The sequence below is a fragment of the Cyprinus carpio genome, chromosome A4 (assembly GCF_018340385.1).
Source record: "Cyprinus carpio isolate SPL01 chromosome A4, ASM1834038v1, whole genome shotgun sequence".
Classification (NCBI taxonomy): Eukaryota; Metazoa; Chordata; class Actinopteri; order Cypriniformes; family Cyprinidae; genus Cyprinus; species Cyprinus carpio.
In genome coordinates this window covers 18,226,909-18,287,856 of record NC_056575.1, presented here as the reverse complement: position 1 = coordinate 18,287,856, position 60,948 = coordinate 18,226,909, and the positions used below count along the sequence as shown (strand labels likewise).

General features: G+C 36.4%; 1 long non-coding RNA gene and 1 pseudogene across 1 annotated transcript; both read left to right on the top strand.

The window, feature by feature from the left end:
• Positions 1–11,617: 11,617 nt before the first annotated feature.
• Positions 11,618–20,937, top strand: LOC122140347. Its single transcript, XR_006157002.1, has 6 exons — positions 11,618–11,729; positions 11,891–12,187; positions 12,285–12,338; positions 20,178–20,402; positions 20,649–20,708; positions 20,800–20,937. It is a non-coding gene; the product is annotated as an uncharacterized LOC122140347 (long non-coding RNA).
• Positions 20,938–25,463: 4,526 nt separating this feature from the next.
• Positions 25,464–34,972, top strand: LOC122140346 (annotated as a pseudogene).
• The last annotated feature ends 25,976 nt before the right edge of the window (positions 34,973–60,948 follow it).

Sequence of the window (60,948 nt, the reverse complement as noted above, 5' to 3'; positions counted from 1 at the left end):
GGGAGCGATGAGGAGTAATTGTCCTCTAAAACCGTCGAGAATCACCGGTGAGAAGTCATTTGCCGGTATGGCCAGTACAAGTCTTGTGATGAATGAGTTGATGAATTAATAATTTCTTTATGTACAAACTTAAAACAATCTTAAACTATTGGCTGTATTATGCAACAAACACAAGACAACTTTAAGCAAATAGTGTATAATTAATATATAAATGAATTCTAATTCTATTTTATACAATAAAAATAAAACGTACTTCAAATAAAAAGCCTTGGAAAAACTATGCAAACATCTTTTTCCAAAAAAAGCGTTTTCCGTCAAAAAGTACCTGATGGAGTTTGAACTTCACATTAAACTGCTTCTGTTTCACACAAACGCAGACACAGACGTGCATGTTCAGCTAGAATCGCCCTGAACTCATGCATGTTCAGATGCAGAAAGTTACAGAAAATGCTGTGCACTCCGCCACGCGAAATTAATTCGCGCGGACTCAAAGCGAACTTCCGGCAACACCGCGATGACGTCATATTTTCCGCGCTCACCCAAGCGAAATTGCGGACACGTCGAGTATAAATCAGCCTTGACACAGAGAAAGGGACCGATGGCTAGCCAGCCAGGGTTCATCTTTGGGAGAAAAATTAGCAGATTATTATTATTATTTTTTTTATTATTGTTTTTATTTATTTTATTTAAATTTATGTGTGTGTACTTCTAACATGTTTGGTTGGTAAAATAAATGTTGTAAATTCAAATCAGAGTGTCTTCCATGTCTGGAATGGATGTATTCTTGAGTCTATAAGGTAACAATATAATAAGATAACCTTGTTTGAAATGGGTTTGGCTAAAAGAAAATTTTGGTTTCGTCTATACTTCTAGGTACTTGTACTATATTGACTGGATTAAATAGAATTGCACTACTAAAAAGAGACTAAAATACCCTTTTCATCGACTAAAACTAGACTAAAATGTCATCAGTTTTCGTCAACTAAAACTAGACTAAAATGTCATCAGTTTTCGTCGACTAAAACTAGACTAGACTAAAAAGAGTATGAATGTGACTAAAACTAATAAAAACTAAAATGACAGCTTCACACAAAGACTAGACTAAGACTAAAATTAAAACAGGCCGCCAAAAACAATACTAATCCTCACAAGACTGACATAAGCTTCAGGAGAATTTCTGACATTATAAAATAAATCATTAATCATAGTATTTAAATCATAGTGCGGGGAAGTCATGGCCTAATGGTTGGAGAGTTTGACTCCTAACCCTAAGGTTGTGGGTTCGAGTCTCCGGCCGGCAATACCACGACTGAGGTGCCCTTGACCAAGGCACCGAACCCCCAACTGCTCCCCGGGCACCGCAGCATTAATGACTGCCCACTGCTCCGGGTGTGTGTTCACGGTGTGTGTGTGTGTGTGTGTGTGTCCACTTTGGATGGGTTAAATGCAGAGCACAAATTCTGAGTATGGGTCACCATACTTGGCTGTATGTCACTTCACTCACTCACAATTAAAATTTTTCTGAATTGCTAAAACATTTATTGAAACAATCACTCATTTTCTCAAAACCTTTAACACAAATCCAAGCCTTTAAACTAAATTCCCTGACACTTTTGGCAAAATCAAACAATTGCTTCAAAACCATTTCACCTGTACTCAAAATCGAACAAAGCTTTCAAATCATACACACATTAGTCAATAATGTAGCATCTGCATAGGATCACTGATGATCATTTGGGCTTTAAACATCATACACCATATTAGCATCTTGACATTTGCATATAAATTACATGGCTGGCCCCACAACCTACATTTATATGGGTGCTAAATTACCAAAGGTTTTCCCCCCACCATCCATAACAGTTCCTAAACAGAATAGTCTGGTCTTGTCATCTGACTTCAAACTGTGACAATATGTCCACTGAAGGCGAGTTCCCAGATAGCACATGTATGTCGTGGAGACATCTACTAAAGAGCGCATCATCTGATAAACATCGGATTCTTTTTTTATAGTCGTATTTTGATTGTCTGTAGATCGGCTGTTTGAGCTGTTAAATGAAACGTCTTCCCTACCTCTAAATGACATCTATACGACATATCTATCACCCGAAATATGTGCGTTGAGGACGGGAAGCTGCAGACCAGCTGCTATACTTGATTAATTTAAAGGGAAATATGTGAAGAATTTTTTTACGATTAAAAAACGATTATTTAAAATCTATATTCTGTGATTTGCTTTTCTTTGTACAAGAATGTGTAGCATGTTTTTAAAGCAAACATTACATTATTTTGTAGCTAGACTTTGCATCAATGGATCCATACTTGTCCCATCTTTGTCTTATATTCCATTAATATTTAGCACACAAGGAGGCACAAACACTTTTTCTTCACTTTATGCACAAAATAACACTGTGTTTTACATGGACATTAATATTGCTCTAAATGATCAGGCAAAAGGTGACTTATAACCTTCTTTACTGGAAACAAATGACAACAAAAGCACAAAAAAGGGTTTTAACCACGTAATTCATCATGCACTTTTAAATCTGCACTTTTAAAGTTTGTCCAACTATCCCTGTTAGTTTGGTTCTTCTGTAATAGAGATAAACATGTGTATGCAAGTTATTTTGTAGAGAGCATGTAAGATCCTTGACTACTTGTAGGTTTTAAGTGTTCACCATTACAAGCTTAGTGATTGGAATTAACGATTAAATGTAAACACACACACACACACACACACACATATATATGTTTATTTATATATATATATATCTGATGTTGAGCAAGTTACTCCAAATAAAGTTATTATTACTTTATGACATTACTGTACTATTTACTCTAAAAATATTGCTATACTTAATGTTTCAAATCATAATGCATAAATTATTCTTGGACTGACAAGAACACACATCTAAATGTTAAACTTGAGATTTGTTTGTTAAATTCACTATTGTTTTAGATAGAAATTGTTGTGAATGGCATATCTCTCCAGAACAGAAATCCATAATATTAGCAGTAGGCAGGGTGCAGACACTGGTGATGGACTGTGATGAGACACAGGTGTGGGAATGATCGTGGACCAGGGGTGGATCCATGTGTCTTAGGAGATCACAGGCTGGTCTGTCCTAAGGTATTGGGTGAAGAAAAGAAACAGTAAGAGCATTTTATGTAACAATGTACAATAAAAAGAGCATCACATCATATAAAAATGAAATAATCGACTTGATAGTTCCCCAAAAATGGTGCAGTTTTGGGCACCACTGATTTCCATTGTAGGGGGGGGGGGGGGGGGGTACTATGGAACTGGTTACAAACATTCTTTAAAATATCTTCCTCTGTGTTCACCAGAACAAAGAAATTCATACAGGTTTGGAACAACATTATAAATGACTAACACTTTAATGACACCAATATACATTATAAAGCATTGTGTTATAAATAGTTTAATATATTTACAATAACTGTATCATTGCTTTTTGTTGTAATATTTTTTTTTTCCTTTTTTTCAATTTATGAAATTATTGTCATTGTGTGAGTATCATGAGTGTTTTAATAATAAATCATTGTTAATAAAACTACTAAAAATTAAAAAGCAATGAGTGATTTTCTGTCTTGTGTTGCTGGATTAACAATATTGACACAGATGATAACCTTTTATGATGGAGAAGAAGAAAAAAAAAAGAAAAAAAATGGGAGCATAAGCCTACCACTGCATTGCTAAACACGATCATGAGACACAACATGTGAATGTTCGTCATTCATTCAACTGATTGAGTGTTATGTTATCTTAAGGACTTTCGTGGACAGCTGACTCTTAAAGTTTTTAATATTTTTATTATTCTGTGTGGTGGTCAGATAGAAATTATGTTTAAATAGATTTTTACCTTTTATGAGCATTTTAACATTATAAAGCCATTTTTTCTATAAGTTTGCATTATCTTTTGAAACAAATTCTTACATTTAATCATTGAATTAAAACAATAAGACATTTGGACTGTTACCAAGCAAATGAAATCAGTATCAACAACATTCATCTTTGCAATCCAGACATAAGCTGCACCTGAAGTGGCATTTAGATGCATTTATACACTGTTTAAACCAGAACATGAATGCATTTAACCTGCAGTTACAAATGCATAAATAATGTTTTGATATATTAAACATAAAACGTTGAATACTGATATTTGAAATTATTTAAAAAGATACTTTAAATGTGAAATTAAAAATCACCAGTAGTTGGCAGCAGGTCACTGTTAATAAGTGAGTCGTTGTGATTGAACCGAATCATTTAAACAGTTGATTCATTCAGGAACAAAAAGCCATCATGTTGCTCAGAGATGCAAACCAGTGCTGTGGCTGTTTGGAATTATTTTTGTTGACAAAATACAGCAAAAACAGACAATATGGTGTCTAAAACACAAGTCTGTTAATAGAACTTATAGTTTATTGAACTGTTGTTAAAAAAATAAAAAAAACATTACATTTGTAAATGGTAATTTTTGGAGGAAAAAAAGGCACTCTTCCATGTGAAATTTACCAAAATTGATGAACTATATTTAAGTGGTATAAACATACACATGTTCTACCCCCATGTCTTTTAATTTGTGATCATTCTGAATGTATTTTAATAAACTGAATCATGCAGTGAAAGAGTGCACCCTAAATGCACACACGTAATGCGTGCACTCTGTAGGTGTTTTCAATGTTTTTTTGCGTCGTGAGAATATTGAGCAAAATAGCTCACTCTCATAGTGTTACTTAACTATATCATGTTATGAATAAACTAAACATTCTGAATGTCTACCTCCATGTGTTTCTACTGAGTTTAGGTCTGCTGTTACACTTATTTGTTCTGAAGTCTCTCACAAAGAGACCAACAGAGTGAGCCTCAGCATGAACTTGTATTCTGTATTCTGCTAACTTACTGCAATTCTCTCTGATGACGCAGTAACTTACCGCAGGGAAGAAAAAATCTCTTGTCTGTCCAATGATTGTAAACAGTCATTAGGTCCGTCAGACTGAAGATATTTGAGCGGTAATGTGACCAAAAATATTTAAGACCTATCTAATCTGAATTTAAGACATTTTAAGGCCTCATATTAGGAAAACACTATTTAAGACATTTTAAGACTTTTTGAGGACCTGCAGACACCCTGAATATAGCTGTTATATATAGCTGTTATCAAATTGTTCAGAAAAATGATTTAAATTACTAGTTTCACCATTCACTGACCAACAACAGAATCTTTAACAATTCATTACCTCGCCCGAGTGTGATAAGAGGTTCAGTGGTTGAGGATGGAGGAGAGGGTCAGGTTTCCACAGCTGGTGCAGCAGAATCAAGGAAACTAGAGTTAAAGAAAATATGTCACAGACACATCACTCATATATCAAAGGAATAGATATAATACAGAGTTTAAAAAAAAGTGTAGAACATAAATCTTACAGTGGATTTGTGTGGAGAAGCAATATATTAAACAAGCATTTTACAACAAGGTGTCCGCATTGAGTTGCCATTGTATAAATCACTCCATCCAACTTGCCATCAGACATCCACAGTGAATCAGGGCTCAAGCCTGTATTAACTGTTACAGAAATAATGGAATATAATAACAGAATTATTGTTCATTATGAAGCTACGGTAATTTTTGCATTTATCTCCATACTAAATGTGTTTAGGTTACTGTTTTTCATGAATACCAGACTTTTTATTATTATAACAGTTTTTTTTTTCTTACTGTGTAGTGAAGAGCCATTCGTGGTTTACCTGTGGCTACCATGACCTACAAATGTATGGTACTATGGAATAACATATGGTCAGTTTTAATGAGCAAATATAAAGAAAAGCAAAGGCTATAAAGGACCAACTCAGATGAGCTGTCAAAATACTTAAATATTTTCATATAAAAATTAGTTGTTTTTATTTATACACTTTTAACACAGATGTTTTTTAAACAAATTTATATTTGCATCCCAACTTGAGCACTTTACTGTCAAATATCCATTTTCATGAAGAAAAAAAAATCAAACCATTATGTTGCCACTGTGGTAAACTGATTCTTAAATTGTGTGGCACTGAAATATTCAGGGCAAGTGTAATGTGACACACAGAGAGGAAACGATAAATGTACACATTTCAATATTTTCATACTCTTTTAGTACTGGCTTTTGAATGAAATTTAAAATGCCTAATAAAATATAATAACTAATAAAATAACCTAATAAAATAAAAACAACTGAACTAGGATATGAAGATATTTTAAAATATTTTCAACATATGGTGATTAAAAGTAAAAAAAAAAATAAAAAACCCACCAGGATACATTTACAAATAAATACAGGTAGCAAACAAGTAACGTTAGCCCTTGACATTATGTCCTTGAGGTAACCCTCCCTCACAAAAAAAAAAAACAAAAAAAAAAACCCTGTACTAAGCAATATTTAACCATTAAACTGTAGCAATATTTATAACCTCTCTAAACATGAGCACATTGGGTTTCCTGTATCCAGCTCAGGAAAAATTATAATAATAATAAAAAAAATTAAAATACATGAATGTCACGTGATCGTAGGCTACATATTTGCGATGACCGTTGTGATTTGTATCAGATGACTGTTGTGATTTCCTCAGCCTACTGTACCCTCAACATTTTTGGATCGTTTTTCCCACATTAATAACCTGAAAATATCACCAGTTGTATATATTAAGTTCCTGTTCAATCATTAAGTCTGTTTCTACTACTGTTGTTTTAAAAGTTAATTACTAGTCGTCTTTAAGTTTGTTTGTAGTTTAACGTCAGTTCGTCAAGTGGTTGGTAAGTAACATTTATATGGATTAATCAGCCCTTTCTTTAAGTTAATATATTCGAGATAAAAATCATTATACATGTAAACACAGACACACACTAAATATTAAAGTTACAAATACAAACAACCTAACTAAAACTAAATACCGAGATGTTAAGGGGGCTTTTTTTCCCCCTCGCGAAACAGCTGAGGTAACGTTACGTCATCTCATTCACTTAAACGCCATTCTGAGCGGCTCCAATCACCGGTCGGGTGGGAAAATCTGAAGCGCTGCTCTGCTCAATACTCATTGGTTTAGGCCTATCGGCACTGAGGGAAATAATGTACACATTTAAAATGTTGCTATACATAGCTCTTGTGCTGAATCTAAAATCGCCACTCTGTACCCTCAAATAGGATTACTTTTCGAGGGACACCCATTTGTGGTGGTCCAAAACATGAGTGGACGCTATCAAGTGCACTCATTCACTCCTATTTTACAAGTAAGATTTACACTCAGCGGCTGTCCGAAATTGCTCACTCGTTTTCGTTCATTCATACAAGTTAGCTGTTTTATTGGACGTCGTAAGGGGCGTCTCGGATTGGTGTATGCTGCTCAAGTCCTCATGGGAAGTTCGTACTTACGAGTTGACAAGTCTAATTACGACGTCGGGTGCGTTGAAGTCAGTTTAGTCGGCACAAGATAGCGGTGTACCTTCTTTTAATAAATTACAAGAAAATATAACAGAATGTTTTAATTCTGCTTATAGAAAATGAAGAGCAAATAATTTGCATCAGGTGTTTTGCAAATTAAATTATTTTTAAATAATTTATGAAGCCACTTTAATCTGTATCACATAAAAACTTATATTGCAATCCTGTCTATCAATTTCAACTAAAAATTCCCATCAACAACAGACGTTGCATCCTTCGATTCTGTCATGTTTCTCATTGACACGCCCCCAACTCGGAGCTTACAGAAAATTGAGTTTCCTACTCGTAATTACATTTACATTTAGCAGACGCTTTTATCCAAAGCAACTTACAAATGAGGACAATGGAAGCAATCAAAATCAACTTTGTGGTGGTGTTCATGTGCGTTTAACTAATAAATACGATGTATCCGACATGACCTGAACGCACCAGCTCTGAGAAATGTAAGGCAAGTCAACCATGAATAGAGGCTCTCAGCTAACGTTATAACAGCGACCCGGATCAAGTTACACAAGCACTAAACATATATGTTAGACCCACTAATCCTCAACATGCACCGTTAACAGGTGTTAAACATTATTACCTTCGAGACGACGACACCCTGGCACAAGCGCAGGCCTCGTTTCCAGCTGGTATTAACACGCATTTCGTGAATCACAAAAAGGCCTGTTCAGTGATAACAGTTTAACAAACTCAAGGTTGCGGGATTTCGTTTCAAGTTTACCAAACCAAACCATTCAAACTTCGCTCGTATCACGACACTGATCAATTTTCTCAGTTGAATAGGTGTTGTTCTTGCAGCGCCACAATAAAGCGCGACATCAGCACCTAACAGCCAATCGCATGCCTTGAAACAGAGGAAACCTAATTAAAATCTCGCGAGACACTAAGCGCCATTCAACTCTCACCTGAAGATTAGATTGACACCAAGTACACTGCCGTTATTGTTACTGTTACATAAGATTTCTATTTTAAATAAGTGCTGTTGTTTTTAACTTTTTATTTATCGAAGAACCCTGAAAAAGTATCAATGGTTTCAAAAGAAAAAAACAAAACAAAATAATTACAAAAAATACATATACTAAGCAGCACAACTGTTTCCAACACTGATAATAAATCATATTAGAATGATTTCTGAAGGATCATGTGACACTGAAGACTGGAGGAATGATGCTGAAAATTCAGCTTTGCATCACAGAAAAAAAATATACCAAAGTATATTAAAATAGACACCCATATTTTTAATTTCCAATAATATTTCACAATATTACCCCTTTTCTGTATTTTGGATCAAATAAATGCAACCTTAGAGCAGAACAGACTTAAATTTTGTCCACTGATGCTCATGCACAAAATTGTGAAAAAAAATTACATTGAATATACAGTATGTATAGTGAAAATGTACCAATTTTGGTTTTAGTGAACTTTCATCAAATAAACAGCCTTAAGTAATACGATTTCTTTTAAAAACATGAAAATCTTACCAGTACCAAACTTGTGTGTAAATGTATAATTTTATGTGAGCAGATCTCTTAGGTGCAACTGATGATGCTTTAAAGAACATAATGTGTTGAAATGAGAATTAAATCTATGTTCAAACCTTAATTATGGAAAATTGTCAATCTTTGATTTAAATCAGATATACTGTATTGTATTGTACTGTAAACTATTTATATAACCATAAAATGCATCAGTACACATCAGTACAATTGAAAATGTAGATAAAATGTAATTTTTTTTTATTTTTATTTTTTATTGTAGTTATTTTAAATTTCAGCATTTAACTATGTCCTTTGTTTAATTTGACTACAGAAAGTTATCCATTACTATCCGTCAACCAACAAAAGGTATGTACATTAATTATATTAATGCACATGACTTGGTAGGCCAGTAAACAAACAACAAAAAATGGGTTTGTTTGTATTAAGGTCTTAATACTATGGCTTCAAATGAACCATCCTATTGGACACTGAGAAGAAAAGCAAAGGACAAGCTGGATCAACAACTGCAGACAATACAGGCAACAACTTGTGGGAAGGAATTGGGTTTGATGCACAGTAACACCTGTCAAGGTCAAAATGATGATGATGAAGAAACATTTATGGACTGTCTCTCTCATGTTGATGAGACTGAAGATAGAAGTGTTCCTGATGACAGTGAATCAGACTAAGAATCAGAATCAAATCCAAATTCCCTAGAAGATGATTTGGCATCCTGGGCTACTGAACACAAAATCACACATGTGGCATTGAATTTACTGCTCAACATTCTACGGCTGCACAGTTTAAATCTGCCAAAAGACTCGAGGACACTGCTAGGGACTGTGCGTTTGAACCCTGAAATACAAGACAAGGCTGGTGGCCAGTATTACCATTTCAGAGTGCTGAATTCAATTGCAGAGGTGCTACATCAGAATGTTGACATTCTGCGCAACATTCACACGCTGGAGCTTCAGGTCAGCATTGATGGTTTGCTCCTCTATAAGAGCTCCGCAACACAGTTCTGGACCATCCTAGGGACACTGCAAAACATCAAACAAGAGGAACCAGTGACAATAGGTTTATTTTGTGGCACAAGTAAACCTACATCCCTAGCTGAGTACCTTCAAGAATTCATCTCTGAAGTAAATGAATTAGCCAAAGGATTTGAATTTGAAGGAGTGATGTTAACTTTACTACTCTCTTCAATGGTCTGCGATGCACCTGCCCGTGCATTCCTGAAAAATGTTAAAGGTCACACAGGCTATCACGGATGTGAAAAATGCACACAGGATGGTTTGTACCTAGAAAATAGAATGACATTTCCAAGAATTGACATGCCTTTAAGAACTAATGAAAGTTTCAAAAATAAGACAGATGCTGATCATCATCATGGTCCATCACCTCTTGAAGAAACATCCCTAAACATGGTCTCTGGTTTCCCCCTCGACTACATGCACCTTGTGTGCCTCGGAATCATGAGAAGGCTTCCTTCTCCTGTGGCTGAAGATGGGTCCTCTGACTTGTAGGCTGTCAGGATTTCAAATAAACACATTGTCAGAAAGACTGTTAAATGCTCGGAGAAGTGTGCCCATGGAGTTTGCACGGAAACCAAGGGCACTGAGAGAAATTGATAGGTGGAAGGCAACAGAGTTCAGGCAGTTTTTACTGTATACCGGACCTGTCATGATGAAAGATCTTCTTAACACAGAGGTGTACAAAAATTTCTTGCTACTTTTTGTGGGAATCTCCATCCTGTGCAACAACAGTTTGATTGAAGAATACTGTGATTATGCCAATGACATACTGGTGCTCTTTGTCACTCACTTTGGTCAACTGTATGGTCTACGGTTCTTGTCCTACAATGCACACTGCCTTGTACATCTTGCAGATGATGCAAAAAAGCATGGTGTCCTTGACAACTTCAATGCTTTCAAGTACGAGAATCACCTAAACAAACTCAAAAGACTTCTGAGGAAACCAACATGCCCTCTGAGTCAAATAATAAAAAGACTCTCAGAAATGCAAAGATGCTGCAAAAAACCTCACAAAACCAGGCCACATCTGCTCAAAAAACCACATGCGACTGGTCCTCTACCAGCATCCTTTCATGAGGCGACACAATATAAAGAGTTAAGAACAAGCCCTCACACTCTGAAACTGGATCAGGCAAACAGTCACGTTTGCATTGGCGGCAAAGTTGCTAAACTGCAAAACATCATTTCATTCAGGGATGAAATTTATGTAGCTTACAGTACCTTCAAACACCAGGAATCCTTTTTTGACTATCCACTGCCATCCTCTACACTTGGCATTCATTTAGTGGATGACCTCTCAACAACAGTTGATTTCTGCAAGTATGAGGAAATAGAGAGCAAAATTTTTCTTGTCCCCTATCACAATCAATTAGTTTCAATTCCTCTTTTACATACGGAGTAATTCTTTATCAGCACTTTTTGTTTCATAGTTCATGCATTTTAATTACATTGTTGAAAATTAATCAGTTAATAAACAATACGGGTTTCAGGCTTGCAAAAAAAAAAAAGAAAGAAAAAAAAATGTACCTAATCGTGGAGTTTGAGGGAGAAGGGACGACTGGACCAGCTGCCAAGTCCTGGTATGCAGATGGCTACTCCTGGTGGCCACCATATAAAGATCTTGACAGGTTGCTGAAGAGTGTTAGGACAATGGAGGCACCACAGCCAGAGAAAGGGTGGACCCAACATAGAGCAAGAATCCTGCACGAGTCAGGTAAGAGTAAATGATGCTGTAAATTAAACATGATCTTGCCCAGAGTAGACCTGCATTTCATTTTTCAGAATCTTTGCACATCATTTATCCACACTGTAAAACATGATCTCACATAGCTTTAATAAACAAAAATGAGGCCATACCTGCATTTCTTTTTCCAGCATCTTTTCAGAATGTAGCCAACAACTGGAAGAAAGCCAGCTACACTTCTGACATAAACTCAGAACCTGAAATTGCAGGAAAAAGGATTCCCAAGTAAGTCCTCACAAAAAGACAAAAGAAATGGTTTGTCGAATGAAAATAGCATCATTTGCCTTCATATGTCATCTATCTTTAAAATTTAAGTAAGGGATAATGCACGGCTAGCTGTGTTACTCCACCTTTCTCAGCTCCACTGCGTATGTCTCAGGCAGACCATCACAGAGACGGCTGGTGTGTTGATCAACCTAACACACAAGGTAAAAGACCATAATCAGGGATAAAGGAAATCTGAAACATATTCACAGCATTTAAATAAATCTTAAAAACTGACCAAATTTTTTTGTCAATCCATAGAGCACACCTTTGCTGTCCTGAGACCCTCAGAGGACCACCTAGGAAGAGCCCAGAGTAAGTTAATTGCACATAAATCCACTTAAGTAATTTTTAAAATTTGACACCCTTCACAGATCCTTTTATTATTTAAAATAAAAGTGGCTCATATTTTTTCCATTATTGGGCACTCTATATACACACTGCAGACACAAAAGTTCTCAAAAACAAAGTAAATGTGAATTTTGTGGCATTAACGTGGCATGACAGATCACAGTTCAAACTGCAATCTCAATGTATCAATGTACATTAAAATAACTGCAAAGTTACTAAGGACCCATCGATATGGATAGATACATCGATCAAGTGTCTAACGATACAATGTATTGAGGCTACACATAAAAAAAATAAATACACACACACACACACACACACACACACACACATATGGAAGAAAATTAATGACAAATGTCTTTGAAACAAAAAAGCATGTTGAATTGCACCAACTGAAAAAAATAATGCATTGAATTAACAGTGTTTGCATTTTTAGGTCATGAAATTTAACAGTTATTTAAGCTGTGAATATTTCAATTCAAAATATTTCACACACATTTTCATAATTAAAAATTCAATATAATTCATATTCACCTTCCAGAATTCACTTCCCAAATATTCAGTCTGTTTAAATATAATGTATAATAGAGAAGTGTAACGATTTATTGATATGGATCATTACATTGATACGATGCATCGATGGCACACGTAAAATATCGATATCTGTATAAATAGGCACCTTATTTGGCACTGTCCACATTTTCATATAATGTCCATCTATGCATTACTGCCAATGCATTCTCGTTCAAACTCAGGACTCGATATAAGGACTGCCCCAAGGCACAAGGTGAGCACATAAAAGGTGCTCGGGATTGTTTGTGGAACAGTCGAGCACTGTGTGAGAAGTTTTCTGCGCACACATCTGAAGCGTGCGCACGCACACAGACAGCCGCGTCTACACTGCATGAATACTAAATTGAGCTCCCTTCCGTTTTTTTTTGTGCATGGATGAATAAATAGACAAAATTACATCTAAATGCGCATTTTGGCGAATATCCTAGTAAACACAGTCGTTAGGCATATGTCATAAACAGTTGAGAAAGAAAAGGCATGTGTATCAGTAGCCTTTATTAAATCCGTGATTGTTTCTTAAAGTGAAAGCAAACTAATAATAAATCTAATGCTGTCAAAGAAAAATACAAGTGCTCACTGCTCCTGACATGAAAATGATAAACATCAAAAATTATTAATCTATATTTAATTTATACAGTGAAGACTATGCAGTTATTTTACTAATTTTATTTAATGATTTGCTTATTACATTTATGTGGTGTACCTTAATTTATTTTAGACTGAGCTGAAAAACCTGAAAAGCATTGTTTATTGAATTTGTGTCTTTGTTGTATTATATTTATTTTCTGCTATTGCTTGTAATTTGGTTATCTGTAGAAAAGATTTTTAGCACCTAGCCCATAGTAGCAACCAGAATTGTTTATCCAATTGTTTATTTTCTTTATTATTTAAAAAATGTGTAGGCCTTTTTTGTTGTTGTTGTGATGTCCCAATTGAGGTACAGGATGTGAAAATTTCAGATAAATGTTCATGTTATATATTTTGGTTGCATTTGTGAGTTAATAAAAATGTAGATGGTTGTTTAAAATAGATATATAATATCAAAATATTGATTGATACACTCCTGTATCGAATCTTATCGTAGAATTTTTTGAGGTTTCGGCAAATATTGTATCGCTGGGTATGAGAATCGATATTGTATCGTATCGTGATGAACCATCCGATTTAAACCCCTAGTATAATACATTTTGTCCCGCCAAATCCTTTTTTGTTCAGTTAATGTGATTTATGAGTGATGTAAATGACTGCTGCGCTTGTGATAGTGCTAATGTTAACTGAGGGAGAGAAAGAGCAGAGAGTCTTCAAACTGAACACTGTCTTTCCTCTCCCTCTCTCAGACATATTACTTAAAAAAAATAAAAATCAACTGACGTGATGATTAAAGGCCGGAAGACCAAATCCTTGTTTCATGTGGCGCATTCAGAGAATTACCGCCAAGTTACCACTGGGTGTGAATTTACCTTCTCTTCTCTGACGCGTTCTGCACATGCAGCTGATATAAACCACAATGACTCCTTTGAACAGATTCATTGTAATGAATGGTTAAAACAACTGTTCTGGCCAACACTGAACTCAAGAGACACCACTGTCTGAATTATGTATAACATATAACATAATTTACTCAAAACACCTCAGAAAACAAGATTGTAAGCGTGTTATCGCTCTCCTTATTCAAACTGATTTTTTTTTTTTATGAATATGATTGACCTGAAGAATGAAAGCTGTATCACACACTTGGGAAAATATGAGCTATATCACCACTTATCAACACTTGGGTGTGTGACGATACACTTAGCTCAGGAGATATACAGATAATTGGTTCACTAGAATGAGACTATATTTTAATACCGTTTTTAAGTTTTTTTTTTTTTTTAATTACAAAATATTTGTCTTTTAAATCACACAAATCAAAACAATGCAGTTGTATCTTGAAATATTTTAACTAATCTATGGCTGTAACTAATAATTGTTTTGGTAATCAAGCAATCTACTGATTATTTTGACAATCGAGTAATCTGATATTTTTTAGTAAAACAAATAGACCTAAGTGAAAAACTATTTAAATATAAACAATTTATATATAACATGTATAACATATATATTACATGGTTTTATTGAACAACCCTGATAAAATAGGCCTACGTAATGTAATATGCCTTCAATAAATATTAACATAACCAACTTAAGTTTATTATGTATTATAACAAATACCTGCAGAGGAGCAAACAGTCTGGCCATGCTTCACTTAACAGATTGATTCAAGGATGTTTTAAATCCATGTAATTTTAATATTTGGCCACATGCAAACTCAGAGTGAGGGTCTGAACTTTTATTTTGAAATTGCGATGCAATGTACAACAAATCGCATACTTAGAAATATGTTGATGAATTCTCCTGTGTTGGCATAGGTTTATAAATGATTTAAGTTACAAATCTAGTGAGATAACATGCAAAGTTTTCCTAGATGAAAGTTAAACAACCCTAACTCACAACATATGCAGAGGAAGAGTTTGTGTCCTGAGCAGCTGAGATGGACATGCACTACACGCTTGTAAATGATAACAGCGCAACACAAAACACGTCACACTTTATATGCGTTCCCAAAGTAAACCCAAACAAACAGCACATGCAATAAAAGACCGAACAAGATAATGCAATCGCTATCAAAAGTTTTACCACAAACACAGCTTTTACTAATATCGCGAGACTAAAATACACCTCAAACAATAAAAAAACTAAAACTCATTCCCTGCTAAAAGCCAGGAGAAACGGCTCTGTATTTATATCAGACGCACTGCATCATTAATTTTGCGTAAAAATATTGTTTTAACGATGGAAAAACTAACACTTATTTCTTATATGCTGCCCTTTAAAAATCCAATTATTTTTCAAGTACCTTCTCAAAAATATGGCTGTTTTCAAGGGTTTTCCAGGACTTACATTTCAAAAAGTCAAATTCAAGTACTTCAAGCACTTTAAGCACCTTGTACGAACCCTGGAGCTAGAAGCGGCACGCCTCACGTTGATCACTACCCACACACAAGCTCAAATCATAAACAATCAAAAACCAAAAAAAAAAATAAACTAACAAAATTGAAAATCAAAAGCCAACCCACCAAACAAAAAATCAAATAACCAAACATCATCTCCCAGCCCTACTTGACAGTGATTATTTTTATATTTCATTAACTAATAGGATAAGCAAAATTCACATACTGTTTCATTGCATTTGTTTAAAATGTATTGTAGTATTTTGCAAATCACGTGGATAGAGTTCTTTGTACTGTGTGGATGACCGTCAGCCACCACCGAAGACCATTTTTGACCCAGGAAAAACCCTGGATTTCGAAAATCATGACCACTAACCCCACTCCCCTCAAATTAAAAAAAACTAAAAAACGGAATTCCACACTGCTCATTATTTTACACCCAAAAAAATTTTAAAAAACCTAAATAACTCAAATTACAGTCTACCAAGTCCTTAATATGTTAATTTGCAAAATGTAACAAGCAAATCTTACCCACTCCATCTTTCTCAGCTCCAGTGGGAATCTCTCAGGCAGACCATCATGGCGACGGCTGGAGTGCTCATCCACCTGACACACAAGGTACAAGAACATTAAATAGAATAAAGGGGCGATCACACTGCACTTTTCTTTCCATTGACTTCCATTAATATGCATGTGAATGCATCAAACCGGAAACGCAAGCTTGTGTGAAAAAGTTCGCATTTAGCTGCATTTTAAAGTTCAAGCTTGCTGAACTCTTGACCTGCGAATTCACATCATGTGAAACTGTATGACCAATAGCAGTTTGATACATCACAGCATAATAGCTGAATTAAAAGAACATGTAAAACTGCAGCGCTGCAGGAAAGTGGAGTAGATTGTGTGTTTTTACATTTTAAATTTAAGTTTTTTTTTTTAGTTTTTAAAACAACACTGCAGAGCATGACATCATATCACAATTGTTGCAGCGTCCAAGGAAACTTTGCATGCTCAAAGTCTTGTGTGACCGCAGCATTCACAGCCCTTCACACAATCTAAAACTGAATAATATTTTGTTTAATCCGTAGAGCACACCTTTACTGTCCTGAGACCCTCAGGTGACTACCAAGAAAACCCTGAGTAAGTTACATTTAATCGCTGTAACAGTGTTGTAATCTGAAATGACACAAATGGACACATGATAAAACGGATATCTACCATGAATAGCTGGGTAAGAAGGGTGTAGGACAGGTGTGGTGAACTCTGGTCCTGGAGAGCCGCAGCAGAGTTCTGCTCCAATCCTAATTAAAACTAACCTGCCAGTAGATTTCTAGTAACCCTTCAGACCTTCATTAGCTTGTTCAGGTGTGCTTAATTAGGGTTGAAGCAAAACTCTGCAGGGCTGCGGCTCTCCAGGACCGACATTCGCCACCCCTGGTTTAGGAGCATACACTGTGAAAAGTCAGCTTTTTAATAACCTAGTAGGGCTGGGTGATATTTAAGATTAAAATCCACCCCCCCCCCACTTAAAATCAATATTCAAATGACAAAGAAATTGTTCAAAACAAGTTATAACTTCATTTTGTTTTGATTTTACCTTCTGGGATTTGATCGGGGTTTCCCTCTTGAGGTTAAAGTGCAATCACAAACAACAAGCCAAAAAGACAAGATGGCAGGCCCTGCCATTGTAAACAGTGAAAATGTTACATAACATAAAATGTAACATGACATTCTACTAATTCTACTACATTCTTACTAAATGTTTGTAAGACTGTCAGAGGTCTTCACTATTTTTTTTTCTTGGGAGCCGTAATGATAGGGCTAAGTCAATCAGAGAGACACTTTAACTGGAAAGTATCAAAAGTTACATCTAGTCACAAAATAGCATGTCTTTTTATCAATCTGTCATCCCTGATATGCAATGCAATTCAATACAAAAGGCTATCATTCTTCATTTATCAGTCAAATTTGTAAGTGAGACAAGATGATTTAGACAGATAAATTAATATACTATAATGAATGCTAGTTAGTTATGTTATATTAGTTTACAATTCTTTACGTACTACTGTTTTAGTTATTATTTTCAATTTGTGAAAGTACTTATGTAAGGATATGTAAATGTAAGGATTTTAAGATTCTCAAGTTGGTAAACTAATTAATAAGGGGGGAAAAGTAGATCAAGAATCGTTCTGGAATCGGATCGTGTCTCCCAGAATCGGAACGGATCGTAAGTTGACTAAAGATCTCTACCCCTACTATTGTATAAAGCAGTTTTTTTTTTAAATAGTAAAAATGTGTTTCACAGTAATAGTGCTTTTACTGTATTTTGGATCAAATAAATGCAAGCTTGGTGAACATAAGATAATTCTTTAAAACATTAAAAATCTTACTGTTCAAAAAGCCATGACTGATTGTGTACATGTTACCATTTACTGACTTATTTTCTTCTGGATGGCATTGATGCCATGATTTTACTTTAAAAATAGATTTGAATACATATTTTTCTTTGTTTTTATTATTTTCTGAAATTCAATTAGCTAGAATTTTAATATGCATTTACTTGTTCTGAAAGTACAATAATCTGCACGTTTTAGTAGAATTTAACTAAATCAAACTGCACACCATTTCAAATCATATTAAATATTGTTATGGATTTAATGTTATATAAAAATTTAGAGTATAATAGGACATGACCGCATTATTGTCCATTTTAATCATGGTCCAAAAATAATTTAAATGAAGTTACACCAAAAAAAAAATAATAATAATATACCATCGGTTTTGAAATCATGGTAGGTATGATTTAATAATAGCAGGAGAAAAAAATAATCAAAATTGCTTTCTTTAGTAAACAGTGGTTTACTGAACAAATTGGGTCTCTCTTAAATGAACTATAACCAAAATTATTTAATGGATAAAACATTTCAGCTAGTGCCATAAATTACACAGGGAGTCCAGTTAGTCGCACATTACTATATTGTAGGTTTAATTTAACGAAACCCAAAGTATTAAATTCCAATTAATTTTTAGATTATATAAGGGGGATGGGACACTTTCACGCTACAGCCTTACATGTGAGCCACATCTCTCTGAGTGTAAACGGTGTAAACAAGTAGGTGTGTTCGATTTGACGCAGCTCCTCGCAGGACCAGGAGAGTTAGAGCAGACTGCTTTTTAGGTTTTTGAATTGCTCTCGCGGATGTCAACACCAATTGATCTGCGCGTTGCCGCTTCTTGTCGAACACACCTAGTGCTGCAGACTTATTGGCTCACTGATGTTGACAAGATTAACCCCTTAGGTATCGAAGTTTGGTATCGAACGACAAGACGTTTTATCGATACTCGATGGTATCTTGGAAATTCGGTTGGTGCCTAAAAAGTATCAAACTCGATACCCAGCCCTATTTATAACTTTGACAATAAGTGCGTACCATGATAAACTTAACTAAGTCAGTTACTGGAGTGGCATCAACTTTTCATCTGCATGCCCCTAAAGATGATGCTACACACAATGAATCGTCATTGGTTGCTTTACCTGGTGGTCCTTGGCCAATCAAAGGGGTTCAGACCTTCTGTTGTCAGCCTGAAGGCCTGGCTACATAAGACAAACATTATCTTAACTTTAAGGTTTAATGCAACTGTGCACAAGAACAAATCAAACTAAGATATGGACTACAGAAAACATTCCAAGAGCTCGCAAAATCACTAGCCCGACGTCCTAGGGCTATTGTGTTTTCCAGTCGGGCTACCAAAATGGCTCAGCACTCTGCCCGAAGGGCTATCTTAAATACAGATCTCCCGCAGGTCCTTAATAACTCCTAAAGTGAGTAGTATCAGACATAAGGCCAAAAAAAGTTTTAAATACATTAAATAGTATAAGAAATCTCTTATTCTTAATTTTTTTTTATTTATTTAATTTTTTTTTTTATTTAGGCTAGTTAAATGAATTTTCGGGCTACCAAAATCTGAAGAGTACCTGCCTGAAGGGCTACCAGCGATTTTTTATTTATTTTGCGAGCCCTGATTCCCATTGTGAAATTCACATCAGAGTCCTCATGCTGTCAACAGAATACCTATATAGATTTTTGGTCAATGTCAATGTAAAAATAATTGAACCAAACTCTTATTACAGTTATTATAAGAGGTGAAGATGTTTTATGTTTTTCTGAAATTTGGTTTTAATTTTACTTTGTATTTATTTGTTTTGGTAACAAGCAAATCTTACCCACTCCATCTTTCTCAGCTCCAGTGGGCGTCTCTCAGGCAGACCATCATGGTGACGGCTGGAGTGCTCATCCACCTGACACACAAGCTACAAGAGCATTAAATAGAAATAAGGAGGAGAAAACACTAATTCACAGCCCTTAGCACAATCTAAAACTGAATAACATAATATTTTGTGTTCAATCCATAGAGCACACCTTTTCTGTCCTGAGACCCTCAGGTGACCACCAAGGAAGGACACTGAGTAAGTTACCCATTATTATTGATGTTGAAACCATCATCATTAGCTTACCAACTCCATTTTGAGCTCCAGTGAGGCTCTTTAGCAAACCAGAAAACACTGAAATGCATATAAAGGTCAGGATATTTTTTTTAGAAAATGGTAAACATTTTACCCTAAATAATATGACATTCTTTTGATAACATCAAGGCAGATGCATGTAACACTACATCTAACATTTAAAACCTTACAGTAAATTTATACTTACAGGTACTTCTGGTGGGAGACAGGAAAATCCAGTCTTGAGTACTGTACCAAGTCAATGTACATGTATATTATTTATTAATTTAAATAAGTTGCAAAATGCATCATTTCATTCATCAAAGCTACATACCAAGTTAAATTATCTTCTGTATTGCAGCTGTAGAAAGGGCAATTCTGGAAACTCTAGAGAAAATGGACATGAAGATCAAGCATCTGACTTCACTGGTCCAGTCTCTAGTGGGGAACAGGCATGTTGTACCCCAAATGCAGATGGCTGAAGAGGAAGAGGGTGGTGTCTTTCCTCTAGAATCTACTGCAGACCTAGATAGGCTGGAACAAAGACTGGTAGACAGAGGGTTTATGCAGAGAATGGTAAGAAACACTGAAACTGTCAAACCTACAACTACTAACAAAATGTAAACAAACTGTTTGTGTGCTAACGTGTGTGTGCATGTTTACACACTACCAGTCAAAAGCAGGGAATGATTTGCTGAAATGTTGCTGAAAGATGTCTCTAATGCGCACTGCATTTACTTACTAATGTATAAAATTAATGAAAAATATAACAGAAACAGTAATACTCTGAAACATTCCAATAATAAGCTATTTTAAAATATTTTTATATACTCATTAATCCAGCCTCCAGTGTAACATGACCCTTCAAAAATCATTAGAATATGCTGATCAGTTAATAGCAATTATTAATGGCAGTTATTAATAATGGTTCATCTTATCAGTGTTAATTATCATCAAAACCAGTTTTTGCTACTCATAATATTTTATGGAAACCATAATTAATTATTTTTTCAAGGAATCTTTGAAAATTAGAAATAACGCTGATTTGCAGTGGTTAAAATCAGATGTTATGTTGGCGTATCATACTAGATGTATTTGAAAGTTCTGTTATAATCCTACTATATAAAGTACACAAGTCAGCAAAATATATAACACTGTTCTAGCAGTGCACCATGGTTTACACAAAAACTTGAAGCAGTACAACCATTTTCACCTTTGATAATAATAATGAATGTTTCTTGAGCAGCAAATCAGCATATAACTTAGATTTGATCATATCCTGCTGAGAAAATTCAGCTTTGCATCACAAAAATAAGTTATATTTTAAAATAGTTAAATATAGTTCCTCTAAATAGTTTCATAATATTAAATTATACTGCATTTTCAATAAAATAAATGCATCTTTGGTAAACATGAGAGGTTTCTTTCAAAAAAAAAAAAAATATTACAAAATCTTAATTGTTCCAGTCTTTTAACTGGATGTGTATAGAATACAGGTCAATTTAATGCTAAAATATGACTTTAAAATGTCCCTGTTGGGTGAACAGATTATCCATCAGTGGCGGGCCGAGCATGAAGAAAACTGTATGGAGGATTTGCTCCAAGGTGTTCTCCACTGACGTCGCCCGGCAGTTGAACTGGTGCGGGAGGGGAGACAAGAGAGGCATCCGAAAATCACACATCGGAGCGCTCCTAGTAGGCAAGTTCAATAATGTTGTACAAATACAAGCAATAGAATTAATGGCAGAGCTGTCATTACAACATTAGTCAGTACAACTAAAATAATGTGTAACAGTTTTCAAATTGGTTAAACATAACCTGACGTGGCCATCAGCCATTATCAAAAATATTTAGAAAAAATTACTTGTGAAAAAACTTAAATGAGACTTAAAAACATCAGTAAAACCATTTAGAAATCCATTTGCCCAACCAAAACGAACGCAAAACAACTTATGGTATAACATTAACGTTACTCGCTAATTAACAAACAGGTGATAGTCATCATACACAACTTAATTTGGAGGTTATTATAAAACCGATCGCTGACACAACAATTAGTTTTAAAATGTACACGTACCTTAAGCAAATCCTCCCTTGCAACTAATCTAGACGTGTATTCTGCACAGCAGGGCACATGGTTAAGTTGAATAACGCGGGAAGAGCCTTGACGCGTGCACCCTAACTCACGTGCATAGTTCACGTGCTTCTTCTTCTTGTTTGGCTGTTGGCGTCGAACCAGCAGCTAATATTATTTGTTCTTTATGCTATTTAGATAACTTTGTCCGATTTATTCAGAAGAACCAGATAAAGAAAAAAAATATCTGTCGTTCATTGCAATATAAGTGAAAGCAGGTTGCTCGATCTTTTTACATTTTTGTAATTGTTTCTTTTAACATACAGCTTCAGCTATGAGGAACCCCGTCCTTCTGTCTCCAACCGAAGCAGACGCGGACAAATTTATTAAAGATTTCCTACGCTTGGCCCCAGGGAGGATTTTACTTATGTTTTTTTTTGGAATGCCTGTATATATGTTACAAATAGTGTATTGTTGTTTGCATAAACTGTTATCTTGTTTTGTATAAATCAAATGGGTTTTTTTTGCCTGTTATTTATTTATTTTTTATAAATAAAATCAACAAATGTATGTTATTAAGTTGATCGTGTGGTTTATTTATTAATTATTATGTTTGGTAATTGTAACATGCATGAGGGAGGATTATTTAAAACATCGCAAAGGTATTTTATTAAAATAATGGGAGGGGGAAGTTTTGATAAAACGATGTCTGTCCTACATCAATCAGACATCTTGCAGACGTTTGAACATCTGATTAACATCATTTAAAGAGCGGATCCTAGACGTTCTAATTGATTTGCGTCTGGAATACATAGGCTAGGCGTCGTCTTAACAGCTGGCAGGGACGTCTCGCCGACGTATGCCAGATGAGCAAACACCCTAAAATATACATCTGCCAGATGCAAAAGACCACATCGCACAGACGTCTCCGCGACGTACGTGTGCTATCTGGGTAAATGTAAGGAATTATTAATTCATTATTATTTAAATCTAACCAGTTTCTTCAGTCGATCACAATACTATAGACTGCATATAAAATGATTCACACAGGCTGTTTAATGCTGATCATGTACTGTATGTGTCTTTACACAAAAACTACATCATGTAAATATCCTAGAAATGAAAAACACAGGAACTCATAGTGAGTCCAGCTGCAATATCATGACAAAATCATTGTTTATTATTGTTCTTGATGTTGTAATGATTATTAATTTTGATTAATAGAAAGTTTTTCTGAGGGGATCATCTCATATTCTGGTCTGTGTTAAACATAACTATACTTTGATATGTTGTTGTACAGCGTAAACTGCACACACTCACACCCCGAACATTCAGATGTGTTAACATATATGGAAAAATAAACAACTGTTTCAGAATTTGTGTTTTCTGCATTCATTGTAGAACAAAATGTCAAGCATCGTCAAGTTGTTTACATTATTTTACTCATTAATTGAATAAAATATAGGAAAATCTTGAGGGAAGCGGTGGAGAATTAGTCTTTATTAGTCAGGTTTTGTCATCAACTAAACCACTCTATTCCCAGAGAAAGATAGAACTGAAATAAAATCTGGAGCTGAGATTGATTCAGAGGATTTTGTATTATATATATATATATATATGTGTGTGTGTGTGTGTGTGTGTGTGTGCGCACATGTATATATTATACTTAAGGAGCTCATTAATTAAACACAATTTGGAATTCATGTCCATATTTTTTGTGTTGTGTCATTAGTTGTGTCTTAATTTGTTTAATAATTATTACACATATACTAATGAAAAACACAGGAACTCATAGTGAGTCCAGCTGCAATATCATGACAAAATTGAATGCACCGGGGGTCTGAGAGTAACGCAATTTCGATTCTCTGTATGTATGTACTGTACATGTGGAAGAATTGACAATAAAGCAGACTTGACTTGACTTGACTATTATAAAACTACATTTCACGATTATTTATTTTACTTTATAGTTTACTATTATTTTTTTCTTCATTTTTGTCTATTCTGTATTACTCCACCCTTGATATTACATATTCTTCTTGCTATTATTCATCTATTGTTATTCATTTATTTATTATGGTATTATACATATACTTTGTGCTATTATAAATCTATTATCACTTATGTTATTGTTTTTATATTATTCACTTTACTACAAGTTGTACTACATATATCACTTTTACTATATTTTTACTGTGCGCTGTATCAGTGTATAATATTTTACCACTGTAACCACACTGGATTCATAAAGGCTCATCAGTTGCATGTGTTATTGTTTGTTGTGGAGATTATCTGTAGGCTATAGAGTGCTATCAGAATAAAAAGCAAACTACCAATGTGTCACTTTTTGATTTGTATTCGCTGGTTGTATTCAATTTTCTCAATGATGGTAAATTATTGGTGTTTAAAGATGTATTATTTAGATTTTTTCCCCCCAATATTTCAAAGGGAATGAGCTGTGTTCTGACCTGAAGCACAAGAAAAGCTCAAATGTTGGGGCTGAACACAGAGAAAGCAATAAAACAACTTAAATTCATTTAATGTACACTCAAATTACATTACATGTATACAGTCGTGGCCAAAAACATCAGCCCCCTTGGTAAATATGATCAAAAAAAAGGCTGTGAAAATTCATCTGCATTGTTAATCCTTTTGGTCTTTTATTTAAAAAATTCACACAAATGTATCCTTTCATTGGATAATAAGAATTTAAAATGGGGGGAAATATCATTTAGGGTTTAAGTGCACACACACACACACACACACACACACACACACAGACGGAGAAGTAGGAAAGTGGGAGCAGCTGGGGTTCGGTGCTCAATTTCAGTGTGTTTCTGTTATTCATGAAAATTATGAATAAAATTATGTTTTGTAAATCAATTTCCAGTAATTAAAATCTAAGGTCTTAACAGGTAACTAACTTGTTTATATTATATTATATTATTTGATTTATTTCACGAACAGGACTTTTATTCTGCTCTGGCGGTGTGACGTCATAAGGCTGCGCGCGCTCCCGCGTATTTGATTCGGCTGAAGAAAGGTGTGTGATTTTAATCATTTTATGTGTTTAAATCGATACAACTACTCCTGAGAATTGTGTATAAAGCTTAGAAATGAATTATTACCGACTGTATTACTGTAATGCTTTATTAAGTGTTATTAATGAAGGTTATTGTGTGCTTGTAAAGCGCAAGAGTAACAGAAACGGTGCGTCTCATCTCTCTCTGAATCTGAATCAGTTCATCATCGAGGACTTGTTTTGTTTAAAGTGCCTCAGGTCTTTGCTTGAATTTACAAAAATCTGAATTGTTTGTCGTGAAGACAAATCCATTTGTAATATCCTCGTAAAGGACGCTCGATCTGTTTAGTTTTGTCTGTTTCTAGAAGTGAACAGGACAGAATCTCACTAAATATTAATCCTGTGATCAGAAAAGAGCAGATTTAATATTTGGTTACAGAGGGTTTATCTCTTAAAGCTTGTGCTCTGAAGGTATCTCTAACACATTTATCAGAGAACTGCTTGACGTTAAAAAGAGTTATTAAGTGCAGCTTTGGTGTTTATTTTTTTTCCTGACTGTTCACTTTAATCCTTTAATCATGTCTGAACTTTCTCAGACTATAGTTTTTGTTGTGGTATATGAAGAAGTACTTAAAGTGTATGGAAAGTTAAGTTATAATGATATAAAATTAGTCTCATTATTATTATTTTTGTGTGTGTGTATTTACATTTATTTTAAAATTACATTTTCTGATTTGTGACATTACTTTTTATGTAATGCTAAAACACTGCTGGTCTCTTTCAGAAGTTATAGTGACTCTTTCTTTTCCAAGAAACAATGTGAAACAGATTGGTTATATAATTTCATTTTTAAATATTTTAAAATATAATCGAAATTTTACACACTTTAAACAATATTGTATCGCATATTGAATATCTCATTTTTTAACAAGGTATCGCATTTTTCTATATCACTAGCATTTTTGGAAAGATGTATCCTTGTATGTCAGAGAAAACTGGTTAAAGTTGTGATTTGACTTTGAATCAAAAAGTATATCTGTAAACTTTGTTGAATCTTATGATTTTATTTGGTAAATTTTGTATCCATAAAAGTAAAATAAATCTTAACCTTGTTTGAAGGTTTTTATGGTTAATTCTCATTCATATATGGATTCTATAAAATGTATTAATAGTAAAACATTAAAAGATACAATTATATGTGCGAAAGATTTTAATTTATTTAAAAAGTGATCTTATATACGTTGTGTTTTGGAATATTGACATTTAGTTGTTTTTTCTTTGTATTCTTGCCAACTTGTATATCTGTATAGATCATTTATTTTTTATTTTGTTTATTTATTTTATTTGAATTTCTTGTTTTAATTGTACACGTTTTTATTTTGTTGTTTTTTCATTTTTAAAAAAGTTAGTAATGATAACTTTTACAAACCATCTACAAATGTTTTCATCAAAGTGTTATCTATTAAATATAATCTACAAATCAGCAAATACCAAATATAATCTTATTAAAAATATTATACTTTTATTTGAATTTTTTCTCTCTTCAGGTGATTTAAGTCCATTATCTCTCTCTCTGACTGACTCCCTCACCAGTGTGCAGAAACTACTGAACTAGGGAGCAGATTGAGACGCAGACAGAGATTTAGTTTGAACTTATTTTTCTACTGTTATACTGGACTATAATTATTCTCATCTTAAACAGAGAAAAACTCAACTGAGATCCACGTGACACACCATTATAAAGATGGCCTTTATTAAAGAGAAGCGTGAACACATGAAGATTGATGAAACATTCAGAGGCAAACATGAAGATACTGAGAAACAAACAGGTTGGTTTTCATTCTCAAAGCTGAATTCACTCATTTGATCTAAAATGTCACAAAAATGTCCAGCTGTACTGAAAGATAGTACGAAGTAGTCTGAACAAAAGAGTTATTAAACTCTCAAATCTACTTCTGAATTAAAAACAATGAAAACCCTACATTTCTATCACTTAATTATGCAACAATATCTAACAATCACTTTATTTTACATAATGTGAAATGTGAGTTATTACATTTGTCTGTAATTGATTTTTTTTCTACTTATCCTTAAAAGTGCTTTACTAACATTAACATCCCTGAACATAAATAATGTTTAAAGTTAATCCCAGTGTTGGGCAGCAGCTAGCTACAAGTAACATAACTACATTTTTAGCAGCTTATCCAGTAGCTCAGCTACTTTAAAACAATGTAGCTTTTCCAGTAATAGACTGAACCTGCAGTAGACTGAAGCAGTACAGTATCTTCTTACAAGGTCGTATTCTAAACCAGTGCATTACCGTCATCTTTTGGTGCAGTATGTCACTCAGCGTCAGTAGTAAATAGTGATGTAACGATGCCAGCGATGTAGCGAGCAGGTTGAAAACCAATATAAATATGTAATGATTCAAATCAGTTGAGATTAAATGAATCACGATACATTTGTGGGTGGAGTTTATGTAACTGCATCTCTGAGGTGAACTGACTCTCTTTAAAAAAGTTAAGATGGTATTTTCTTTTCATCTCACCTCTGTATAATCCATAATAACGGGGTCATATGACATTGCTACAAAGAATATTATTTTGTGTATCTGATGTAATAAAATGGCTATGTAGTTTGAGGTTCAAAAAAACATTATTTTCCACATAATGTACATTATTGTTGCTCCTTTATGTCCCACCTTTCTGAAACGCGTCGAATTTTACAAAGCTCGTCATTCTGAAAAGCAAGGTGTACACTCATTGGCCAGCTATCCAGTGCGTTGAGATTGGCCAAATTCCTCAAGCGTGTGACGTAAATGTTACACCCCTTGCCATGCTAGACAAGACAAAAACAATAAAACCCATTATAAACATGGCATTTTGTTGCATCCAGTGGGGACATAATTACTGATTATAATGACTTTACTGTCTTTTTACACGTTGCGTATCGCGCTGCGTAAACATAAAACCATGTCTGCATTTGTGAACGGCGAAACAGCAAACAACAAGCACTACTCTACACTGCTCAAAACTTATGTTTGAATCATCATTGGCAAATTCTTTAAATGTGAAAACGTACTTACAGACTGAGTCAGAAGCACCAGACTGTCCTTGCAAAGTTTGAATTGCACCACTTTATAGAAACAGATACCGTATTGTAGGCTACTCTCCCAGCAAACAGTCCTCGTCCTCCGTAAAATGTGCTGCACACATCTGAATATTTGGGTTGAACTGTTCTGGAACAGTGTTGTAAATACAACTTAAACACTGATTTCTAGTCATGTCCTCTTTTGGAAGACCATGAAACACACAGTGTCTCCAGAACATGGTGGCAGTGGCGGCAACAGCAGCTAGAATAAAAGTTATACATTTTTTCTTTGTGTGAACATTTTGTTGCCATTATGCAAATCTTCCAGCATTGTGACGTAGACATGTGGGGGCGTGTTCGAACGAGCCGTTTTAGGTGGTTGACTTTTTTATAAAGATTATCTCTTTGGATTTGAGACTTTAGTCTTTGCAACTTTACAGATCTTCTTTATGTACCAAGAGCTTGTAACACACCAAAGAGAAAGAAAAAATTTAAATCACATCATATGAGCCCTTTAAAGTAGAGTTTATAAGCGCAGCACTTCTTTGTTTACAGTGGTATCCAAGGAAATGCTGTAGATGAGCGTGCCTCTTGTCTAGAATGTTCCTGAGATCCTTTTCCCCTTTTACGGCAAGGCTCCCCTTGCTGACTCCTAAATTGAGAAGGGGTGCAGTTAGCAACGCTGTCTATGAGCCTCAGCTCTAGACTGATCATCCCTCTTAGAAGAGGATTTGGAGTGCCGAGAAATGCATTTCCTGAGATCAGCCGATTGCGCTTTCACCTCCCTGAACTTCTCCACAACTGCCTCGACAGAAGTTAGCCTGCTCATCAAAAGCAGAGCTTTGTGGATAAAGTCTTTTCTCTCTTCCAGATAGCCGCAAGGTTTATCCACAGATTCTTTCCGTAGCCACTATTGCCACCATTGAATACCCAGTGGAAGCAACAGTTTGCTTGGTGGTGTGGAGAGCCAAACCTCTGCCCTTATCCAAATTCTTAAGCAGATCAGCCCTGATAGGTTTGTAACACTGCCATGGTGTGCAAAGCACCACCAGCCTGACCAGCTGCCACATACGTCCTGCCATTCAAGTGCAAAGTGCTCTGAAGCGCTACTGACATCAAGGCAGGAATCTTTAAAGATGATGACTCACCCTGTGAGAGATAGCTCGCAAGTGTCTCTTCAACAGGGGGCATCCTCACGTATCCCCGCTCAGCCACACCCTCAAAATTAGCATAGTCAGCATGCTGAAAGGGATGAAACCAAAAGGAATATGGTTAAGTTTATGGTTTAGATATCTCTGAGTGGAGATCTATGAGAAGCGGAAGACTCCCGGGGGCGGGATGATCAAGAGTGGCCAAAAAGCAATCATTTAGCTGTCTGTGTCTTTTTTTAATTTTTTTTTAGTTATATGCAGCTGAGGGTGGTTGATGCCGACTCAGTGCTCACACTTTCATTATCATCACCAACCACATCAACCTCTCCATCTTTGTCATTATGACTAGAAGAGCCCAGGAGCATGCTATCAGGATCAGATGACTCTTATGAAAGAGTGTTTGGTTCCCGTAGCACATTAGAGCTCACGCATAAGTTTTTGAAAGATCCATACCTTTCTTGAACTTCTCCGCGAGCTCAACCTGTGATCCCCATGAGCTGAGTATTCACCGTGCCTTGGCAGCATCGGGACCCGACCCAACCCGCTAGACACAGACGCTTGCCAACATCACACAAGTAGATACATTAAGGCTGGGGATACTCCTCTTTGCAATCCCACTCCATTTTACCCTCAGATCTCCTGGGCTCTAGGACATCAGAAAAAGGGAAAGAAATAGACACCATAGACATGTAAAAGAACAGCACCACAAGCACTGGCATCCACTGCAAGAAGAAAATGTTTCTGGAAATTAGGTGCAACCAATACAGGAGTGTTAGCTAGAGTCAACAAGCCAGTTAAAGGAGCAACTACTCTCACAAAATTCCAACAAAACCCTCAATAATAACTTACTATTCCTAAGAATTGACAGAGTTCATAACAGATAGCAGGTGTAGGGAATTTACCAATAGCATCAACTTCGGCATCAATTGGTTTTATGCAACCCTGAAACCAACATTTTACCCAGATAGGTTACAGTTGCTTTTCTAAAGTCATATTTGGCAAGGATAATAGACCCGTTAATTTCCCCTGTATCCACTGGACCCAAATTCTCCACCATTTCTTCAGATACTTCTGAAGTGCCCTGACCAACTGATGAAGTTATTGATACAATATCAACCGACAAAGAGATTACATGAGTCACATACAATTTTAATAAATTAATATGACAAACTTGTAATGTCTTCTGGCGATCAGGCATGTTTAGTAAATAGTTGTTACTGGGAAAACATTTCGCAATTGTATAAGGTCCAATAAATCTAGCCTGGAAAGGACCAGTCAAATGGGTAATAAAACCAATACTTTGTCACCTACTTGAAATTCTCTGGATTTAACCTTGCAGTTGAACAATGGCAGCATCTTCTCCTGAGATTTACCTTATTTTCATTGAACAATAGCTCTAGCTTCATATAGTCGGTAACGAAAGCTATTTACATAATCTAAAACACTCTCTGATGGTTCAGAGGGGTTCCATTTATCTGCCAAGACCGCAATAAGGCCTCTGACAAGGCCCCAATATACTTCAAACAAAGTTCGTTTTCATTCTTCGTTTGGGGGCAAAATCATTTTGAAAAACCTAACCACTGATATACTGTTTCCTAACATTCCGACACCCCCGCGATGCTGGAGGCGGGGTGTTGATTAATGTAAACATACATGTGTTGTGACGCTTGTACGTATCCCCCTAAACACAACGATGCAACAATGAAGTTTAGGCAATCTAGGTGTGAGACGGGCACCAATGGTCAGAATATCATAGACAAAAGAATGATTAGCAGCAGTTCGGAGTCAATTAACATGTTTGCAATGCAAAAGAACCATTCCATTTCCATAATCAGTCCTTTATGGGAAGTGTGAATGGCTCATAGTCTGAAAACTTTAGCATGACATCAGTTTGTTATTTTATTAGTGTTCATTTTATTGCACTGGATAAACTGATACCTTTTGGTGTCATGACTTACTTTTGATAAAAACAAAGATTTATTATTTTATATTCGTTTGGCATTTCATTTGTTGTATACCATTTAAATTTGCTTATTGAAAGAACAACAGCAGCAGTATGGTGTAACATTTATTTGAAACATGTATTTGGTACTTGTTACCTTATATCTTTACTCTTTCCTTTTATTCTTTTCATGGCTTTGGAAAACTTGTCTCGGATGTTTGTCTGCATCGCCTTTTGCATAACTCTGGGTTGTCGACACCAAGCTTCATTGCAATTTCCTTCTAGAAAGTCTCTCCGCGAGTGATTGTACAGGTGCAGATATATTTGTGCCAGCTCAGCTATATGACACTCCAGTGTATTCAAGAGATGTTCTATGGTCTGACCTCCAAAGAATGAGATACGAACCGGGAAAAAAAATGGCACGTCAAAGGTGGAGTTTCAGAACACGCTCACCGACTGTGTAACTGCCACGGAACAATGGAAGCTTAAAGGTGTTTAGGAGCCAAAACAAACTCCCCCAGAAAGTTTGCTTTGGTGAGCTGTTTCAAACTGCCGAAACAATCTCAAAACGAACTTCGTTTCGACCTTATTTTGTTTGAAATGACATCATATGAGTTCATTCTTCAATTATGTTTAAAGTATATCGGGGCCTTGATGTCCTATTGTACAACTTCACAAATAACATAATAACATATAACATCCAAGGGAGTCCCTCTTCACAGTCACAGTCGAGTTCGACACGGTAGGATCTCAAAAGTGACTTCAGGGTTTGGTGGAATCTTTCTGACGACCCCTGACTCTGAAGATGATAAGAACTTGAGATGTTATAAGTTACTTTAAGTTGTTGCGGGACTTTAAAGAAGTATTGAAACATGAATTTCAAGCCTTGATGAGTCTTATCTTGATGTCATGTCTTGTTACCACAGTAACCAGAGGTTGTTAGTTTGAAAATAGTTCACTTAACTCTTAACATATAGTTTTCTTGTTGGATGAGGATAATATCCTTCTAATATTTTATACCAGGGATGTCTAATTCAGTTCCTGGAGGGTCACAACACTGCAGAGTTTAGCTTCAACTCTAATTTAGCACACCTCAGTCAAGGTCTTCTTTACCTGCAAACTAAAGGTAGGTTTGCTGCAGGTTGGAGCTTAACTCTGCAGGACTGTGACCCTCAAGGAAAAAATGGCAAATTTGGCAATTATTGACTTCTCTTCTACTGTTGCTGTTAAGATGTTAACTTTTATTTATCTCTTTTCACCAGATCTGAAAGAAGAGAGTGAAGAACTGAATGAAATACAAGATAAAGATCAGTTGAAGAAACACGATTTCGTAACTGGACAAAAATCATACAGTCGCTCACAGATTGACACGACACAGAATTTGACACGAAAAAGACCTAAAAATACTGGAACTAGATGTCATTTCACCTGCCAACAATGTGGAAAGAGTTTTGATCAACAAGGAAAACTTCAAGTCCACATGAGTATTCACACCGGAGAAAAGCCTTACAGCTGCCAACAGTGTGGAAAGAGTTTCCCTAAAAAGGGAACACTTAAACGGCACATGATAGTTCACACTAGAGAGAAGCCTTTCACCTGCCCTCAATGTGGAAAGAGTTTCCCTGAAAAGGGAACACTTAAACGGCACATGATAGTTCACACTAGAGAGAAGCCTTTCACCTGCCCTCAATGTGGAAAGAGTTTTGATCAACAAGGAAAACTTCAAGTCCACATGAGAATTCACACCGGAGAAAAGCCTTACAGCTGCCAACAATGTGGAAAGAGTTTCCCTAAAAAAGAAAAAACTTAAAAGCACATGATAGTTCACACTAGAGAGAAGCCTTTCACCTGCCCTCAATGTGGAAAGAGTTTTACACATAAAAACACTCTTAATGACCACATAAGAATTCACACTGGAGAGAAATCTTTCACCTGCCAACAGTGTGGAAAGAGTTTCATTCTAAAAAGTTACCTTAAAAGGCACATGATAATTCACACAGGAGAGAAGTCTTACCTCTGCCATCAGTGTGGAAAGAGTTTCAATGATCATGGAAACCTTAAAGTCCACTTGAGGATTCACACAGGAGAGAGGCTTTTCACCTGCCAACAGTGTGGAAAGAGTTTCAATGAAAAAGGAATCCTTCAAAGGCACATGAGGATTCACACCGGTGAGAAGCCTTACAAATGCCCTCAGTGTGGAAAAGGTTTTGCTCAACAAGGAAGCTTTAACAGGCACATTAGAATTCACACTGGAGAGAAGCCTTTCTCCTGCCCTAAATGTGGAAAGAGTTTCACACTCAAAACACACTCTTAAAGACCACATAAGAATTCACACAGGAGAGAAACCTTTCAACTGCCAACAGTGTGGAAAGCGTTTCATTCAAAAAAGATACCTTAATGTCCACATGAGGATTCACACAGGATAGAAGTCTTTCATCTGCCATCAGTGTGGAAAGAATTTCAGTTAACATGGAAACCTTAAAGTCCATATGAGGATTCACACAGGAGAGAGGGTTTTCACCTGCCAACAGTGTGGAAATAGTTTCAATGAAAAAGTTAGTCTTAAAACGCTCATGAGGGATTCATACTGGAGAGAAGCATTGTGTGAAAGAACTTCTCAACAAAACTAAACCTTAGCCATCACGTGAACAGTTACACTAGTGAGAAGATGTTTACATTTGATTAATGTGGAAAAAACTTCAGAAATAAAGTAACCCTTAATGAGGCTTCACACTGGAGTGAGACCTTTCAAGTGTCTTCCGTTTGAAATGTGTATCACAAAGAGAAGCCGTTCACATGCAAACTTTGTGGAAATGGTTTCATTGAAAAAGGAAGCCTTAGAAGGCACATGAGGATTCACACCGGCGAGAAGCCTTACACCTGCTCTCAGTGTGGAAAGAGTTTTACTCAAGGAGGAAGCTTTAACAGTCACAAGAGAGTTAACACTGGAGAGAAGCTGTTTACATGCAAACTGTGTGGAAATAGTTTCCCATGGCAAGCAAGCTTTAACAGGCACATGAAAATTCACACCAGAGAGAAGCATTAAGCATTTATGTGGCAAGAAGAGCAGGGTCTCAAGGAAGGAGATCCGGAAGGATAAAAGGAGTGATGACAGTGCAAGACGAGAGAGGACAGGCCTGGACTTCATGTTGTGCTTTATTATGTTTTTATGCAGCAGTCATCTGTGAGGGGCTGCTGCTTTACTTTTTATTTTGTTGTTTGATTATTTTATAATTAAAGTTGTGTGAATGTTCACCAGTTCCCACGGCTCTCAGCCTTGCTCTGCTTGCTACATGTATATTGTTAGTATGCGATTTAACATTTTGGAGTGAATCAGACACTGAAGACTTGATCAGAATTGTGTTGAAACAAGGCAAAGAACCAAATTCCACAAAAAGTCTCAAATTTCAAGTTTACATTATTTATATAGCACATTTAAAACAGCCACAAGACTGACCAAAGTGCTTCTCAAAAGAAACAGCATCATAAGAGTAGTAAGAACACACAAAACAGACTAAAAAAAAGAACCAGAATAAAATAAAACATAAATAGAAAATATAATAGGCAGGAATATAAAACCTAATAGGCCACTGAAAACAGATGGGTTTTTAAAAGACACTTAAAAATGGTCAGACTAGGGCAGTGGTTCCCAAAGTGGGGGAGATGATTTCTATATAGGCCCTATATATTTTTGTTGCAATTAATTTAACCCTTTCGCACGTACGATCACACCGGTGTGATCAGTCTAGACTGGTCCCTGGAGTGTACGATCACACCGGTCAGTGTATGACAATACATTTAGAGTTTGTAAAATACACACTGATGTCAAAGGACGAGGCAATAATAATCCTTTCCATTATAATTAGACACGTTTTATGCATATCAGATACACATTGTATAAGTAACTTTAAAGTTTACTCTATTATTCTCCCAGTTCACCATCCACTTACTTTTATGTATTTCGAGAGAAGTAGATGAATTCACGTGTTGTAAATCCAACAGATCCGATTCTCTGAACTGCGTCTGCGGCACAAACTAAGATGGCGACGCCCTTCGCGCATACAGCTCAACTAACGCGATCGTTATAAAGGTGTTTAAACAACAAAACACTTCCACTTGCATATATTTGAAAATCGGAATATCAGCTATTTCATGCCATATCTAACAAATTTGTGAATATTTTGAATAAAAAAGGAAAAATTACATAAAAGCAGATCATCATTCATTCAGCTCTGTTGTTTCTGCGGTGTGTCACGTGACAAGCAATGACGCGTCACCATGGAAACCATAAAGTGACACATCTAAATAACGATCGCCTTGAAAAACTCACGCTGGGGGGGTCATCCAGAATATTTTAAACTTACGTGTGAAAGGGTTAATTCAATACTTGTTAAATGGTGTTTGCAGAAAAGTCTGATACAAATAAAAAATATATAATATATATATATATGGTGGTGCGGGGTCGCGGGGCAGCAGCGCATTTATCATGGGGGTCGCCGGCTTAAAAGTTTGGGAACCCCTGGACTAGGGGGACATAGGGGGTCACCAGATCTTAGGATTCTCGAGGGAATGTATTGATGCAGCAATTCAGATAAATTGATGGGTGCTTGATTGTGCAGAGATTTAAAAACAAATAATAAGACTTTAAAAATATATTCTAAATTGAACAGGCAACTAATGAAGGGCCTTTAAAAGCGGAGTGGACTGATCCATTTTTTCTTTTTGAAAAGATATCTAGAGGCAGCATTTTGGACCAGTTGAAGACGGGCAATCTGAGCTTTAGAAATGCCACACTGTAATGAGTTACAGTAATCAAGACGTGACGTAATAAAAGCTAGCACCGTCTTATCAGTTAGGAAATGATACATTTTTTCAAGTATACTGAGTTGATGAAAACTGGACCTAATCACAGGTGAAATTTGTTTATCTAATTTTAATGAATCATCTAAAATATCCCCTAATTCCGTCCCTGTGAAGACCTAAAAGCCGATAGGGATCCCGGGTCAAAATTTTAATGCTTTCATATTTTCTGAAGGGCCAAAAACAATAACTTCAGTTTTCTCCTCATTTAAGGATAACGTTTTTTGAGATAACCAGGATTTAACCTCATCTAGACAGGATAAAAGAGCAGTCATGGCCAGTGGATCATTCATCCTAAAAGGTAAATAGATTTGAGTATCATCAGAATAAAAGTGAAGCGACACTCCATGTTTTCTAAAAATAGATCCCAGATGTAGAATATATAATGAAAATAAGGAGGGGACAAAATAGAGCCTTGCGGAAGGTCACAGGGGAGAGAAGCAGTAGAACATAAAAATTCTCCTAGCCTAACCACATATTTAGTTAGATAAAAATGACTGGAACCACTTCAGAACTGTGCCAGAGAGACCCACCCAAGATTTCAGTCCATTGATTAATACAGAATGGTTAATAGTGTCGAAAGCAGTTGATAAATCCAAGAGAATGAGGACCACAGAGTCACCTATATCATCAACTAAAAAGATGTAGTTTAATACTCTCAAAAGAGCAGATTCAGTATTGTAGGCAGCCTCAAAACCAGATTGAAAGTGCTCAAACAGATTATTTAAAGCAAGGAAAAATGGAAGTTGGAAAAAAAATATTTTCCAAAACCTTGGAGATAAATGGTAAAATAGAGATAGGGTGATAGTTTTTTAAAACTGACAGATCGAAGTGTAGCAACTTCAAGATGAGCAGAAACCACCCCAGTTGAAAGACATTTATTTAAAAAGAACACTAGGGTTGCCGTGGTGAGAAAAATTTCCCACCGGTTAATCGAAGTGTGATGTAGGGTCGGTCGGGGGGGGGTTGTCCTCTTTTCCTTGCTTCCTCGCTTTTAAATAGCTTATAAATGCGTGCACGTTATACATTCACTTTCAGATTAGCGGCAATTGGCTATTCGGCGTCTTGAATGGACAAAAAAAAAAAGGCTCACTGTTATGAAATACAGACCTTTTATCACCATAACAAATAAAAATACCACCATGTATAGGCTGAAAAAACTGATAGACAAATAAGAAACCAAACAAATAAGAACCATAGAACGTTTACTGCTTAGCCAATATTAGAACGTTTTTAAAACGAATAAGAAAACAAAATAGGCCTAAATAAATAACACAATGTTTAAATGAGATAAAATCATATAAATAAGACACGAATATAAAATAAAAACTTTAACTTACTAAATAAAAACACGATAAATTGTCATTTATTAACAGTGCTTGCAGAGTTTTTTTTCTTTTGGGCTGCGGCTCGACGTCGGCTTCCTCATTTTGTTCCCCCTCTTCTCTCACGGGCGGAGTTGACTGCGTTTTCCTATCGAGGATGACCGTTTTTTGGTCTCTTCAACATTCGTGTCGTAGTCACTCCGGTAGCGCGGGTCCAGGAATATTGTCTTGCTCATAAGCTGCCGGCTTGCTTCTGGCAGAGCTTCATATTTCTCGTCTAAAGGCGGTCACACACCGGATGAAAAGCGCTGCACCGTGTCAAGGACATCTCGAGGTATCGCACACCGGACGCGCACATTCAATGCGCACAAGCTCAATTTCCAGCTAATTTAATATAAAACTATGCAGATGGCGCGGCAGGAATTTGAACAGCATCCTGAGTCGTAGCTGGGCGCCGTCGGTGTGCATACACTTGTAGAAAACAATGTGTTAGAATTTTAAAGACGTGGCGCTGCGCTTTTCATCCGGTGTGTGACCCCCTTAAAACAGATATGATGCCGATTTTCAGGTTGGCTGTCAGTTGTCCGTCCTCATCTGATGTGGCCAGTGTGTCCTCTTTAATGAGACGCAGCACAGGGAGAAGAGATGACGCGGTTATGCTGATCTGTGATGTGTTAAGCATAATTGTAGCCGCGTTCAGTTTTTAATTATAGTGTATGCTCTCTTTTAAACTAAATTATTTATAATTATTAGTTTTTCTTAATTCAAATAAATATTTTTAGAAAAAACAAATACTTAAAAAATGACGATGGGGACGGTGTCACGGTGGGAAAGTGATGTAACCAGTGTTGCACCTTTAAACCGGTAACACCGTCAACACCGTCTATCGCGGCAAGCCTAAAGGACACTAGAACTGGTCCAACCGAATCAACAATTTGCTTTAAAAACCTAGGGTGGATAACGTCACATTAGGCCCGGCGCCACAAGGGGGCAAAAGGGGGCAATGCCCCCTCAGATCTGACTTGAGCCCCCTGTTTCATTTTTGTATTCATGGTTAAAAATAAAATGTTCAACCTTTTGAGTTAAATAATAATTTAACCGTATCCCCATGGGATTTAGAATGTTCAGTGTTGTGACTCGTGACATTACTGCCAGATTCAAACGTCTTTCGCGTTGGTTGGCGCCGAGCGGCAACCTCGCGCTCTCTCTCGTGAAGCCAATAAGGAAGTGACTAAAACTGTAAAAAATCAACTTGCCCCATAATGCTGGCTGCAAAATGGAGTCAGTCCCATAGACTCCCCATGTTAAAATGCCCAACTTTACAGCAGAAAAAAACACGTTTACAGCCTGGTTCAAAAAATGATTTTGGTCTATATTGCTAATTTTGCCCTTCATGACAACTGTGAGGGGGGTGAATTTTTTTTATAACTCATCCGTTTAAATTATATTAAGCCTTAAAGTCCTGCATAATTAAGGGCGTGGTCACTTGAGTGACAGGTGGATTGCCGCTGCTGACAATGCCGTCGCGCTAGGTGGGCGTGGCTTCAGCAACCAGCTCCCGCCTTTTTGCCCATTTTCGATTATCCGGGAGAGTCTCGCGGTGACGCGCTGCCAAGATGGCGACGGCCCGCTCTGCACACTTTGAGCTTCAAAACCGCTATTGAGAAGTCTATGGGTGACGTCACGGATACTACGTCCATATTTTTTTACAGTCTATGGTTGGCGCTGAGCCAGATACGGACGAGCTCAACGCTGTCATGTATCACAACTATGCAGGGTTTTCAACCTCATAATGTTTATTTTAGACTTCCGACATTTAAATACGCATAAGCACTGGTAAAACAACAGCCTACATTTGGAGTTTGTAAAATACACACTGATGTCTGTGGAAGCAAGTGCTAGTGTCGCGTTGGTTGGCGCTGAGCCAGAGACGGACGAGCTCAGCGCTGTCATATCACAACTATGCAGTGTTTTCAACCTCATAATGTTTATTTTAGATTTCAAACATTTAAATAGGCTACACATAAGCACTGGTAAAACAATAGCCTACATTTGGAGTCTGTGAAAGCAGCAAAAACAATCTATTCAAATATAATTTGCCGACGTGTGTTTTTTTCATATCAGATAAACACAGTGGAAGTAGGCTAACTATAAAAGTTTACTCTATTGTTATAAAGATTTTTAAACGACCAAACACACTCACTTACACATATTTGAGAATCGGAATATAGGATAGTTGATGACATGGTAAGTAAGTTTGTGAATATTTCGAATAAAAAAGGAAAAACGAAATGAAGGATAGCCTACATCTGTTATACAGTGTTGTTATTGTGGCTGCGGTGTTTCACGTGACAAATATGACGCATTGCCATGGAAACATTAAGGGGGAACGTTCTAAAATAACTGTCGCCTTAAAAATCTTACTCTAGGGAGTAAGTTAGAATATTTTAAACTTAAGTGTGAAAGGGTTAATTATTCATAATAAATGACGCTGGCTTATCTTTTGTCGACTGTGTGATTTCCTGATGTGGGTATTAAGTCACATGGAAAATACAGTTGTTTAAATTTAAAGCAAGGGGCGTGGTTTTATCCAACCGTCGAGCAAATATCTGAACGTGTGATATTATCAGCAATTCAGGAGAAATGGACCACCCTGGATGTACTGCAAACGTTTTCTGGGGCTCTAGCTGCAATGCCAACCGTTTTACATTGCGCTCAGACATGGAATAACTTTTGGGGCATCTACTGCCACCTGTGAAAACTCTTTTTCGACCCTCACTAATGTGTTCACTCAGCACAGACGGAGCATGTCACATCAGAGGAAAGCGCAACTTATCCAATTGGCATTTGAACGTGATCTAACTGCAAAACTCAAAGAGAAAGAATGGCATGAAAGGTTACTAAGGAGATTCAGTGCCAAATCAAGGAGACTCCAGCTCTTCTAAAAAGGTATAGGACATGATCTATCATCATTACACTGTTTAAAATTAGCTAGTCTCTGGTTACCTGCAGTTGCATATGGAGTGTTTTAGGGAGCGCTGTATTTAAAAATCTGTCGTTGCAAAGCGAGATCTCAGTGTGTATTAATCATTGATGGTGTAATAAAGTTAAGCCCCCTTAACAATTTCACATGCCCCCTCAGTCATTTCATCCTGCAGCCGGGCCTGCATCACATGAAGAAGAGGATGGTTTCAAATTGGCAATAGAGTCAGTGAGTGACTGAAGGGAGACAGGTTCAAAGACGTCCCAAGATGCAGACAACTAGTTTAACTAATTCATCTCAAAAAAACCAATATAAGTTACCAGTCCTAGTTTAAGTACTTTTTCTTTAAAAAACCTCAAGAAGCTTTCACAAAGAGCAACAGAGGCAACAGACATAGTATTGACCGGGGATTAACAACAGAATTAATAATAGAAAACAAGACTTTAGGTCTTGACTGATTATGTAGTATTAAATTTGTAAAATAGGTTGCCTTAGCAGTTTTGGCGGCTCTCTGATAAACTAATAAACTGTCTTTATCAACTGAAGCCAGGGAGGCGCCAGCACCTGTCAAGGGGTGCACGAGCATCAGTTAATCCAGAGACATTCCTTTGAGGATTTATGAATATGAGTTAGCAAATCTTTAGCCATCCACTAGGGGCAATCAATCTACTCCCAGTTAGAGCAGAGTTGGCTAGTATCAGTCACGATATTGACAGTGTAAGATGATTAACAGTTAGCCATGTCAGAAATCCAACTACGGATTGGCATGTGGTTATAAACTGGTTATATATCTGTGTTTCAGTATAATTACGCACGCTATACCAGTTAATAATCAGTTAATCTCAGTATAGTAATCAAGTATAAATTATATTGCTACAAGAAGTGGAAAACTAGGAAAAACGATGTGAGTGAGAAGATAATGTTTTTGTTTTATATGAAGGCAGGAGAAACATAGCTGCACCTCAAGATAAACCCGTGTCTAATTGTTCAGAAACCCTCCTGTTAGCCCCCCTCCGCTTCTCTACATTCAACGCTGCTTACCTGCTCCTGGCCTGCGCAGGACTCCACTTCCATCCTTCAGTTGGTTTCTTTTCTGTCAAGAGTCTTGTTTTCTGATTAAGTTTTGCCACAAAGCCGTCTCTTTGTCTTTGCCCTCCTCAAACTCTGACCAGCCTGCAGGACTCCACTTCCATCCTTCAGTTGGGATTTTATATTCTCACTCTCTTAAAACTCATTCCTTCCTCTTTCTTTCTTCTTGTGTGAATGTGTGTGTGAGTTTATGTGTTAGATTAGTTAACATCTATTAGAGTTGTTCAGTAGTCTTGATTGTATTTTAAAAGAACTTTTTAAAAGAATCTTGAGTTATGTTCTTTGTTCTCTGCAGTCTTAAACTGCAGACCTTGTTTACTGTTCACACGAACCAACTCAAAGGGAAATATTTTAAAAAGCTAATTTGACAACGTAAAACACAAAAGAATTGCTTATAACTTTTGACCAATAGGTGGCACTGTCAACAAATTGGAATGAAACCAGTTACATCCAACTATAACTAAAAATGTTCAGTAAATCTCTGCACTATAGGTCTTACTAGATCACTCTATATCTGGGAAAATAGTGAACTCTGTTGTGAGTTAACACTTTAACTCAATTAGGAAATTAGTTTTTCTCTTAACATTATTAAAAACCTTGAGATGGAGACCACTGAAGATCTTTACTAATTATGATGACAATACAGAACCACCATAATATTAAACAGCAATAGTAAAATAAAATCAGTAAATACATAGATGGGTAAGAAAATAAAGAAATACAACACAAATGTATGTTTGTACTCTTGAGTTGGCATTTCAGTCATCTTTTAGATAATACACCTTGATTTAACTCAGATCCTACAAGATCCTTCTGGAGAAACCGTCCTCAACAGGAAGAACAGTTCTCCTGTGACACAGTAACATACATATTGGGACACCGTCTTCTAATGAACAGATTTGACCACTGTTCTTAAATCATTTTCTGGTAATAAAACACTTCTACCACAGGGTGTCACTAAATCACATTTCTGATTAATACTGACTGATGTAATGCTTTTTTATCATAACACAAAACATTTCTCATTACTCTCTGAATAAGTTGAAACAGCTTCCTTTAAATAATTAAAAAAAAACATAGCATAGTGAGGATGTAATGGATTTTGTAGTCATTTTGTTTGTATATGTGTCTGTTCTGAACTGAACTGAACAGATCCAACTGAGGTATATGTGCAGAGCCTACTACTCTAAAACATTAGAAATATACATCTTTAACTATTAAAGGTTAAATTATTCTTTCCATTTTTCTTGTTATTCGCCCATCCTGTGTTGTTGTGAGATCCTGTAAGAGTTGACTGATGTATCTTGAAGCAGTGAAGGCACGATGGAAAGACTCTTGTGTAAGATGTAGATGTAGCAGGTCTTCTCCTCAAGCTGCTGCATCTGTGGCCTCCAGCAGTTTGAGTTGAGTGTTTGTCATTTCCTTACACAGAAGAAAACATAAAAACAGGATCTAACAGAATGGAGTTTTAATGTGATTCTGTTCTATCAAAAATACAGACATAAACAGTAATACATACAAAAATATAAAAAAATCTATTAAAATTAAATTGACATTAACAAACAACACAGTTTGAATAACAAAGCAGAGTATCAATGCCTCAGTATCATTGTATTTATGATATTATTTATGATTTCCTTTATGATTTATTGACTATAAAGAGGTGTGTGAACTTGCATGATGTCAGACACTGTAATATGCTCTGGTCCCCTCCCTGTTTACCATGGTGATGAGATGCATAGCAGACTGTCGTCACTCAATGGCTGGATGTCTCCGGCAGATCGCAGAATAACATAGGTTTTATAGACATTTGGACGAGCTTTTGGGGCAGACCTGACCTACTGAAAAGAGATGGTCTTCATCCCTCCTGGGTAGTGCCGCTCTTCTTTCTAGAAATATGGCACATAGTCTTAGATGTGTCACTTGACTAACTGGGGCCCAGGTAAGGAATCAGACAGACTGGCTAAACTGACCGTCTGCCAGCCGCTTCACGTCACAGAAGTCAGTTAATTCTCAGCACATAGAGACTCTTTCACCTAGATATCACACTTCAGAGACTGTGTCTGTTCCCGGGCTAGAAAATACAAAAAAACGTCCAAACCAATTTAAGAGCAACAATTTAATTGAGGTTCAAAAAATAAAAAACAGATGCAATATGGATAAACAATTGATAAAGCTTGGCTTATTGAATATCAGGTCCCTTTCTACGAAAGCACTTTTTGTAAATGATATAATCACTGATCATAATCTAGATGCACTCTGTTTGACAGAAACATGGCTAAAACCTGATGATTACATTATTTTAAATGAGTCTACACCCCAAGATTACTGTTATAAACATGAGCCACATCCAAAAGGTAAAGGGGGAGGTGCTGCTTCAATTTATAACAATGTTTTCAGGATTTCTCAGCGGGCAGGCTTCAAGTATAACTCGTTTGAAGCAATGGTGCTTCATATAACATTATCCAGAGAATCAAATGTTAGTGATAAATCCCCGGTGATGTTTGTACTGGCTACTGTATACAGGCCACCAGGGCACCATACAGACTTTATTAAAGAGTTTGCTGATTTTACATCCGAGTTAGTGCTGGCTGCAGATAAGTTTTAATTGTTGGTGATTTTAATATCCATGTTGATAATGAAAAAGATGCATTGGGATCAGCATTTATAGACATTCTGAACTCTATTGGGGTTAGACAACACGTCTCAGGACCTACTCCTTGTCGAAATCATACTCTAGATTTAATACTGTCACATGGAATTGATGTTGATGGTGTTGAAATTATGCAGCCAAGCGATGATATCTCAGATCATTATTTAGTTTTGTGCAAACCTTACATAGCTAAAACTGTAAATTCTACTTCTTGTTACGAGTATGGTAGAACCATCACTTCTACCACAAAAGACTGCTTTGTAAGTAATCTTCTTGATGTATCCCAATTCCTTAGCATATCCAAAACCTCAGAACAACTTGATGATGTAACAGAAACTATGGACTCTCTCTTTTCTAGCATTTTAAAATACAGTTGCTCCTTTACGCTTAAGGAAGGTTAAGGAAAACAGTCTGACACCGTGGTGTAATGAGCACACTTGCACCCTAAAGAGAGCAGCCCGGAAAATGGAGCGCAGCTGGAGGAAAACAAAACTAGAGGTATTTTGTATTGCTTGGAAGGAAAGTAACCTATCTTACAGAAAAGCATTAAAAACTGCTAAATCTGATTAATTTTCGTCTCTTTTATTAGAAAACAAACATAACCCCAGGTATTTATTCAATACAGTGGCTAAATTAATGAAAAATAAAGCATTAACAAGTGTTGACATTTCCTAACATTACAGCAGTAATGACTTTTTTGAACTACTTTTATTCTAAAGTCGATACTATTAGAGATAAAATTGTAAAACCATGCAGCCATCAGCTACAGTATCACATCAGACAGTGCACTATAGATCCCCTGAGGAACAGGTCCACTCATTCTCTACTATAGGAGAAGAAGAATTGTATAAACTTGTTAAATCATCTAAACCAACAACATGTATGTTAGACCCTTTTCCCATCTAAGCTCCTAAAAGAGGTGCTTCCAGAAGTCATAGATCCTCTACTGACTATTATTAATTCTTCATTGTTTATTAGGATATGTCCCAAAACCTTCCAAACTGGCTGTTATTAAGCCTCATCAAAAAAACACAACTTGACCCCAAAGAACTAGTTAATTATAGACCGATCTCGAATCTCCCTTTTTTCTGTCCAAGATACTAGAAAAAGGTAGTATCCTCACAATTATATTCCTTCTTAGAGAAAAATGGCATCTGTGAAGATTTCCAGTCAGGATTTTAGACCGTATCTAGTACTGAGACTGATCTCCTTAGAGTTACAAATTACCTGCTCTTATCATCTGATCGTGGTTGTATCTCTCTGTTAGTGCTATTGGAACTAAGTGCTCCATTCAACACTATTGACCACACTATTATTTTGCATAGACTAGAACACTTTGTTGGCATTAATGGAAGTGCATTAGTATGGTTTAAATCATACTTATATGACCGCCATCAATTTGTAGCAGTGAATGAAGAGGTATCATATCATTCACAAGTGCAGTATGGAGTACCTCAAGGCTCAGTACTAGGGCCGTTACTCTTCACGCTTTACATGTTACCCTTAGGAAATATCATCAGGAAACACGGTGTTAGCTTTCACTGTTATGCTGATGATACTCAGCTCTATATTTCTTCACGGCCCAGCGAAACATACCAATTTGAAAAACTAGCTGCATAGTCATTATAAAAAATTGGATGACAAGTAATTTCTTACCGATAAATTCTAAAAAAAAAAAAGCATAAATTATAATTACATAAAAAAAAAACACTGCATATAATAACCTAGAACGCTGTCTAAGACTTGATGGCTGCTCTGTCAATTCGTCAAAAGTTAGGAACCTAGGTGTGCTATTTGATAGCAATCTTTCCTTAAAAAGCCATGTATCTAGCATTTGTAAAACTGCATTTTTCCATCTCAAAAATATATCTAAATCATGACCTATGCTCAAAATGTCAAATGCAGAAATGTTAATCCATTCGTTTATGACCTCAAGATTAGATTAATGTAATGCTTTATTGGGTGGTTGTTCTGCACGCTTAATAAACAAACTCTAGCTGGTCCAAAATGCAGCAGCTAGAGTTCTTACTAGAACCAGGAAGTATGACCATATTAGCCCGGTCCTGTCAACACTGCACTGGCTTCCTATCAAACATCATATAGATTTTAAAATCTTGCTTATTAATTATAAAGCCCTGAATGGCTTAGCTCCCCGGTACTTGCGGGCGGCAGATCCTTTTCCTATTTAGTGATCAAACCCTGGAACAATCTACCTAACATTGTTCGGGAGGCAGACACACTCTGTCAGTTCACATGATTCTTACAGTGTTTCCTGTGAAACTTCTTTCACACTGCTAACATATAAAACTGTTCTCTCAAGTGAATCCTTGTGTGGTTAAGTGATATCTTGCATCTGAAACTTTCCACACTGTTGGCAGATGAAACCCTTCTTTCCAGTGTGAATTCTCACGTTGGACTTTTGAGGTTTCCTTGTTGAGAGAAACTCTTTGCAGACTTAGGGGATACGGGCAATACGACAGCTTTTCTCCACTGTGAATTCTCATGTGGACTTCAAGGTTTCCCTTCTTAATGAAACTTTTTCCACATTGTTGGCAGGTTGAAAAGGCTCTCTCCAGTGTGAACACCCATTTGGATTTTGAGGTTTCCTTGTTGACAGAAACTCTTTCCACACTGTTGGCAGGTGTAAGGCTTCTCTCCAGTGTGAATTCTCATGTGGATTCTAAGCTTTTTCTTCGAATGAAACCATTTCCACACAGTTTGCAGGTGTACAGCTTTTCTCTTGTGTGAATTCTAATGTGCCGGTTAAGTGTTCCTTTTTGAGTGAAACTTAGTCTACATTGAGGGCATGTGTAAGGTTTCTCTCCAGTGTGAATTCTCTTGTGCCTGTTAAGGATTCCTTTATTAATAAAACTTTTTCCACATTGTTGGCAGGTATAAGGCTTCTCTCCAGTGTGAATTCTCAAATGGATTTCAAGGCTTGCTTTTTTAGTGAAACTCTTTCTACACTGTTGGCAGATGAAATGACTTATAGCTCCTGTCTTTTGAGCTTTCTTTTGTGAAGTATATTTAATTTGTGAGTAACTAAAGAAATTTTCTCCCATGAAATCATGTTTCTTATACTCATCTTTGTCCTTTATTTCATTTAGCTCCTCACTTTTCTCTTTCAGCAGCCGTCAGGTCTAAAACAGAAAGAGACAAATACAAGTTAATCCCATTTTAATGGCACAAAACAACATACATCAATACATAACAAAACCAGCAACATGTACAGTCGTGGCCAAAAGTTTTGAGAATTACATAAATATTTAAAATTTGGAAGTTTTTATAATATTAATATTGGAATTTTTATAATAGCAATTTTCATATACTCCAGAATGTTATGAAGAGTGATCAGATGAATGGCATAGTCCTTCTTTGCCATGAAAATTAACTTAATCCCAAAAAAAACCTTTCCACTGCATTTCATTGCTGTCATTAAAGGACCTGCTGAGATCATTTCAGTAATCATCTTGTTAACTCAGGTGAGAATGTTGACGAGCACAAGGCTGGAGATCATTATGTCAGGCTGATTGGGTTAGAATGGCAGACTTGACATGTTAAAAGGAGGGTGATGCTTGAAATCATTGTTCTTCCATTGTTAACCATGGTGACCTGTAAAGAAACGTGTGCAGCCATCATTGCGTTGCATAAAAAATGGCTTCACAGGCAAGGAGAGTGTGGCTACTAAGATTGCACCTAAATCAACAATTTATAGGTTCATCAAGAACTTCAAGGAAAGAGGTACAGTTCTTGTAAAGAAGGCTTCAGGGCGTCCAAGAAAGTCCAGCAAGCGCCAGGATCGTCTCCTAAAGAGGATTCAGCTGCGGGATCGGAGTGCCACCAGTGCAGAGCTTGCTCAGGAATGGCAGCAGGCAGGTGTGAGCACATCTGCACACACAGTGAGGCCAAGACTTTTGGAAGATGGCCTGGTGTCAAGAAGGGCAGCAAAGAAGCCACTTCTCTCAAAAAAAAAAACATCAGGGACAGATTGATCTTCTGCAGAAAGTACTAGTGAATGGACTGCTGAGGACTGGGGCAAAGTCATATTCTCCGATGAAGCCCCTTTCCGATTGTTTGGGGCATCTGGAAAAAGGCTTGTCCGGAGAAGAAAAGGTGAGCGCTACCATCAGTCCTGTGTCATGCCAACAGTAAAGCATCCTGACACCATTCATGTGTGAGGTTTGCTTCTCATCCAAGGGAGTGGGCTCACTCACAATTCTGCCCAAAAACACGGCCATGAATAAAGAATGGTACCAAAACACCCTCCAACAGCAACTTCTTCCAACAACCCAACAACAGTTTGGTGAAGAACAATGCATTTTCCAGCACGATGGAGCACCGTGCCATAAGGCAAAAGTGACAACTAAGTGGCTCGGGGACCAGAATGTTGAAATTTTGGGTCCGTGGCCTGGAAACTCCCCAAATCTTAATCCCATTTAGAACTTGTGGTCAATCCTCAAGAGGCGGGTGGACAAACAAACACCCACTAATTCTGACAAACTCCAAGAAGTTATTATGAAAGAATGGGTTGCTATCAGTCAGGATTTGGCCCAGAAGTTGATTGAGAGCATGCCCAGTCGAATTGCAGAGGTCCTGAAAAAGAAGGGCCAACACTTCAAATACTGACTCTTTGCATAAATGTCATGTAATTGTCGATAAAAGCCTTTGAAACGTATGAAGTGCATGTAATTATATTTCAGTACATCACAGAAACAACTGAAACAAAGATCTAAAAGCAGTTTAGCAGCAAACTTTTTGAAAACTAATATTTATGTAATTCTCAAAACTTTTGGCCACGACTGTATGGTTAATACTACCCACTAAGCTACTGAAAGAGGGGTTGCCTGTAAAGGCCCCGATATACTAAAAACTAAGTTTTTTCGTTCTTCATTTAGGGGTAAAACAAAGTTTGAAATACGTGAGCAGCGGTATATCTAACATTCTGACGCCGCCCAATCAGATGAAAGGAATGTTTATATGAATATGTAAATATGTGCTGTGCGCTTTCCTCTTAGTAACAAAAACACAACAAAAATGGAGAAAACAAGAATTTTTTTCATGAAAAGCATCTGAAGAGCTCTTTTCCAAAACGCGATAAACGCCAAATTAAAAAAAATGAGTTCGTCATGCCATTGTGCGGTGTACTGAACTTATTCTCTGCTCCATCAATGTTTCATGCCAAATCGCTTTATTTCCTTGTTTAAAATGTACTGCAAGATGCAGTTTCTTCTATAAGCGCCAAACCAGTTTTTAGCCTAAATGCGATATATCCTCTCGACCAATCAGAATTCGGCGAGCGTTCGACGCAATCTTGGCAGCGCTCTAAAACGGGATCTTGTTTGTGTTGCTGTCTTCAAAATGAGTGCTAATAACACTTTTGATGGCCTGGATGAGCCAGTGAGACCTACACCTGGCGGTAGAAAACGCCGACTGGACAAAGAAAATCACAAAAAAAAAAAAAAAAAAAACTTCGCCTCACAGGTGGGCACATTAATACCCCACTGTGGGATGTCAACACAAGGCAGGTGCGACCGGTTTCTGTCAGGCCGAGAAGCTGTCACCGGACGACCTGATGATGAATTTCAACAAGTTTTATGAAAGACCAAACAAGGTTGACCAGGACAGGACCATACTTAAACTCCTGGACATAACGCGAGTGAAAAGGCAGCGTCTGAAAGTCCTGGACGTAAACAAACGAAAAGACCGGAACATATCAGTCTTTTGTGCAGCAGTCACCCGGAGAAGGTGCCCGTTTGCAAGGCGACCTTAATTAAAGTGTTTCGGTGAGTACAATTTTCATTTCAGAATTGCCTAGTTTAATACCGTTTTGTAGGTTTCTCCCTTGCGACAAAGATTTTTTGCTGTAAACAAGCATGCTAACGTGACATGGAAAGTAGTGATAATAATACTAGCCTACTGATGCAAAAGAGGTTCCAGACCCCTGCCAGGGCTGTGCAAAATTCAGAATTTCAGAATTTAATTCAGTTCAATTAATGAATTTGAATGGACTTCACCTTACAGGATGTTGAACTGAATTTGAATTGGAATTACACTAAGTGGAACTGAATTCATAGCAATTTAGAGAAATTCATTATCACGTATCAGTGAGAATGTGATACTTTTAACATAGATTTTTCTTCCTAATGGAAGTACAGACACTGAAATTAAGATATTGCTAATTATTCTACATTAAGTGAATGTATGCTTAATGTTAAAGTAATAAAATGAAACGATATCTTTGGTATTACAATTTTAATAATCAATTTTTATAGAGTATGTTCTTAATGTTAATTTGTGGTTAAAAAAAGGCCTATTTATTATAATAAAGTATTGTGTGTGTAAAGTTCATACAATAATATCTGTATGAAATTCATGTTGTAATCATATGTAATATACACTTCTCTTCTCTGTCTACATGGCATCATTAGGTTCTGTCATTCAGAAACATGGCTTTTCATACCATTGCTATGCTGATGACACTCAACTCTACCTCACCTTCCATCCTGATGATCCGAAGATTGCTGCTCGCATCTCAGCTTGTCTAACAGACATTTCTTGCTGGATGAATGACCATCACCTTCAACTCAACCTTGCCAAGACAGAACTGCTTGTGGTTCCAGCAAACCCATCGTTTCATCACAATTTCACCATCCAGTTAGGCACATCAACCATAACTCCTTCAAAAACAGCCAGAAACCTTAGAGTTATGATTGATGATCAGCTAACTTTCTCATATCACATTGCTAAAACTGTCCCGTCCTGCAGATTTGCTTTATTCAACATTAAGAAGATCAGGCCCTTTCTTTTGGAACAGATCGTGGCAGCAAGATTATTTTTTAATGAGCCGAAAAGAATACACGTCACACCTCTGTTTATCAATTTGCACTGGCTACCAATAGCTGCTCGCATAAAATTCAAGGCATTGATGTTTGCATACAAAACCACCACTGGCTCTGCACCCCTTTACCTAAATTCATTACTTCAGACTTAGGTGCCCTCTAGAAGCTTGCGTTCTGCAAGTGAACATCGCTTGATTGTGCCATCCCAAAGAAGCACAGTCACTTTTACAGACTTTTTAAATTAAATGTTCCCTCCTGGTGGAATGACCTTCCCAACTCAATCCGAGCAGCTGAGTCCTTAGCCATCTTCAAGAATCGAGAAACTCTTCAAGAAACTCCCAAAACTAACACAAAACTAACTTCTTTTTGGCCAGATTTTGTTTGAAATGACTTTACATGAGTTTGTTCTTTGAAGTATATCGGGGCCTTAATCCTCTTCTCAAGATTGTTAACCCTTTATGAATGAATGAATGAATGAATGAATGATGCATTTATATAGCGCTTTATTGTATATTGCAGTACACCCAAAGCACTTTACAATAATGTTGGGGGGGGGGTCTCTCCTCAACCACCACCAGTGTGCAGCATCCACTTGGATGATGCGACGGCAGCCACAGGACGATGGTGTCAGTGCGCTCACCACACACCAGCTACAGGTGGAGAGGAGAGAGAGGTCATAGAGCCTATCAAGTGGACAACAACTATTTAACGTGTACGATCACAACGGTGTGATTATTACGTTCAGTGCATCATGTGATCAACTACTGAATTCAAATCTGCTTTCGTGCTTTGGCTTGTGCAGAGCCAGAGATCGCGTGTCATATCACAGCTATTCTGTGTTTTCAACCATATAATGCTTTTTAGGTTTCAGACATTTAAATACACATCAGTAGTAGCAAAAAAATACATTTATAGTTTGTAAAATACACACCAACGTGTATAGAAGCAGCAATAATGATCCTTACAAATATAATCTGATGACATGTTTCATTGATATCATACTGATTGTGTAGGTAACTATTAATTTTACTCTATTCTTTTCCCAGTTCACTGGAAACTTACTTCGTCTTTCAGGAGGAGAGGATAAATTTACATGTTGTGAATCCCACAGCTCAGATTCAATGTGAATATATATATATACATATATATATATATATAGGGTACGGAAAGTATTCAGACCCCCTTAAATTTTAGTGGGTACGGAAAGTATTCAGACCCCCTTAAATTTTTCACTCTTTGTTATATTGCAGCCATTTGCTAAAATCATTTGTTCATTTTTTTCCTCATTAATGTACACACAGCACCCCATATTGACAGAAAAACAGAATTGTTGACATTTTTACAGATTTATTAAAAAAGAAAAAACTGAAATATCACATGGTCCCAAGTATTCAGACCCGTGATTCATGTGAATACTTTCCGTACCCACTGTATATATATATACATATATATATTTATTTAGGGCCCCAATCTGGGCAAAAATAGCAATTTGGTGCAGTTATTATTCATGTGGCCAAAAATGTAAATGAATGTGATTTTTTTTTTTTTAGTACACCTGTTAATAATTGTGAGATAAACAAATAAATGTTCTTCAAAAGACTGTTGTATCATTATTTGATATATACATTTTACATCATTTTCTCTAATGCTAATGCTAACTGCTCATTTATTATATCATTTTCAACAAAGTTTTGATCATGTTGATAATCTAGAGTCCTTGTAAATGATGCATTACATATGATACAGTAGGCTTTATAGTGTTAAGTGGACAAATACTTAAGTTTTCCGCTTGTTTCTCTCAGTGTTATCTTTTTATAAACTACAGAGCTCAGTGGTTCTTGAGGTCAGAAAAGTAAAAAAAATTGTAGAACAATGTTGTCTGTGGTATAATACCACTGTAAAATAACACATGAAATGTGTCACGCAGATACTCTGTTTTCATTCAAAATCAAAGCGTAAATAAACATATAAACGTATCTGTGAAGCACTGCTGACGGAGAATAGCAAACACTGTTTGTGTTCAGTGGATTCTCTCCAATACGTCACAAGGGTGACGCGGAGGTGACGAACTGTTGAATAAAGTCGTGTTTCTGTTTTCTTTGTGTACAAAAAGTATTCTTGTAGCTTCATAATATTACGGTTGAGCCCCTGACGTCACGTGGATTATTTTAACAATGTCTTTGCTATGTTTCTGGATGTTGATCGCGTTAATTACATTGCTGTCTGTGGGAGGGTTAGAGAGCTCTCGGATTTCATCAATATCTTAATTAGTGTTCTGAAGATGAACGGATGTCTTTGAAACCACATGAGGGTGAGTCTTTAATGACAAAATCTTCATTTTTGGGTGAATTGACCCTTTAATGACCTGCAAAAGTGTGGGTTGAGAACCACTGCTTTAGAAATATAATTTGTTTCTGTAGAGCTGCACATTTTAATAAGAATGAGTTCAGCTTTGAGAATGAAAACTAACCTGTTTGTTCCTCAGTCTCTTCATGTTTGACTCTGAATGTTTCTTCAGTCTTCATCTCTTCTCTCTCCTCTTTAATAATCTCCATCTTTTGACAATGCAGATACAAAATACAGATACTTGGTCCCTAAAAACAAGAAAATATTTTTAAAACTGTTTTTAAGAAATTTTCAATGATAAAATATTTGTCTTTTAATAACCAAAAAGTAAAACAATGCAGTTGTATTTTTGAAATATTTAAACTAATCTAGGGCTGTAACTAATGATTATTTTGTTAATCAAGTAATCTACTGATTATTTTGACAATTGAGTAATCTGATATTTAGTAACAAAAACAGACCTAAGTGTAATCCAGGCTTTAATATGACTATTTATATATAAACTAACGATTAGGCAATAATAATTTTACTCAAATAAAATAAAAAAACCAACAAATTACATGATTGTATTGAACAACACTGTTAAAATACATAATGTAATAATGCCTATATGATATGAATGCCTGGTGACGTTTCACTTCACAGCGTGATTAAACGATGTTTATATCCATTTTATTTTAATCTTTGGCCACATGCAGAAACTTTTATTTTGAAATCACTTATACAATACATGGCATATTAGACATAGGTTGATGCAGTCTCCTGTGTTGGCAAAGGTTTATAAATGATTTATGTTACAAATCTAGTGAGATAATGCACGTTAAGCAATTCACATACAGCATATACAGAGGAAGAGTTTAGCCCCTTTCACACATACAGTCTTTACTGATAAATTACTGGTAAGTTAAAGTGTAGATCACCTTTTCAAAAATCCCAGTAAATATGTACTGGCAATCATATGGTTCTTATGGAGATGACGTGATTACTCTGAGCTGTTTACAAATCTCCGCTGCTTAACAATTAGCTTTTCTATGTAAATATGCGCTAGACATCTTTGACCATTGCGCCTCACAGCTTTTTGTCACGCTTGTCCATTCATCAGGGCTGCGAGCTTTGTACAATGAGTTTTTTAAATGAGAATTTGAAATCCACTTCGAGTCACTGACCTTATGAGTTTTGCAAGATCTCAAGTTTTCAATTTCTCAAATGGGAATGGATTGCAAGCATCAAGATTGCAAAAGTCCCTTGCCTCTTGTAGATGCAGCATATATGATGATGTACTGCATCATGAAGTGAACACAGTAAAGTTATGTTAAAACCCTAGTCTTTGAGGTCAAAAATGACCCCAGTTGAAAATTAATGGGAAACATGAAAACAGTTTTTCCTTAGTATTTGTCGAATAAAAATACATTTATCTTTAATAAATCTGATAATTCCTATCCAGAAATGAAGGCCTGGTACTAGAGGACGAATGCAATATGGAATTGAACTGCTCACTCACACACATACATATCCTCCTGAATACCAGGACAAACAGTTTTGTGAATTTTACATTGTTTAGAGCATAAGAATTTTTTTTGAAAAGTAACATTTTTGAAAAATTATATTTTATTAATAAGTTATGTCATATCCTCTGTAGAGGACATCGGGACTTTAAAAATTTGTATATATATATATATATTAAAAGACATGAATAGACATGAAAAGGCAAAAAGTGTGGGATTTTTGTTTTAATCACAAATATTTTTTTATTTTTTATAGCAAACTTTATATAAAGATGATTCTCAACTATGTTATGAAAGAAATTATTATATATTTCTTTATGCAAAATGTGTGTAAAATGGCCATAAACTAGTTTTTCCATTATATACGATGTATCTATAAACTGTATCTAATTTGCATATTAATGTGTTCTTGGGGCAACATACTGTAGAATAAACAAATAAGTGCAACAATGGGAGTAATAATTGGCAATATTTTCATGGTAATGTCTAATATTTCATAGGAATATTGAAATATAATTTTTTGCGCTATTCATTTGTTCTGTCTCCCAAAATGTGTACTAAGTCCTGGTGTCCTTTACAGTGGACATGTATGAAATTGATGTCCTGTTTCATAACAGAAGCTCATATTTTGGTTTGAAACCCCATAACATTTTTTCTGAAATGTTGATTTATGACAAACAATTAGAAAATTAATTAATTTAAATGATAATAACAAAATATGATCATATTTCCATAAGGGTGTTACACTTGATCACTAAAATGAATGTCAGCCATTTTTTAAAGACCAAGGAGAGGGAGTGGTCATGGTGAAACATCCAATCCTTTGGCATCTCTGAAAAACCCTGAATGTGCTCTGTACAGGACATCCAGACTTAAAAACTGTGGCATGTAACGTCTCAGAGAAATCGCTAAAAAACAATGTCCTCTACAGAGGACAAAACTCCAGAGCTGGTAGTCAGGAGGACAGACACACAAAACAAACACCGGTGTGTCTGCAACAGAGCATTTGTATAGAATATGGCAAATAAAATAAGCCACAAAAGCAGATAACACATATGAACACACACACACACACACACACACACACCGTATGCACACACACAAACAAACACACACAAACACACACACACACACACACACACAGATGTGACTGCAACAGAGAATTTAGGATTTTTAAAAGAATTTGTCAAATAAAATTTTAAATTTTATTTAAATTTAATAAATAAAGAATTTTTTTAAAGGTTGAATTGTCTAACTTCTAGCTAAGCATCGTGAATGCGACGACTACAACCTGACCAGTCAGGCAGAGGAGGAGGAGGATGAGGAGGAGGTGGCGATGAGATCGACGAAGAACCGCACTAACATGCTTTATAAGAAAATGACTTCTGAAGGATAATTTACACATTTGTATATTTCTCATTCTCAAGTAATTTACACATTTGTAATCTGTTGACACAAATTGGGCCATCATTTTAGACATCAATGTGTTTATGAACATTTTTTGCAGAATTTACAATTTAGATGATGAGGAGAGCGTCAGGGGTAATGGTTTTCTATAATGAATTTATAATTCCAGTTTCAAATGAATAAAATTCTTAAATCATTTTTTTTTTTCTTTTGGATGCCCTGTATGCTTATTTTTACTTTATATTGCCTCTTTATAGGTGTCAAGCTGCCCTGTTACCCTACTGCACCAAAGAAGCTGCAGCCCGTTCAGGACACCAAAAAGTTACACAACTATTCATATTACTCACCACAACAAAAAAAGCTTTTTAATGTTTTGTGGAAACACAAGGTGATAGTTAGAGGCTGATTCATGTGTTTCACCCGCTGAAGATGAAGTCTTGACTGTCCAAGCGGAGTGTGCAGACAGGTCTGGGGCCAGTGAAATGTCCACTCGTCGTGAGTATTTACTTCTCCCCTTGCACCAATCATCCCACTGCACAAAGTTAAAGTCCATTCAGGACGGGTAGTTTCTCACTGCTTGAGAGTTAAGCATGGTGATGAGAAGTGTAAAATTGCCAGAAATGTAAGTATTATTTTTATTAAGGTAAATATTAATTTAGTATATACTACATGAAAGTACTTACAGGCTGACTCATGTGTTTCAGACTCTGTAAATCAAACCTCGGATGACCTTGTGGAAAGCTGCAGGATCTCGGTGTAGGGAAATGTCCAGTAAGTATTCACTATCCAGTGCACCAACAATTTCAGAAGTCTATTCAGAACAAACTGTTACTCACTGCTTGAGAATCAAGTGTTATATTGATTTCTTTACACACAAGACAGTAGTTACAGGCTATATCACATGTTTCAGATTTGTCTGGCCTGAGGGAGCGTGCCATTCCGGGAAGGAAACGTATCCATTACAACTAATACTCACCTTTTTGTTTTATTTCCATAAATGTATCTTTGAATATTCTTTGTCTTTTTTTAGGCTCTCAAAATGCAAGCACAGCCCCTCTGCGAAGAGACCTTTCGAGACCCAGTGAGTATTCATCTCATTACACCTTAAACAGTCACTTGTGATAGCCAGGAAATTCTTTGTGTTTTTCAGGATCTGGACATGTAGCAAAAGGATGGGCCAGGGATGGCGATCGCTCAAGGTAAGAGAAAACAGGATAAGGCACAGCGTCAATAGCGACTGTCTTCTACTGGTCTCCAGCCCTGGTTGTTGGCCAACCAGTAAGGGTTAGTCTGTTGCAATGGTATTGTATTATGTCAGTTAAAAAATGTCCAAGTGATTAAAATAAATTTAAATGGTATTAGGTCCAGCGGTGTATCCAACATCAGGTCTAGACATAGTGATGTCTCCAGATACAGGTCCAAGTCCAATTCCTGGCACAATAATGGTTCGAGGCACACCGTCAGGTCCAGACATGACAGATCACCCCATAGTGACGCCTCCAGATCCAATGACAGATCCTGTAGTGATGCCTCCAGGCCTCCCACCAGGTCAAGTCATGATGAAAGATCACGGTGATCTCACCAGCCCCCCTAATGAAAGGCCAAGGCATGGTGAGTTGTCTAAGACCACAAATTTCATCTAAGCACTTTGCAACTCAGTGAGTAGTCTCAATGCACCCCTAATCGTTACAATATTAGTTTTATTATTTATCTTCTAATGCGACCGAAATCTATTGAAAGTTGTCATTTGGTAATTTCTAAAACAGACTTTCTGTGGTGCAGATGCAGTGATCGAGAACGGAAGATGGACATTCCCATTACCATGGGATGGTAAGTATTGATCTACTGGCAGTTTGAGACGACAGGACACTGCGCAAGAGAGAGAGACTGACACTTCTAATAGTACCACTGTCTCTCTTCCTCTACTGTTCCCTCTGTCCTCACAAACTGCTTTTTCATTAATAGCAGTGGCTTGTTTTTCAATTGTAGAGTGGTTTCTATCATGTGAGATAACATTTCTCTGAACCTTTTTTTTTTTCTTACTCCAACACTATCTACTGTACTAATAACAAACATTGAAGCTGATTACAAAAACAATTGTGAACCAGCAAGCTAGCCTTGCTATTCTAATTGGAGGTAACCATCATAATCAATAAATGTTTATTTCAGTGTACCAGAAAAAGGTTTTAAAACACGCTGGTTGACCTCCGCAATTGCTATAAACAAGCACAACCTACCACTTGTCACATTGAAAGGATGGAGACCGATTTCGAGAGAGAGAGGAGCAATGCCTCAGTGATGCACAAGCCTTTGATACCCTGGTAGGATTTACAATTCTGAAAGTAATGGATAGCTTACCATAACACAATTCAGTGCACTTGTACACTGTTGGGTTCCTCTGGGGAGTACCAGTCAACTTTATCATAGATTTATTCCAACAGGTGCTACAGATTGCAAGAATTGGAGGGAAGAACACCAGGGACTGTGTCCACAAAGTCCTTGACTGGCATGTTTCTACATACAGTATGAATTGTGTGTGTGATGTTATGGTGGTTTTCAATGTCTGAACATTTTTTCTGGGTGTGGACCAGACTGCATGTGTTCATTTGCCTTTTTCTTGCTTAACCCTTGTGTACCCCTTGGTACTTCTGTTTTTTTCTTCTTTTTTGCATTTTTCAATTAAAAATACTCAATTACAAGTTCACAACACAATGCATTGTGAGTTTATAGACCAGCTGTTCTTAATACTTAATAAGGAGATTTGTTGTAGAGGGATAAAAGGAGGGGATGTAGTAAAAAGGGTTTATGAGATGCGTAATGTTATTCCTGCATATCATTTACATTGATTTATACATGTAATTTATTTTTCTTTAGGCTCTTCACTAATGTCCTGATAATTGACCAAGGAAAGATAATTAGCTCCTGGCAGTCTATGAATAATGACTCGATTGGACAAAACATTTCCTTCCCAGTTGACATTTAAAATTCACTGCTAACTGTCTACCATGGCAATTTTAAACATTTGGTGAGGTGGTTTTGTATTAATCCAGTATTGGCAGTGGATGCATAGTAAACATATTTTTGCTTACAAATATGGGAACTTTGTGTATGACTGCAGATTGCATTTGCATATTTCTAATAATGTCTTTTTCTACTTTTTTTTTTTTGTATTTTACCATCAATGTTGATTTTAGAAAGTTTTTAGGTTATAAATTGATGTATGCAAGCATTAAATTCATGTTCCTAGATTTTAATGGTAGTTGGCAAGAAATGTAACTAGTCAAAGCTTATAAGTGAAGTTTGTGCCAGTTAAAAAAACATAAAGATGGAAATAAGTGAGTGGTGATTGAATTGTGATTGATTTGTAAACCTCTGTTTTATAACTGTAGTCACATGTTTCCAGAAGGTGAAGGACCTGTTTCCTGTAGCAGTTAATTTTCCTGTAGCTTCGTTTGGCTCAGCAGCAGGATTGAATTAGAAATGCATTACACCTTTGAATGCTTTTCCATTTATTATCCGCTGATGAGACAATCAAATTAAGCTATAGGAAAAAGAACTTGAACAGTATGCCACCTGAAATGGGACTACAGTTATGTAAAGAGCTTATAACCAGTATAAAATGATGTCTAAAATAAATAATAAAAAAAAGAAACAAGAAGTCAGGTGTGACAAATTTATTTATGTCATTCTCCTGGACCCTAGACCTGGGATGTAACGCACAATAAGAACATGTGTGCAGAACATGGATTAGTAAAAAATATACTTTTAAAAACAAGTACTTCTGTACTTTTTACTTAAGTACAAATCGGTCCAATATTATACTGGATTACAGAACTACCGGACGAAAACAGTGGATTATTGCACGTATGATAGGTGATCAGTAATTACTAATTAGTAATTACAGTAATAAGAGTAATTACTCCTGAAGTGTAACAAACCTGCATAGACAAGCTTCATGGCTCGCAGAATCTGACAAGTGTGTCTAACTATTTTTTTCTCCACGTTTAACCAGCAGATCTGCAGATCTTGCACCCATCCATTAGTGCGAACGATTGTTTTCTCCACGTTTAATTTGCAGATCTGCAGATCTTGCACCCATCCATTTGTGAACTGCAGGTGAGCCTCCAGTGACTTGAAATGTTTAATTGATCGGAGGTGTAAGCACTCACTGCACAGACCAGGTAGGAGAAAATATCAGGGAAACTGAGGCTTGGTAAACTTTAA